The sequence below is a fragment of the Ostrinia nubilalis genome, chromosome 2 (assembly GCF_963855985.1).
Source record: "Ostrinia nubilalis chromosome 2, ilOstNubi1.1, whole genome shotgun sequence".
Taxonomy (NCBI): Eukaryota; Metazoa; Arthropoda; class Insecta; order Lepidoptera; family Crambidae; genus Ostrinia; species Ostrinia nubilalis.
Window position 1 is genome coordinate 16,891,760 of NC_087089.1, and position 72,089 is coordinate 16,963,848.

The window sequence follows — 72,089 nt, forward strand, 5'->3', positions numbered from 1 at the left end:
CTTTCAAAAGATTAACCACTACTGCCTAAAAAAAGCTTCAACACAAAATGTTGATTCAAATATCAAACATCAAGATTACGCCTATTCGGAAAACGTTGTCTACATTTTCGATTCTCTCTCTCTCACTCAAAGCGCAATGCTGGCATGAGTAACAGTGACAGATGATCCGAAAATACGGAACCGGTATTTGGAATCAGCACCACTATTCCGAGTTTTGCTTATCTTGTCAATTAGTTTGATGAATGCACCAGCGCATTTGGTCGGCGCAAGATATGAAATTGCAGCGATTGATTATTTTTTGGAATTTTTTAACTTTTTTCACATTTCTGTTAATATTAAGTGTTTTTTTTTAGGCTCTGAGCCCTAAAGCGATCTATCAATGTAAAACATTCTATGAGATAAGTTGAGACAGCTTAGTAATCAATTTTAATTATCGCCAATTTTGTATAATATTAGTAGGCACATGATAATGTTTCTAAAGCCTGGTCCGTGAGCACGTAGAATTTTGTCCAATGACCCCAAGCTACCCATCCTTATCGCTCGCGCGTAATTATGTTGCTGTCGCGCTCGCACACTGACTGCGGGCGCCCGTCGCACAATCGCAATCGCGATAAGGATGGGTAGCTTGGGGTCATTGGACAAAATTCTACGTGCTCACGGACCAGGCTTTACATGATAATGTTTGATGAAATCGACTCTATATCTCAGAAAGAACGCGAAGCCACGACTTTTGTTCACCTTTCTTGCTCCAATATTAAACTATTTCCAAATGCCAGTTTTCTATAAGGTAGCAACGGATATGAGATTTTTCTCTATTACCGTCTGCCTTCAAGATCATTATTTTTAAATAACTATTTTCTTTACTTAAGGCGATTAAAGTCCTTGATCCGCGTCAAATGGGCATGAAGGTCAAACGCCCAAGGTTATTGAGGACTCTAATCGCCTTAACTACACTATCTCGCAGGCATTCAAACCTTCCTTAATAATATCATTATCATTGGCTTTTTCTGCTGCAAATTGATTCAAGAGGCCAGTAGAGACCACTGCTCATCCATCTGTGTGCTTTCACGAATGCACTTTACTAGTAAAAAGACAGTCAGTCGCCCTCACGGCAGTCTGCACGTGAGGCAAATGAATAAAGTTGGTGGCTCGTGTCAACTGGCAAGTGAAAGGGTTAGGGCACGTGCACACCCTGTTGTAAAGATTTGAAAGCTGGCATTGAGAAACATTTTGAAACTTTTCCCAGTCTAGGTATGTAATTTATAAAAAAAACTAGGTTTTCCCGATGTGGGCCTACTCCTATTCAAGTAATAAATTACTTTCAAAAGCATACCTAATGAGGTTTACCAATGACCAATGACCAATATGAACATTAATAATATGACAAGATTGATTATCTACATACACTTTCATCCAATTTTCTTAAGCAGTTTCTGTCGCATTTTTAGATAGAGTTGTAGTAAAGTTTAGATCACTGATACTTAAGTAATTATCTTTCGCTTAAATATTATCTAAATTAATGAAAACTCGCCAGTCAGTGATGTTATTTTCAGCCTGAAATTCTGTGAATGCATTTCATGAAGTATTTCCCTTTGAATATTTATAGAAGTTTACAGATCGCATATAAATCTGTTTATCAATAATATTTTGACCACATTTAGAGTTTGATAGTCTGTTCTCTCCCCAACTCTAATAACAGCCCATCTTTCTTCCACGTCAAGTCGCAAGCACAGGTGAAGTTATTATTGCAAGACATGTTCATTCACAGAAAATGAAGCACGATGCTTTGACTTTTTTGTTACGTAACGAGAACTTTGAACCCAGTTTATTGCGAATTTTAGAAGCTGTGTTGCTTTGTCTTTAAAAACAAGGAAATACTTACTCGTATCTACGAAGAAAAGATTCAAAGAATTGAAACTTTTAAGAAAGACGCGTGACGTAAAAAAATTGGCAACCTTTTTTTTCTGTAAGCGGGGACCAAAGCATCATATTTTGTACCTGTAGCGTTGCTTAGAAAGTTTCCCCTCCTCTAATATCTAATTAATTCAATAACTGTGAAAGTTTGTGAGGATGGATGGATAATAGGTAATATTATGTCTTACATGGATAATAATATGCAAAAACTATTGATGAAACTTTTCAGAAGCTTATTGTGTTTACATAACAATAACATATGAGTATAAGTCGAACCTTAATTTTGAACTCCTCCTATGTTCTTCTGATTAATTTCGTTGCGGGTCCAATGCCAGTTTAACTTTCCCCCTGTTCAAACTTGACCTTCATTGGATGGGTTTTTGTGGCGGTCAAGCTGTAGATCCTGGCTACACAGGAGTTGCAGTGGTGAGAACGAGAGGTGGGAATATGAGTATAAGTAACAATTTGTGATACTATTTTAAATTGAGGCTGGTGAGTTAATACGTAAGATCAATGAAAAATACGTAAATAAACCGATTAATTAAAACTTCATTGATTCCGCCTAAATCTTAAGCCTTGACGAAAGTGCTAACAACAGTTTAAAGCAGCGTTAAGTCATCGTTTAAGTTCGTAATGTTTCTCAGAAGGTGTTTTCCATTGGGGTAAGGTTAACGAAGTTTAGGCTGTGTTGCAGTTTCAGTTCTGTTTGCTTTGGAAACATGACAGATGTGAATACCAAAAAATTTGGTGAGTGTTCCTTGAAAAGTTTTGAGTGAGTTTAGAGCTTAATTTAAACTAAGTACGTCGTATTTTTGTATTAAAAGTAAACGATAGTTTGATTAATCAAGTGCAAAAATCAGCGGTAAATAGAAATCCAAATTCCACGAACTTCAATAAAATACCTAAATCAAACTCGAAAACAATTCCAAATAACGGTCTTTTTAAAATCGAACCCGACGCCATTTTGAAATATGGCCGCCACACATTATTGCGGGTACACACGAACTTTGCACCGCAAGTGTCAAGTCACAGTAAAAGTGGTTCAGCCTGGTTATTTACCGAGTTAAAAGCTATAAGCCTATAGGTAGTTTTCCCTTCCAAATAAATTTTAATGTCAAAGTCAACATTTCTTTATTTGCATGGTCTATTAAAAATAGTGCTTACAAATCGTCAAAGTGTGAATAAGAAGTGGAGATGCCCATGTGTAAATGAAAAGAACGAGCAACAATAAAATTTTTGAATAATACTCGTATTTACATTGTTAAATAGTGTTTTTTTTGTTAAGATGCAGTATACTCGACTCGTACTATACTCAATATTGTTATGAATGCGTAAACTATAAAATATTTTTTTACAAACTAAGGCCCGCTTTTCACGGAGAGCAGATGGTGTTTGAATGACCAATCAGATATTGTTATTCGCCTCACTTACATCACCTCTTCTCTCCGCTTTGGAAACCGGGCTTTAGACTGGCTGCTTTCTTCTCGCAGTGGTTAGATCTAAAAATAAAAGATTAATTTCCTATAAGGTCGGAAGGTGGCATGTCTTTAATCTGCCAAACGTGACGTAACGGGCAAGCATGGAGGCGGATTTATTAGTTTTATTACGTATGGTTTATCGGTTCGTGTTAACCACTGACGGGGGATTTATTATTTTGGAGAGACCATATTTTATTATGAGACTTGCAATGTGACGACATTATTTTTGCTTTCTTATACAGGTAACTTCTTTGTAAATATACGGCCGTTTTCACTATCGAACGCGTACGTTGAATAGAGCTCTGTGATTGGTTCGTGTGTCACCCTTTGCGTCCACACGCACTGTGAGACCTCATAGTAATGTTTGTAAATATGGGCGTTACCTAATATGTCATTTCCATAGAATAAGTATAACCATAATTGACGTGTTTGTGACAGTGTATCTCAATATTTAGATAAATTAAATTTTGCTACTGCTGATGGACGTTTTAGATAAAACTGCTCGTCCTCAGTAAATAAATAACATGTCAAGACTCATTATAATACGATAGGCAATTAAATTATTGAAATTAATTTTCCTTCTTCTTCTGTTAATATGTGGTGAACATTTTACCAATCCAATGCCTCTACGAATGGCTTTTAACGCAGGTAGTTCTGTTTCTTAATTTCGATCAATTAACCCACCTGCTGTGTTAAGTAAGAACTGTTTACTTGGCACACCATAAAAACTATTCGGTAAAACAGCTTATTTGTTTTTGAGCTTGTATGCCTAAAACAATTGAACATCGGTTCGTTTAAAATTCGAATTCGAATGAAGATTGGCAAAGACCTTGATTTGCTGCCAGAATCACCCGAGCCAGTACAGCCGTCTCCGCCGTAGGTTTTATTTAACACGTGCACGTTACACATCAACATGGCAACTGCATGTCTACATCTATGCATAGTTGCAACTTGCAACAAGCATTTTCAAACAACCACCTTGGGGGTTTGACGTGTGGTGTCAAGACCACCATCCGTGCACATTCTTACACCTTATCGTACCAGCTATAGGGTTCACTTTCGAAGTTTCCAACTGAAAATAAAGTGGCGAATTTGATTGCAGGCTTGATGGACATTTGCAGTGATATTCGATTTAGCGGAATTAGATTGGTTGACGTTGATGCAGTTATTGTCGCTTCAATTTTCAACTGAATACTGAAAATAGTATTAAATTGCTTTGTTTTTCTATTCGTAACTGGTACAAAGTCTGGTAGATTCAGAAGTTAATTTACTAAATTATAGTGGTATTCAAAGTGTTAAAAAGTTTTTAGATATGAACCGTCTAGTGCGAAATGGGCCTCCAGCCCATGTAGAAGGTATGTATGGTCAAAAAATACTTAGTATAATATTTTGTAAGTTATCAAATAAGTTTCTTGTCGTGGTTCCAAGTAGGTATTACTTAAGTTCCCAAAATGTCGAAGTTTGGCGCGTGTGTTTATATGAAAAGTTGTGTGAATATGAAAGGTTATGACGATTTATATCACGAAGAGATCTGTCCAGCTGAAGAGTTTGCGGTGAGCGCTTCTGTTAAAATTGATCAAGCTAAATTAATCGTAAGTGTTGTATTATTTTTGAGGTGTGATAGGAGTATGATTGAATTGAGCTGGGAGAAAACAACTTCGCTAAAGGCGTTACATGTTAATTAATTTTATTTGATTGTAATTAAGAATTACATTACAGGCATAAATTTTCCATATTCGAATGAATACATTTTACCTAGTACATAATGCACATCACATCTTTTATGGGCAACGTTAGAGTATTCCTTGTCTGCTTTCAATGGTATTTTTTGGGCAAGTTCTTCATCATAGATTGCATGGTCATTGTGACAAAAATACCATTTGTTTATTTTAATTACCAATTTACGATTTATGGCTTCATAAAATATTTGGTAAGCAGGTACTCTTATGTTTGCCTATCACCATTGTCTACAGCGAACTCACTGCTCAAGAAACTGAAAATTTCGGCAAGCCGTTACGTGCCTTTTTTCAATAAGCCACTTAAAACTCTCAAAAGATTCGGGTATTGAGCTATGCCAATAATAACCAGGATGAAAGAAACGGCATGAATTCTAAACAGATCAAAACCAAATATTACACGTCATCAAAGCTTATATTTACATCTCAATTTTCTTTCTTGAGCTTTTCCAAGGTGACAAAACGTCGTAACCTGTAACTATGCCATTCAATCAACCATAATACTAAAGTGGATTTCCGTCAGTGTTCAAACGCATTGAATTCACTTCAATAGACCATAGTCACGAATAAATATAGCAGTGCACACTCCACACTTCACCTCGGCAGTGGGAAGGCGTTGTACTGTGGACTGGCTTTCTTCGAAGGATTAAGCTAGCAGTTATGTTTAAAAGTAATAAGTTAATAGAAGCCTATACTTGGTAGTTTGTGTTTAGTGTTTGTTTCTGTTATGTGCTAGTGTTGGAAGGATTGATGTGGTTTGGTTCAGTCTTTTCGTTAAAACACGGTGAAAGACTTGCCTACTTTTCTATAAGTTACTGGTTTAGGAAGAATGAGTAAGCCTTTGTGTTTTACCTAGTCCCATAACAGAAATGTCTTAATCTGAAATTAGTTTTTGTTATTTTAAATGTGTGCGTTTGTGAATTATTGTTATTTATAAACAAAATTAAGATTTATTTTTCCACAAAAAAGTGATTTTAATTTTTGATTGAATCAAATAACATTTTAAACATCGTCATAATATTTTTGTGGAATAAAGTCATCATTGTGTAGAATAAATCATCATTAATAATGGAAGTCTATATTCCACATACCTAATAGTAAACCAACGCACGTGAGACCGCTTTATCAAAGAAGCGTTTAAACTCATAGACTAAGAGCGAGTGAACGCCAGACCTATGTCATTTTATAAAAGCTGAAAGTTTGTCAGCGTATGCTCCCAATATAGGATTTATTGTTGGTGAATTATGAAGTTTGGGTCATGGTGGCTTTGGGAGCTACCCTAAAAAACGGCTGTTGGGGTAAATACTTCTAATTATTGTCCAAATATTATACATAAAGCCAGACAGTTTTTTTAGGGTAGCTCCCAAAGCCACCATGACCCAAACTTCATAATTCACCAACATTATATCCTATATTGGGAGCATACGCTAACAAACTTTCAGCTTTTATAAAATGACGTAGGTCTGGCGTTCACCAGCTCTTAGTCTAGCAGTGGCACACGCGGGGAATCGAATGCAAACCCTATGTACTTATACATGTGCAATGTGGATTGGCGTTAAATCTGATTCACACTACAAACACGTATTTAGAAGGATCATGTTGTGGTGCTTATAAAGCTTTATCAAAATCGTGTTTATGTCAAACAGGACTTTAATGCTTTAATTTCTTTTTCTGTGCATAAGTATATTTCGAAGTTAAATCTTTATCTAATTGGGTTGTTGGCAACATTAACCAATAATTCCGTGACACATTTTTTACCCGACTACCAGAAGAAGAAGAAGAAGGGTTATGTTTTTTCATCACTTCATTCTAGCTCTAAAATCTGAGTGAGTTTTTAATTCACTGTAAAATTAGATTTTAGTAATATTTTCCTCTGTCCAGTTTTTTATTTTTACGTCCCTTCGCCAAACTTAATCCACGTGGAGTCGCGATTCAGCATTAAAAAACGTTTATTGAGTACCTATCTACTATTGTAATTAATATAGCTTCAGAATGGAAATGGGTCAAAAGTGTCAATAGTCGATACTTAGTGTGAATGTGGCGTTACTTCCAACAATCCATCGGTAGTTTAGATCAAACCTTCCAAGAAAGATAAGATAAGAAAAATGCTCGCAGATCGATTCAGTGATTGGAATGCGACTAAACTAAAGTGATTTCGGGCGGTTCCGTGATCGCTTCACACTCGATAGACGATGCGAAGTCACGAATAGTTGTGATTGGTGTTGCTTATCGATAGACTTTCGATAGTAAAGGCAAACGTTTAGTTTAGTATCGATAGTTTATAGATACACTAAAGCCCGGTCTGTAAGCACGTAGAATTTTGTCCAATGACCCCAAGCTACCCATCCTTTTTTTTTTTTTTTGAAGGGACGCGCGCTGGTAGCTTGAAGAGCTTTTCCAACTTCACCGGGCAGAGTGGCGAGTACAGAAGGTACTCTAGCCGTTTGGCGATCGTCAGTGCGCGTGCCGACGAGGCCGAGTGTGGGCTTCGCGAAGCGAAGCCCAGGCTCATCCGCGTCTGTCGCAGATCGACGTTCGCGATCGGGCCGTATCGAGCGCATAAGGCGCCCGATCAGTGGCGAACCCAACTGGAGGGTTGCCCACCGCGGTGTTGGACCAAAGTCCATCCTACGGTGGGCTCACTCTCTCGTAAGATGGTGCAACCCAGCCTTAATATTTTACGAGGTCAACTATCGATGTACTTAAACTATCGATAGTTCCCCAAACCCTAATTGTGATGCAGCGCACATTTCACACGTCGACGCAGTAGTGGGAAGCCGTTTTGTTTCAACTGAAAACTGCCTTAAGTTCGCATCCGGCTTGGCGTTTCGTACTCGTTGTGAATTTTTAAGTTACGACTCTTGAAATGCAACTTTGAATACCGTAGCAACAACTAACAACTTTAAAGGGTCATTGAGTTAGAAAACATTTTGTAAACACGATTAAAGAAGTTTTAGAGAGCGAATTTAATGACTAGGTTTTATAAATGACTAGCTGTGCCCGCGACTTCGTACGCGTGAAAATAGTTTGAATACTCTTTTCCGTTTTTGCCACATTTTTCTTTATTACTCCGCCCCTATTGCCTGTAGGGTAATGTTATATAGCTTAAAGCTTTCCTCGATAAATGAGCTATCCAACACAAAAATATTTTTTCAAATTGGACCAGAAGTTCCTAAGATTAGCGCGTTTAAGCAAACAAACTCTTCAGCTTTATAATATTAGTATAGATTTACCAACGTAAGACTTTAATAACAGTGAAAGTAAACCTCAAAATATTCTTGAAAGGATCATTATTTTCCTCTAATACTTTCGAGATACAAAATGGCTTAGTTACCAACTTTGTCGAAGTCATTAAAAGTGTATTACTTGAGAAGTTTAAAAACTCTTCCACACTATCTGGAGTGACTGAACTTTACTTTCGGGTTACGGAATTTTTCTTAGAATTCTTTAGAAACTCGTCATATTTTACTTAAAAGTGCCAAGATTTTTTAAAAAGTGCTTATAATATTTATTATTAGTAAAAGTTCGAAGTGATGTTGCGGAAAAGTGTGCTGGGTACGTCGCAAGAGGAGTTTTATGGTTTGAAAAATTGCATTTAATAACTGTTAGCAATACCTCGTTTCAGCCAAATGACGTCCACTGCTGGACAAATGCCTCCCCCAAGGTTTTCCACAATGAACGGTCCTGCGCTGCCCGCATCCAGGCTCTTCCCGCGACCTTTACCAGATCGTCGGTCCACCTACTATTTACGAAATATTACACATTTGTACGATTTTGCAACTTACATGTATTTAAAGTAAATTAGGTATACTACGGAACCGATATCAAGAGTAGCACTGGTAGCACCTAGAATAGACCTAGCTGTAGAACAAGATAGATTTGGTACTCATTCATTAAGATCAGACCAGATCTCAGATCATCAATCTTCCAACTTACGGTTGAGCTTAGTCTGTTTTCATCATCATCATCATCACCATCATTTCAGCCACAGGACGTCCACTGCTGAACATAGGCCTCCCCCAATGATTTCCACAATGGCCGGTTGGTGGCGGCCTGCATCCAGGGCCTGTTTAGCCAGAGTAGTTTGTTTTAGACCATTAAAAATAATATTTAATCAGTAGGTACAATTTCCACATTAAGCGTTTTATTGAAAGAAGTATTGTTTTGTTATTTCCAACACAAAAATATTCCTTGTTCTCACATACAATTCTACTTATTATGATCGTAATGCAAACTCGTAGGTTTTCGAGGCAAATTGGACGCCATTGTAGCTCCACAATACGGTAGCTGAGGGCGACAGATTTGGAGGACCTGCATGTGCTTGTACGCTCGTTGTTATCGGGAAATTGTATTAGAACCAGAGTTGGTTGCCTTGATAAGTGACAGTGAAAAATTGGTGGTGAAAAAGTTTGTGCATTTCGCGTCGAATAAGTATCGGATCAGAAATCTCGGCGTAATCGGATCGGTGTAACATACATAGAAAAAAAAAATACCAACCGAATTGAGAACCTCCTATTTTGTTGAAGTTGGTTAAAAATACTGTTGCAAGTTTATCTCGGAAAAATCGGCTTATTATAGGCTTATGCTTAACTTAGTGCTTGAGGTATGGGGCGGGCACGGGAGGTGTGACATTGACATAATTATTATGTGATAGAGCATTCAAATCTGAAGCATATTATATTTTAAATCTCGTTGACGTTTGACGTACTATTTAAATAGTATAAACAAATAAAAAAAGATTGAATTTGACTTCAGGCACTGACTGAATTAAGTGTTAAACCTATACTATAGGTACATGCTTTAACTTTAATGTTAGTCATGATTTAGCTAAAACATTTTTAGCCCATTAAACCCCAAGCGTTGCTTAAGACCGCGTAACAATTGATTTCTATTGTCTCCATTCGCGGGGCTGGAAGAGCTAAAACTCTTTTGTTGACGTGTGCAATGTGCATTACATTCAAAACCTGTTTTCAAAAACGTGTTTTTTTTTCTACTACTAAAAGATTTGTTGCGGCTGCACACGGCCACCTCCCTGGCCGCACAACACTGGCCACCAAGAAACCACGTTCTTTTTCTCGACGACCAATATCGTTACTCTTTTGTTTTCGCTACCGCTCTCCGCCCTCAAATTTTCACACAATACAATAATTTTCACGTCTCCATTTGTAAATAATAAGAATGCAATAAATTCACAATTTTACCATAATATTAAAGAGTATTAATAGATACGATACTCCGTGTGTGCTTCGGGGTACATACACACGTGTAAATACTTAATGATTTTACTCGTAACATCGAGCCACTGTTTACTTAACCAAGAACAGAAGAACGTTTTAGTAAAACATAGGTAATATCGTGCGTTGATTTTTATTAATTAAATCAAGATGCAACTTTATTCACGAATAATGATTTCTACAAAACTAGTTTATTAGATGGATAACTATGATTTAATGTAAGTTATAATGAACCATACACAAAGATTGACCTAAGTTTCTCCTATCTTTTCAGAACGAGTCCTCTACGCCCGGAGCAAGTTGCTGGCGGGTGTGAAACCGGCGGTCGTCGGAGGAACGCCGATCACTGAAGAGGAGGCGATCGTAAGTTCTTGTACATAATAAATAGTCTACGTACGAGTTATTATTATCCTATAAATTAGCCAATTTTAGTGTTAATTATGTAGGTGATTTTCAGTGAATTTTTTTTTTTTTAACTCAGTTCAACATAAATCAACTTAGATTGGATACTTTTGAGTAGGTATTTACTAATTTAGTACATACAGTACAGATGTTGGCACGTCAACACTAAGGTATCTTATGTAGTTGTGTTAAGAGCAATATTGCAACAAAAATGCATCGTCTGATAGACTGCACGCACATTTTGTTTCAGTGAAAATTTACTGAAGTCAAATTCACACTAAGGCCCAATACAGACGGTGAAACGCAACTGCAACGAAACTGCAACTTACTGATGCTTCTGACGAATGAAACTAAAACTGAAAGTTTCAAACTGGTCGCGTCATGTGTGGTCTCTCAACGGACGCTATGGAAGAAACTTAGATGCAACTCAAAAGTAACTAGCAGTTGCAGTTTCGTTGCAGTTGCGTTTCACCGTCTGTTCTGGGCCTAAAATTTGAAAATTAAATTAAGCATTCTTAGGCTGGGCTGCACCAGCGGGTCTAGTCAAAACGCACTTTAAAATCGCAAACCCATCGCAAACCAGTCGCAAACAAATAAACAAATCGCAAAAGAGGTCGATAACAAAAAAGGCTTAGTCAAACGGCAAAAAATCGAATCGCAAAGCCCTACCTATCGATAATCGAAAGACTGGATTGAAATTTCCCATACAAAGGCTTAGCCAACATGCATTTAAGACTCAATCAAAATCGAATCGAATCGCAACACCCGCCATTTTCATTGCGATTACTAAAACCCCGGTGATAAGCTTCGATTCGATCGAAAACCAATAGGGTGAGTTGCACCACCTAACTTTGACCGTAACTATGACGTTAACCGGTGTTTTTTGTATGGAGTTTGACAGATTTAAGACGTTTGTCAAAGTTAAACTAAGATGGTGCAACCCACCCTAAGGCTGTTTTGACAAATCCGTATCGCGATGTCGTTTTGACAGTTAGTTTGACGGCGAAGCATAGACGTAAACAGAGAGCAGAAAGAAGGAAGAAACAAATTAAAAAAAAAAGCTAAAAAAAGTAAAAACAATCGCAAAGTCATAGACATTTTTTAACTTTTATTCGATTTTGAATGAACTTTTATATCGCCGCGTCGTTGGTGGTTCAATGTGCATTTTGGCTGCCATTTTCCGATCGAATCGAATTCCTGGTGACGCGGCGACTGACATTAGTGAAAACTTCATATTGGTTTGCGATGGCATTTTGACTAGACCCACAGCTTACTTTAACTTTGACAAACGTCAAAAATCTGTCAAACTCCATACAAAAAGCACCGGTTAACGTTATAATAGTTACGGACAAAGTTTGGTGGTGTGCAACTCAGCCTTAGTACCTATTTAAAAAAACGAACCCTCTGTCATTATTGTTAGCCACCTATTGTATAATTTTTTTTATTCTTCCTAGGAACTTCGCCTCATCTCCTTCGGCACTGCAGCCTGCCCTCCCCGAGGGGAATGGATGAGGACACCTCTAACCATGAGGTCTCCAGAACAGCCGCTGGCTTACGGTCTAGCCGCGCCACGTAATGGAGCAAGATCACTTCTATCGGCTCTGCAAGCACACATCATCAAGTGGCTGCTGTTCGATTCGCGGCCCCAGACGAAGGGCGCTAAGAACTCCTTGCCGCCGGAGACGTGAGATTTTTTAAAATCATTTAATCACTTACGATCACCATCACTACCGCCAAAACACGAGACTACGAACTGGATAACATAGTGTAGGCAGACCTCCTACTCAGTGAACCGACGGTCTGGTGAATGTTGCGGTAAGTACCTGGGTACGCCCCACACCATGAGGTTTTCATGAGGCTCGGTCCCACTTTTCGGAGAGAGACACTCACTTCACCAGACTATTGTTTGAAACGCCATAATATATTCTAAAGAATAAAACTTTTTAATTTCGATTTTTCTTTTTTTTTTCTTTTTTTATTCGAAAGACGAATTTAACGATAGAGTAAATCTGATTTAAAATATTATTTTGTTAAAATACATTTTCTATGGCTACTTTTGCTATCTATTGTCACGTAAACGTAATTTTAAGTCAAATAAAAAGATAAATATTTGAAAATCTTTGATTATATACGATTTTTTACTATGTTCCGCTTCTGACGGAAGAATCCCGCTATTTTCACTCAAAAAGTACCAAAGTCCCGACTTGGCGAAAAAAAAAACTGGCAACGCTGGGTTTCTCACTACTACTCACCACAGACCGGAAGACATAGTGTAGCAGGCAGACCTCCCACTCAGTAGACCGACGATCTGGTGAAGGTCACGGTAAGCACTTGGAATGCAGACGCCCATAATCAAGCAAGTGCACATCATGAAGTGGCTGCTGTTCGATTCGCGGCCCCAGACGAAGGGCGCTAAGAACTCCTTGCCGCCGGAGACGTGAGATTTTTTTTATTTATTTAATCACCTAAAACCATTATCACTACTACTAAATCACTATCAGGTAGACCTCTCACTCAAAGGATCGACGATCTGGTGAAAATCTCACTATTTTAGATCTCCAGATCAACCACTGGCACTTACATTTTTCAAGTATCACAACAATGCGGACTTTGAGACATTCTCAAAATAGTTTAGGTACTTGTGACGTGTAATGCTTACCACCCCCCGTGCTGAAATATTGTAAAAATTACTAAACAAAACAAAAATGTTGTTATTTTCAATTGTATTTCACTCATCCTTTGAAGCGTTTAAGAGCAATAAAAACTAGGACTGCTGATTCCCACAATGAATGCAACTGTTTCTGATGCTCGAATAAAATAAAATTGGAAAATTCAACAACAAAACCCGACTGTACTTGAGGAGTGTCTTTTCAAAAGGGGATACCTACATTCTATCTTATTTTTCACAAAATGGGAAAAACTTATATGGGAAATATTTGCAGACCTACCGAAAAGCATTATTTCTGTTATGAAACTATTTCATTACAGTGTTCTAACTACACTTTTTGCCAAAAAATATGACTTGTTAATTTAAAGTTACAGAGTTCAGAAAAATCATAATATCCTCTTTTGACACGGATCTTTTATAATATCCCCCTTTGTTCTGTACTTACTGTAAATATCCCCTTTAGTTGAGCCTACTATTTTGTAAATATCCTCTTTTGTATTGTACATCTCAAAATTTTAAATGATAATAAAACACAGATTATTCTTTTTTTTAAATAATAATAATGACCAAAATTAAAGACGCTACTAAACAGAATTATATATTTTTAATTATTAGACATTCAAATCCTGAGCCCCGATTACGGTAACTTTTAACGTCTACAATACAGACGCGTTTCTGATTCTGCGATACGATTGGTCAAAACAGCTGACGTACGCTGTTGAACGACCAATCGTATCGCAGAATCGAGAAGCGTGTCTGGATTGTAGACGTTAAAAGTTACCGTAATCGGGACTCTGATTTGTCTAATATCAGAGCCCCGATTACGGTAACTTTTAACGTCTACAATCCAGACACGCTTCTCGATTCTGCGATACGATTGGTCGTTCAACAGCGTACGTCAGCTGTTTTGACCAATCGTATCGCAAAATCAGAAACGCGTCTGGATTGGAAACGTTAAAAATTACCGTAATCGGGGCTCTAGTGTCAGACAATCACACAACATAGATTCCGTTTTACGTTAATTTTGCGTTCCGTTCTACAGAGTAAAATGTCTAAAAATAAATCCTAAAGCATAAAGTTAAAGGAAATAAAACACTATGTAAAAGTAAATATCCCGTTTTGAAACGGCTAATTGGTATAGTGTAAATATTTGTATTGTAAATATCCTCTCTTGTTATGAAATGAAAAATAACTATTATTTTTTTAATTTTGTAAGTGTAAATATCCTGTTCTGAAATGAACACTCATATTTGAAGCTGCTTTACTTGGGAGAATATCCCGTTTTGATTAAGATTCAAGTGACGAAAGTGAGTATTCAGCACTAAGAACAAGACTGCATACTCAGTTTAATAAATAATAAAAATGTAAATATCCCCTTTTGAATAGACACTCCTCACTTGTCGTCAAAGGCAAATAAATTAAATTCAACATGACAAATAAGTAATGTAAACAAAAGCCGACAAATAAAACAAACGAATCATCACCACAAACTATTCCGAACCATTTGAATCACGTTTCAAATCCATTTGTAGCTAAATTAGTTTCACAACGACAATATTTGCAAAGGCAATATTGTTGTGCAGGTCAAGCCTTCTGTTTTATTTCCAAAATAGCTCTTATTTCGTATAGTTTAAGGCCGAGCTGAATGTCAACGTGTTACGCCTGATGGAGTTCAGTCAGTATAAAAATTACAAGCGTTCGCTTTCAGACTCATACCTCTGGCTATAACAAATGATGCAAGTTCCGAACTATGCTAAAGTGTATAGTGAGCCTATTAAGAGTAACGAGAATTACATTCCTTAGTTGTTTTAACACTGGAGTTTTATTATTGAACCGAGATGATTTACGAATAAGCCTAGGCGCAGACCATCGATTTTTCGTGGGCCGATAGTTTAATCAGGCAGTTGATCAGTATGGACATGTATGGAAGTGCGCACATTACACCGATTTGTTATCGGCCGATTCTGTATACAAATTAGAATCGGGCCCAACTATCGGCCGACGAAAAATCGATGGTCTGCGCCTAGACTAATAGTAAAAAAATTACATAACATTTTGAGAGCTTTTTCTATAATTTTCTCGACTACGAGTACTACTGCCAGTGCAAAGTATACAGTTTCATCAATAAAATCTAAAGATAACGGTGAATTCCCAAACACGCGTCTTAGCATTACCTTCTGACAGAATTTAGTATATTATTAGCCTATTTTACTTCCAGAATATTGTTCAGGAATCTAATTCTGCTACCCTGCATATAAAGGCAACTTGTAAGCTTTCTGTTTTAAAGCATTTTTCCAACACATGTGGACAGCTTTACGATAAAAGCCTAGCTCGCATCATTTTTTTATCGTGCCCCAACATACAGCCCCAGAAGCGCAGGCACACTACCGCCTCAAAATGCCGATCATAACTCTCACGCCGGCGTGCCTCAGCATAAATCTGAACCATGCACCATCCGACGATATTTTACTTAAAACGGGCCACTTTATGGTCTAACCATTCCCCCGTGTTTATTTAAATTATGACCAGTGCAATCGGGCTGTATTTTATGCGAACGACATGTTCGGTCTTACGCGATAGTTCGGCGACCGTTTGTTCGAAGCGGTTTGTCATTTGTTTTTGGGAATTCGAATTCAGAATTTTTCTATCAATGCTGTAAAATGTGAATGCACGTAAATGTTTGTGTTTATTTACAAGAGAAATATCATGGATTTGAGTATTTATATTTTGTCAAATATTTTTTACTTACTTTTTTATCGGTAATTTTTAGTAAGCAAATGCTTAACCCTTGCAGCTTAGGTAATAATTTATTAATTCTTGCAAGAGAGTATCACAAAAGTCCAGCGGTTGAAAGGAATCGAACTACCAACCCTCTAAATATTTAACACTATCTTTTTGTGTTTAAATCACTGAGCCTATTAGGACTGAAATTCCCATGAGTGAAGCCATGGGCAAAAGCTTTGAAAATGTTTCAGTATGACTGTGTTGAATTTTTAAATTACTTTATTTGACTGATCTCCTTATTTTCCTCCAAGTTACCTCCGCCCCTCCGAGGAGCGTCAAGAGGAATCCGTGTGGAGGGCCTGTAGCGAGGTCATCTGGCGTTGCGCAGGTGGCTTCAACCCTCAAGCGGGCACCGAACCCAAGGCCATCGTCACTCTGCCCAGCGAGACCATTTACGTGCAGCACAGCTCGCAGTATTACCAGGATGGGATCACTGAGAAGGTAGCTGATACTGTCCTTTTCCACTCTGGGTTTATACTTCATACTGCACCCTTTAGAAGAGCGTCGAGATATATCCTTGTGCGTCGACTCTTGAGCCGGTTCGGGCGTCGAGTTGGTGCTCATGGCCCGTGCTTCTTCTCGCCTGGCTACTGACAGTCGGTGGTTGAGACGTTGCTTTAGCGACGGACTGACCTTAGGCTTTTACCTGGCACCACTGTCCAGCCCTCGGCGCGGTACTAGCCCACCGGGTGAGTCGACGTTGGGAGCGTCAAGAGGGAGTCGTCGTGTGGAGGGCTTGCAGCGAGGTCATCTGGCGCTGTGCAGGCGGCTTCAACCCTCAAGCGGGCACCGAACCGAAGGCCATCGTCACGCTGCCCAGCGAGACCGTTTATGTGCAGCACAGCTCGCAGTATTACCAGGATGGGATCACTGAGAAGGTAGCTAATCCTGTCTTATTCCACTCTGGATTTAAACTTCATACTCCGCCCTTTAGAGGAGCGTCAAGATCTATCTTTGTGCGTCGACTCTCGAGCCGGTTCGGGCGTCGAGTTGGTGCTCATGGCCCGTGCTTCTCGGCTGGCTACTGCCAGTCGGTGGTTGAGACGTTGCTTTGGCGACGGACTGACCTGAGGCTTCTACCTGGCACCACTGTCCCGCCCTCGGCGCGGTACTAGCCCACCGGGTGAGTCGACGTTGGGAGCGTCAAGAGTAAGCCTTGTGGAGGGCCTGCAGCGAGGTCATCTGGCGCTGTGCAGGCGGATTCAACCCCCAAGCGGGCACCGAACCGAAGGCCATCGTCACCCTGCCCAGCGAGACCATTTATGTGCAGCACAGCTCGCAGTATTACCAGGATGGGATCACTGAGAAGGTAGCTAATACTGTCGTATTCCACTCTGGGTGTATACTTCATACTCCACCCTTCAAATAAGCGTCAAGAGGAAGCTGTGTGGCGGGCCTGCAGCGAGGTCATCCGTCTGACGCTTGCAATGTTTTGCTTAAGTATATATTGAAAATCATTGAAAAATTAGAAGAACCAATAAGGTTTACGAATATAGTCTGTTTAAATTTCAATCATCTGGTGAATATCAATATCTTCTTCACCAGATAGTCTATATTTTAAATCATTGCATACAATTAACAGCGAGTATAAAACTCTAATGTTACATTAAAGTTCATTAAGGCTATTTATTTTTAGGTCAATCCAACACTTTTAATTATTTTCCAAGCTGCACTTGTTCGAGCTGAAGAACTTGGAGGACCTTCAAATATTTATCAAGCGGTACCTGTATCTGGTAAGTTAAAGATAATAATTTCATTAACATTCCGGAGTAAATTGCGTGAAACTTTTTCTATTATTTAAAACACATTATAGAGTAAAAATTAGCAAGATGAATAAAGCAAACATTACTTCTTGAAATCATTTAGCTACTAGAATGTTGTTTTGTACTAAGTACCTACATCTTGGACAACTCCCTCAACTATCACTATAACAAAAAAAAATCAGTTGTTTGTGAACTTTAAAGGGTTTAATAAAGCAATAACAACAAAGCGTCTATGTTTATGATCTGGAATAGATTATTTTCATTTACTTTTTATAATATTTCAGTTCCAAACCGAAGAAGGATCAGGAGCGCTGCTTCTTCTTTACTCCGTTATTCTTTCTAGAGGCATTGAGAAGTAAGTACATAAAACGTACAACGTTATTAACTTTAGGAAAATAATTATTCAAGAGTGATTAACAACTAGTTCACCGAATCTAATTTTGTACTTTGAACAGCAAAAGGAATGTAATCAAGCGTGTATTCCGTTATCGTGAAATTAATTTGTCATTTACACCGGCAACAAACGAAAGAGTAAATTATTATAACAATGTTCATGAAAGTCATGAAGTCGTATAAAATAAAAATAAATACCTTTTGGATAACAAAGTAATTAAGTAACTATAGATACGAGTACAATAGAGCAAGACTCAGTATCTTTGACAAGCATTTTTGTTGTCTATTTAGTAGACTATAAATTAAAGTGGAATGAGTGTAAAAAAATATCATGTAAATGATAGGTATTTCATGTAGTAAACAAGATGCGGGTAAAGATGACTGACGGTTCTTCCGTCATTTGTTATTTTAGGAACCTTAATTTCGAATTCCTATGATCTTCTGATTAATTTCGTTGCGGGTCCAATGACAGTTTAACTTTCCCCCGGGGCAAACTTGACCTTCATTGATTTTTATGGCGGTCAAACTGTAGATCCTGGCTACACAGGAGTTGCAGCGGTGGGAACGAGAGGGAATGTCAGGAGTGGGAGGTGTGGGAGGAATAGTCCCGGTTGTGTGTCACCAGCTGATATATTGTCCCAACTGTTTCATCATCATCATTATCATTTCAGCCACAGCACATCCACTGCTGAAGATAGGCCTCCCCCAATGATTTCCATAATGACTGGTTGGTAGCGGCCTTCCTGCTACATTTATAAGGTCATCGGTCTTCATTGTGGGTAAACGTCTCTCGCTGCGTTTTCCAGTACGTGGCCTCCACTCCAGAACCTTAATGCCCCATCGGCGGTCAGTTTACCGTGCTATGTGCTCTGCTCAATGCCCATTGTCACTTCAACTTGCTAATCCGTCGTTTATCCGTTGTCAATTTATAATGCTAGCAGGTAACTTTCTAATTACAATAAAGTAACTTACAAAACAAAAGATAAGAACTGGTAGGGCCCAAAAGATAAGGACACATGTAAAGTGCCCCTTAAGGGCTACCTTTTTTTACTGTTTGACATTCATAAGTGCCACCAGTGGTCAAAATTGAATAAAATATTTTTGATTTTATTTTGATTTTTTATTTTGAAAAGAAATGTAAAGTAAGTGAGCCTACTAACTCTATTATATTATTATTTTACTTTTCCTTCTGTAATAACTCTTGTTGTACGAATCTTTTGTACGTGACCTCTGAACTTTGATCGTTGAATTTTGTTAGGAATTTATTATAATAACTTCCCTTATTAAAACAGCTGATTAGATAACAATTTCGAGTTTGGTATTTTAGAAATAAATTTATAACTGGAGATAGGCTACTCGGTTGTAAAAGGGAAAAGGTTAATCTAATTATTGTACGAGTAATTTTGAATGAAATATTATTTGGTAGGTAAAAGGTTGAAATCCATTTTTTTATTTTTACGCATAAGTGAAAGTCGAATGTTCAATTTCCCTGATGAGTTAGAGTTTTAAATGCAAAAAAAAATACTGACAAATAAAGTAGCTATAAAGAAATTTGGCATGTTTAGTAAGTATCTACTCTAATAACATCATATCCTCAGAATTTGGATTCTAGCACTATTCAGACTGAATCTGTAAGGGTACAAATATAAAACAAAACGCTTCAAGAAATAAGGTAGGTAGAGTTCGGCGTTTCCATTGTCTCTTCTTGGTAATCCCTACTAATATTATAAATGCGAAAGTAACTCTGTCTATCTGTGTCGCTTTTACGCCTAAACCACTGAACTAATGATTGGCTGGCGTTTGATGAATTTTAGCATAGAGATGGTTTGAGTCCCGGAAAAGGACATAGGATAGTTTTTATCCCGGTTTTTGAAACAGGGACGCGCGCGATAAAGGTTTTCTGTGATAGATAAAAATTTCCCGCGGGCGAAGCCGCGGGCTGGAAGCTAGTATAAGAAAAAAAATTCTAGCTTTATTTTACCTGTGTGTTTTTTTACCAGCATCAAGAAAGACCTGGACGGCAAGCTGAGCCACCTGGTGTCTGCCCAAGTAGAGGGGTCTCTGAACGTCGTCACTCTGCTGCTAACCGGCAGAGCGACCCCCTACTTGCACAATGGAGTTTTGTACGTGGGCGATGAGGATCATTACGTAAGTTATTTTAGAAGTTTTAAAAACATAATTTCTTTTACTTAAATATCAATAAATATAAAAGTTGTTTCAATTCACGAAGCCGAGTTCTTTTAAAGTTTTGAAAGACATGACAATATCGCTATGTGCATGTACACGTAGTCGTACACACACAAGTAAAGCTCACTCGCCTTTGTGAGTTGCAAGAACTATAAATGATCTCTAAAGGTGTATCTACTCCGTCATCTCATCTGTTTTCCGCTTTACCCTTCTATACTAAAAAATGTTTGGTTACTGATTACACAAATAAGTGTCTTACGAGGCGACAAAACAGATTTGCTTAATACAAAATAATTTGTTTAATTTACACAATATTTTGTTCCTCATAATCAAAGTTAGTAGACGTCGTTAGAGTTAGTCGAACTGGAGTTCGTATGTCGTTTTTTCGTAACCACCAAACCATTATTTAGATTAAATTCCTTGCTAATTCCAAGATCAATCAGCCTCTTTGAATTACTTAACCTTCACTGGTTAAGTGGTTAGGCTATTTGACGGTCAAACTGTAAATCTTGGTTATGCAGGAGTTGTAGTACTGAAAACTGTGGCTGTACCAAATTGACAATCCATGTACATCGATCATAAGCTCATAAAACTGTCGTCATTCGTATTATAACGGCAGTTATGTATGTGTACATTCATGAAACTGAAATTAATTAAGCTATCAATGTAGAGTATTGTAGAGCTACGCAATTATGAAGCAATTTATTTTATAAACCAACTGTACGCGCCAGCATTAAAACCTCATACATTTCGAACTCATGTCACACTATTCTATCACTCATTCTGACAGTCCTTTTTCCTATCCTCTCCCTCCCACCTTCAGTCTCGCTCTCGCATCGCAACGCGCCGCTTCGCCTACCTATCTGGGCGTTAATACTAAATAAGTATCCAAAATAAACCAATTCAAATAAACCCAAATCGCGCGCTAAACTCATCTCAATAAAAATTCAAGTGTTTGTGAAAGTGAAAGAAGAACCAAGCTTGGACCGTCCTGTGGAGTCTGCTCAATCGAAGGTATCCCATCCCGTTCCTATCCCAATCTCCTACAACTCCTTTCTGGTCCTACCGAGCCGCATGGTTCATTTCCTATCCTTTACACTTACATAAAATCACAACTACACATTTTCACGCATCCGTCATTTTGACAACCCTCTAGAAAATTCTAGAAAATTCGCTCGTGACACATTCTTTCTGGAAAGTTCGATTCGTTTGACATTTGGCACATTCTAGAAATTGCTATTCACTCAAACGTCAACTCGTTGTTTGTAAACACGTATATTTTTTAAATTCAATCTTTTAAAATTTTATTTCAATTCAATTACAAATTCGCTTAGTAAGCGACCACGTCGCTTACTATGGGCCTCATAAGAAGGCTCAAGGTCACCCAAAGAGCGATGGAGCGTGCTATGCTCGGAGTTTCCCTGCGTGATCGAATCAGAAATGAGGAGATCCGTAGGAGAACCAGAGTGACTGACATAGCCCGCAGAATCGCTAAAATCAAGTGGCAGTGGGCGGGGCACATAGCTCGAAGAGCTGATGGCCGCTGGGGCAGGAAAGTTCTTGAGTGGCGACCACGAGCTGGAAGACGTAGCGTGGGCAGGCCTCCCACTAGGTGGACCGACGAACTGGTGAGGGTCGCGGGAGGTGCCTGGATGCGAGCGGCGCAGGACCGGTCTTTGTGGAAATCCTTGGGGGAGGCCTTTGTCCAGCAGTGGACGTCTTTCGGCTGAAACGAACGAACGAACGAACAAATTCGCTTACATAGGCTACCTACGCATTTTATTTTCCTACTGGATTATAAATAAATACGCTCAACTCAACTCATTTTTTAACGCTAGCTCTCGTGCGTGTGTTTGCTCACCTACAATACAATGGAGGGAGTAAAACGCAAAATTAATTTGCTTGAAGCTAAAAAAGAAGCGCTTTTTCAGAGGGTTCAGGAACTATACGACCTCAGCCTAAAGGTCTCCGACCCTCAGATTGAACAAATTTTCATGTCTCGCATGCATTCGATTGAAAAAACAAGATCGGATTTTCTTGATACTATTGACGAACTTAATTTGTGTTATATGAAAAATGATGAGGAACTCAAACCTACATTTGCCGCACTCAACTCGTTTGACGATTTGTACTGTAACATCCTTTCGGTGCAAAGCTCCATCGCACAACTAAAGGCCAACACAGAGCGTCGCAAACAGGATTTCGTAAAAAAATTACCGCCTTTAGAACTAGTCTCTTTCGACGGAGCCCCTTCCAAGTGGCCCGTTTTCTACCAAAATTTTAAAACGCTTATTCATGAGAACACTGGTTTGTCTCCAGGTGAAAAGGCTCAATACCTTATAGGAAAACTTTCCGGAAAAGCACTTACAATTTGCTCGGGTATTCCACCGACTGGTGAGAACTATTACATAATTTGGAACAACCTATTAGAAAAATACCAAGACATAAGAGTACAAGCCTCTATGTATTTGGAACAATTAATAAACTTCAAATCGCAATCTTTAGATGAATTTTTGGAACAGTATTGCTCAGCTGAAGCTGCCTTACGACGTTTACAGATTGATGACCTTTCCGATTTCATTTTGACTCATATTGCTCTCAGTAAATTAGACAAAGACACTCTAAATTTATTTGAACAATCCATTAAGCACGTAAAAATGCCTACGTTTAATGATCTCAAGACTTTTATAAAAGAACAGAATAAGATCCATTCTTTACGCTCATCTTTTACGCAGAATAAGCTGTACGTTGATAATAAAACGAATTTCGCATCGCAGTCTAAAAACTCGAAACCGACACAGTCGTTTGCATGGACCTATAAAAAAAGGCGGACGGAACTCGCGCTACAACAAAACTGTGACGCAAAATTTTGGCGTTTGTCTATTGTGTGAGTGAATTTAGGGATGCCATGTTAGCCAAAACATTTTACCCATTTATTTTAAGAAAAACATAGATCGGCAGATGTTACTTGGAAATGTAGACAGAATTATTCCGTGCCATTTTAAAAGGATGAAAGGTGAATGCGTTGAGGTAGGCGCGAAATTTTCAATGTTCAAATTTTCTTACATTGTTTGCAAGTCAGTGTGTCAGGGTATGTACATAATGTTGATCAAAAATGATTCACGCAGTTACAAATTACGAATCTTGTGTACATTATAATCATAATCTTATGCATCATCAATATATTATTATTATCTCTGATAGATTTTTTTTAACATACAACCTGACACTGACTTGCAATCAATGTAAGAAAATTTGAATTTTGCAGTTCCACATTTTTGGGAAGGATCAAATTTGCCTATGAAAATATATCCCATTAAAACACAATTATTATGATAAATTATTTTATTTCCATAGTATGCGTAATAAATAACTAAAAAGTCCTAAAATTATTATAAATTTCCCATATTTCGGGTAATTTTCCCACGTAAATAACTGAGAACACTGGTCTTTGACGTATTATTTTTTCGAGTGAATGACGTTTGATTTCAATTAATTTCAATATTTTAATGTCGGGAAATAAGTGATTGGATTATTATTTTGCCTGTGAAATGTGATTCCTTAATTTTTGTTTGTTTGAACAGAACGGTTTTTACACAATTTCATCACACAAGACATGTCGTATTCGTGTTGTTTTTTCGCTGCTTAAATGTGTCAACTGTGTGAAGTTTGCACTCGAAGTGGTGCGTCAGGGTGTGAATGTGTGCGTGCCGGCCTGTACGTACAGGCAAGCTGGTGTATCCTAATGTCACAGTATTTTGTTGATGAGAATCCGTCCGACTTTTTTTATAGGTCCATGGTCGTTTGTTTCTAATACAGCTTCTGGAGTAAAACCCAATCAACATTACTTCCAATCTCAACCGAATTCGCAAGGCTCATACACTCCATCCTCTGTACGCAAGAATTGTCAACTTTGTAAGACGGAACCTGAACATGCCCTGTTCAAATGCAGTTATTTTCTCTCGAAAAATGCGCCAACTCGCCACTCTTTAGTTACTAAATGTAACTTTTGTCTCAATTGTTTAGGCTTTCATAACATCAAAGATTGCAGATCTCAAAATCGTTGCTCAGTTTGCCAACGTAAACATCACACTCTTATTCATATAGATAACTTTAACGTGAATAGACCTATGACGTCAGTAGGTATGTATTGGGCATTCTAATTCACTTTTTTCTTCACCATTCGCTCTCTTCGATCGCTCATTCGAAAAAAGTGAATTAGTCATGCCCAATACATACCAAACGATTTATTGTAATAATCAGAAAACTCACCAGTAATCAGCTATGCTTCAGTATCCACAACACAACACAAAATATTCACAAAACTGCACTTCACTGTTTAGATCACGCTCGATGGGAACCGCTTAGCCTGTTTATTGCTGAAGGTTTATTCTAGCGCGATTCGTCGTACTTTTATTTCATACTTCGTTCGGACAAGCACATGTCGTTCTTCTCACTTTTGCCAGAAAATGTCGGCACCCTGAACCGGAACCTTTCGCTATGGAGTGGCTCGTTCAGGCCCGATTGGTCGTATCAACATAATCTGAACTTAGTTTCAAATACTAAACACATTGTGCTATGCGTCCTACTTGTTTCGAAATAATTAGTACCTAGAAAAGAAACCTCGCAAGACAGTGCGAAACCCATGGCGATCACTATAACACTGGTGCAACACAAATGAACGATAGAATTGATTCATTTTTGATTTGTCAGCACTTGGTTCCCTGGTATTAGCGTCAGCCCGACGGATACTGCAACATGATATTATAGGTAGCTGTTGCTTGTATGAAATAATGCTACTAATATTATAAATGCGAATGTTTGTGTGGATGTGTGGATGGTTTTACTCTTTCACACAAAAACTTCTAAACGGATTTTGAGGAAACTTTACAGTAGGTATTATTGTTTATAGGTACATCAGAATAACATTATAAGCTATAATTTATAAAGATCTGTGACAAGTTAAATTTCACACGGGCGAAGCCGTGGGAAAATGCTATAAATAATGAATAATTATGAAATGTTACTTTAGAAAAGGTTCTGTAGAATATTACACAAATAAAATAAAGCATTTTGATAAACGCTGTTGTTAGATATTCCACAGGCACATGTTGTTTTCCTCTTTAGAACTAAACGAATTTCATATTATGACAATTTAATTTTTATTTAAAATAATTTGATTTCATTAGTTTTATAACCCTCTGGTGTGTGAGCACTGGTTGTAGGTGATATTAAAACATTAAAAGTATTTATGTTGAGTTATATTCTTTATGTAGTCATTAAAATGTAAACAACAAAATCTAAACAAACTTATTACAAGATATCAATTGTAAATGGAATTATAATGACTGACGGGCGGGATACTGTTTGAATTTTATGTGTTCAACAAGGAACCCTAATACTCTAATTATGAAAAAATGACAATTCACGTATATTTTTAACTAACAACACAGTTTTGAACTTAAAGTACAGTCACCTGCAACGACATGTGTAAAATTTTTACGTTTACATTAAAAACATAACCTGACCTAATACTAACGCAAATGTTCTTCAAAAGTTTAAGAAAGCAAGTTATAAAGCAACTAAAACAGAAACCGTAATCTCCACGTTACTACAGTTTGCAATCAAAAATAGGTTAACGATCAAAAGTTAGGTGTTAATATTAGCTTAAGTATTATTTGTTTGCAAGATTGTCAAATACAATTGACATTCAAAGACGAGATACCTACCTACATTTTTTATGTATTAAGTAACTCTTAAATGTTGTTATTAATAAAATATTAACGCTAACTGTACCTAAACTAACCTTTGATCACACATGCTTACCTTTGCTGTAAATTGAAACTTTTGTTTTTCGTTAAAATATTGGTAAAATTTTATATTTGCTGATCATAAGGAACATTTTTAGGCAGTGCTTGTAAACCTTTTTCGCAATGTTAATTTTCACAGTTTTGCATTGAAGTTTATCTAAAAGTTTTTAACTTTTACGACAAAAATGTTTACGATTTCTTTGTCTGAATTTGCAAAATTTTGGTATAAATCGAGACCCCGAGTTCATTAAAAAGAATTAAATCAGTGTTATTATACCGTGTTCATCAAGAACCTGCAAAGTATTGTGATTGTGCTTCAACGAGAGGATTCCCTGCAAAAATCATGTTCGTAAGTTTTTTACTGATTCACTTTGATTGTGTTTATTGTGTGAGTGCTAATTTAGTGTGTTATGTTTATTAAATCATCTTTAGGTCGGACATTGAGTATTACAACAAGATTGAAGCCAAGCCTCGAGCTGCCCGCAAGCGGGAGGACTTGGAGGACGACGAGCGCCCCATTCAGCGACCTCGGAAGGCGAGCAAGGCGGTGTTTTACGATTCTGAGGACGAGCATGCTAGCAAACGGTGAGTTTAAGTAATTTTAGGCTTGACTGTCGTATAACTTGAGTTCGCGTATTATCACCAATGATTACTGTATGTTTATTTAAAATTACTTTGTGATTAAACAGATATTTTTGTTATAATTTCAGTACAAAGACACTAAAGAAGCCCCCACCGTCTAAGCGCAAGTCTGCTGCAGGCCTTGAAAAAGATCTCTTCGATTCGGAAGACGAACAAGTTCATAAGCGGTAAGTTATTATGCAATACTTAACAGAGTTACACATATTGGTTCTGGTAACTAGTTAAGTTTATTAGAAATCTCTTATGGATGATAATTTTGCTCCCATCTTTAAATTCATCTTCTTTTGTTTGATAGTAAAGATATTATAAACGTCATATTAATTAATTTATAAGATGTTAGTTGTACCTATCATTTATTTATCGATGATTGATCTTTTCAGAGTCGGCAAAGAGACGAAGAGACCTGCAGCGTTGAAGCGCAAACGAGCTCGGGCTGACGGTTGGGAGCTGGAGCTGGACGACGAGGAAGACGTCGAGGCCAGCAGAGCGCGCGCCGCGCCCGGCCGCCTGCAGTCCGTGCTCACGCGCCGCGTGGCGGACGGCAACCTGCGCAGCACCGCCAGCCTGCCCGGCGACCTGTTCGTGGAGCTGCGGCTCTACAACGCCAAGGACATCCGCTCGGTGGCGCCCAAGGATCGCTGGGAGAAATCGGTCTTGGCGCTCAAGTACCAGACGGATTCTGACGCTGAGGAAGTGAATCTCTTGCGCCAGTTTATTAAGAGAGCGCGCGCAGAATTCGTTGAGGAAGGTACATTTTTCCCCAATAGGAAGTAGGTAGATTTAGGTACGAGTAGTTTTAGTTTTTATTATAATTTGTGTCTTAGTTGTAAGTTATTGAAATAATAAATACTTGATTAACTTTATAACGTACTGAGTGCTCAATCTATTTGATTTTATTTATAACAACCCTTTCCTTAAGTAATTTTTGTATTTGTAACATAAAATTAAATATTAAAAATGTCGAACAGATCTATATACTGTTCGGTTTGTGATATTTCCGTCAAAAGTAAAGCTTTCTCAGCTCATCTTAGAAGTACGATTCATAAAAATAACTCAGCCGTTGAAGTATGTGATGGTATAGAAAAAGTAGCCAGTGCTTTCCGTAGTCGAATCGCATCGTACCGATTGCGCTACGGCGCGGACGAGCCCGAGCGCGCCGCGCAGCCGCCGGCCGAGTTCCTGCACGGGCTGCGCGCGCGCGTCCTGCAGCTGCTCCGCGCGCGCCAGTTAACTTTCGACACCATTAAGGTGAACTTTGAATTGTTTGCTGAATTCCATTTGAGAACCAATGATTCGGACAAGACTGAAATAAAGTCTTTCGCTACGGAAAACATTATCATTCACAGGAATTTTAATTTTCAAGACATTTTTTCTGAAATAGTTGACATCATTTCAACTAAAATTGACGAATTTGAAGAACGGGACAGCGGCTGGTTATTTTTACGTAATTGTCACTTGGAAGTTAATATCAATAAGTATAATCCTCTCCGAGCATCTAAATTTATTGACTTGCCAAAAGCTATAAAGCTTAAACGTGCGTGCATTAACATTCAAAATAGAGACGAGTTTTGTTTCTTGTGGAGCGTCATAGCTGCGTTGTTCCCAGCTAAAAACAATGCGCATCGAACTTCTTCTTATCCTCATTTTAAAAACGTAGTGAATGTAAATAATATGTCGTTTCCCGTGAGGTTTTCCGATATAAAAACGTTTGAAAAAAATAATCCTAGTATAAGCGTTAATGTTTATGGGCTCAAAAATAAAACAAATATTGTTGGTCCGTTATATCGAACCCAGAATAAAAAAAGAAACCATATAAACTTATTGTACATAGAAAGAGGAAATTGTTCTCATTATTGTTTAATAAAAAATCTTACTCGTTTAATGAGATCGCAAATAACTAAGCATCACGGCAAAATATATTTTTGTGACGATTGTATGATATTTTTTGAGAATGAACATAAATTAAATTCTCATGTGTGTGGTGGTGTCACCACTATTTTGCCGAAGCGTGGTACACTTATTGAATTTAAGAATTTTGAAAAAATGCAGGATATGCCGTTTGTAATATACGCGGATTTCGAATCCCTTTTGCAAACCAGTCCGGATGGTCCGAGTTCAAATTGTACCGAAACGTTTCAAAAACACATACCAGCTGCTTTTGCTTATTACGTTGTCTGCTCTTATAATAGTTTATTAAACCGTTACGTATCTTACCGCGGTGAAGATTGTGTTGAAGTTTTTATAAAAAATATTAAGAGAGATGTATCAAGAATATTACAACTTTACAAAAATCCAATCCCCATGAAAAAATTAACAAATTACGAAGTGGAAATGTTTCAAAAAACAAAATATTGTTATTTGTGCAATCAATTATTATTTGACGATAGAGTTAAAGACCACTGTCACCTGACAGGCAAGTATCGCGGTGCGGCACATTCTTACTGTAATCTTAATTTTCGTTTACCGCAATTCGTACCTGTATTTTTTCATAACTTGTCGGGCTACGATAGCCATTTATTTATTTGTCAATTGGGACAAACATCAGGACCCATCAAGGTTATAGCTAAAAATAAAGAAAATTACATATCATTTACTAAGTTTTTTACGACAGATGACAATAAACATATGGCGGTTCGTTTTGTAGACTCCTTTAAATTTTTGGGCACAAGCCTTGAAAAATTAGTTTCAAATTTAAATACAGAAGATTTTGCACATTTACTTAAATTCTTTCCTGAACATGAGAAGTTCGAGTTGTTAAGACGGAAAGGTGTGTACCCATATGAATATATGTCCACCTGGGAGTCATACAATGAAAAGGAACTGCCTCCTCGACAGTGCTTCTATACAAGTTTAAGTGATTCTACTGTTTCAGAGTCTGATTATAAACATGCTAATGATGTCTGGAAAGAATTTAATTTAAAAAATCTGGGCGAATACACAGATTTATATTTGAAATCAGATGTATTGTTACTAGCAGATGTGTTTGAAAAGTTTCGCCACACGTGTAAGACAAATTACAATTTAGACCCTTCGTTCTATCTTACAGCCCCAAGTTTGAGTTTTGACGCTATGCTTCTTAAAACGAACGTTAAACTTGAATTGATCGAGGACTTGGAAATAATTCGATTAATTCAGAAAGGTATTCGCGGAGGAGTATGTCTCTGTTCTACGAGATATGCAAAAGCAAATAACAAATATTTATCAGATTACGAACCGACTTCTCCGGATAACTATTTATTTTACATAGATTGTAATAATTTGTACGGATATGCAATGTGTTCGTATTTACCACATTCGGAATTTAGACTATTAAATAGTTCAGAATTTGATCGTCGTGAAATCCTTGAGACACCCGATGATTCTGAGGAAGGCTATATTTTGGAAGTAGATTTAGAATACCCAGAAAATTTACACGATTTACATAACGAATTACCCTTTTGCCCTCAAAAATTTTGTCCACCCGGTTCAAAAGCTCCGAAACTAATACCAAACTTATACGATAAATTCAACTACGTTATCCATTATGTACATTTAAAAACGTGTTTAACTCATGGTTTAAAGCTAAAAAAAATTCATAAAGTAATAAAATTTAAACAGAGCCCTTATTTAAAACAATACATTGATTTAAATACAGAATTACGACAAAAAGCTAAATCTACTTTCGAACAGGATTTCTTTAAGTTGCTAAATAACAGTATTTTCGGAAAAACTTTAGAAGATACGGAAAAAAGACTCGATGTAAAGTTAGTCAATAAGTGGGTTGATACTAAAAATAAAACAAAAAAACAATTCACTGCAGAACAATTAATAGCGAGTCCAAATTATCATAGTTCTACTATTTTTTCTGAAAATTTTGTTGCTGTTCAATTGAAACCAGAGTCCGTTATATTGAACAAACCTATTTATATAGGGTTTACGGTGTTAGAAATTTCAAAAAGCCACATGTACCAATTTCATTATTCTGTTATGAAACCGTTTTATGGCAGCAATTTGAAACTTTGTTATACGGACACAGATAGTTTCCTTTACTCTGTGAAGACTACTGACGTATATAAAGACCTTAAAAATAATTTTCAAACCTATTTTGATACAAGCAACTACGAAAAAAATAATTCTTACGGTATAATATGTCAAAACAAAAAGGTTCCTGGCTTGTTTAAAGACGAACTAGGCGGACAACTTATTACGGAATTTGTTGGTCTGAGATCTAAATTATATTGTATCAAAACGAAAACTAAAGAAATAAAGAAGGCAAAAGGCATTAAAAATCCCGTGGTAAAGCAGTTGTTTTTCAAAGACTACAATCAAGCTTTGTTGGATAAAAAAATAATTCGCAAGAAAAATATAATTTTTAGATCTATCAAACATCAAATATTTACTCAATCTGTTAATAAAGTGGTTTTGTCATCTAATGACGATAAACGTATCATATTAAGGAATAATATAGATACATTGGCTTGGGGCCATAAATCCAGATTATTTTAGGTAATTACAATAAGTTTCTTAGATTCATAATTATGAATAGATTGGGCATGCAATACAATATTTAGATTAAGTTTATTTTATATTTTAATTATGTAAATGTTTTAATTAGATTGCAAGCGCTTAGTTTAAGGCTAGGCTAACACAATTGTAAATTACCTATAAAATAAAATAACTAGATTAAAATACGTTTGTTGTTTTATTTAATACTTTTTATGTAATGTAACTTTAAAATATTGCTAAACTCAACCTAGGAATCGAACCCTGAACTGCTAGTTAACGAAACATTTAGATTATAATATTTTACAAATACATACCTGTAAAAAAATTGCAATCATGCAAATAGTTAACAAACGGGGTCATATTGCCGTGCAAGTTCCAGCATGTTTGCAGCGCGATAGGGTTGTCAGATATAAATTTTAGAAGGTTGGTTCTAATAATTACTTACAACGCTTTGACGTTATGAATACATTTTTTTTCTGTTCAGTTCAAAGGTTACCTGGCAGAGAATGCCCGATGTATGCCTTATGTACCAACTTTGTGATATTAAAATATAAATAAATAAATAAATGTAGTTACAACTATTAATGTTTATATCCTAACCAATATAAAAACGAGTAAATCTTTCGTTACTTTCTCAGTACCTGTTTATTATTGAATGTGTTATGGAAAAGATTGACAACCCTAGTAGCTGGACTTGAAAAATGTTAAGTTTGCAAGAAATTAGAATCCGATCAGATTATTATATTTTTTTGTCATTCATTTACTTTTCGAGCTCGGTTGAAGCGGTGTGCAATTGCATCACAAAATTGTAAGTATAATTTGATTCAAATTAAAAGGTTATTAAAAAAAATATCTTTTTCCTAATAATGTGTGTAACGTATTTTATAATTATGTTATTTTATTGTTACAGAAAATGTCCGACTGCGAAATTGTGTTCAACCAGTACGCACAAGACCCATTTGGAGCTGCTAGTGCGTTCAGGCCAGTTTGCCCTGAGCTGTACCAGCCGAGCCCCGCCGTGCCCGTGCCCGTGCCGCGGGAGCGGCAGCCCCGGCGCAGGAGCCACCGCTGCAAGAAGTCTCGGCTGCGCAGAGCTTCGTACGTGATCAACAACGAGCATCAGAGGGGGACTCGTCTCATCAAGATAAAAGTGATCGATATAAGTGGAGAATTACCCGATACATCGAACATTGAATGCGATGAAGAAAATGTAGTGTTAAGTGCACAATATGTTGTAAAAGACGATTTGGACGACATAATGAACGATACGGAAACGGTAATAAAAAAAATATGTAAGAAAATAAATGACAATAATAGTTATTAATGTATTGAAATATTATTAGTGTATGTTATTAAAGCGTAATATTATGTTAAAATAAAATAAATGTTTATTTCATAATTAATGTGTTTCTTTATAATGTCTAATCTTTTAATTCGATAGGTAGGTTAGTAATAATTTTGATAGGTACACATTACACATAAGTTAAAAAAAAACAAAAGTTTTTTACACCATGTTTTTATTCAAAATGTAAATTATTGTCTACACACCATTTTTTAATACACAGAACATTTTTTAAAGCGCAGCATTTAATATTTCTATGACTTAAACAATTTTTAAAACTATCTTTAGAATAAAGTTCATGAAGGCATTTTAAATTAGGAATATTTTGATTGCTAATGTCTAGTACATTTTCATGCTCACTCAATTCTTTGACCCACTTAATTTTTTCCTCGCCCTTTACAATAATTTTCTTATTTTTCAAATGAGGTTTTATAATTCTGTGGAATTCTCTATAGTCAATGATGCCTTCGCTCCAACGATGTCCTCTATTCTTTTCTATCCACCTCACATGTCGCTTCTCTTCATCAGTTAGCGCAAAAAAAGGATATGGTGGTTTTATTAAAAATATTTCTGTATGTTGTTGAGTAGCTAAAGCTAATTCTTTGATTATAAATTTATTATGTTTATCTTTAAATCCTTGCAAATCCAAGAATATTGTGTTACAGTTCATGATATTTTTTTGACAATATTACTCAAAGGCTTATACTCAAATATGCAATCGTTTAATAGTAAACAGTAAGCAGCCGTTTGGTCAGGAATTTCTTGATCTGACTCTATTTCAACTCTTACATCAATGGAACCTTTTAATGTTTCGTGTTGACGTGAGCAGTCAATCACAAATAAAGGAGCTACGTCTCTGAATTCCTTCAAACTCATCAACGGCTCTGGTCGACGTCCGTGATAAGACTGTTGAAATCTTGCGTACTGTTCGTATAATAAAGTAATCTTATCTTCTGAGAAACTAACATTTAGCCCTTCATATGGATAATATGATGAGTTTAAAAAAACTCTTATGTCACGCACATGACAATGATCAAACTCGGCCATTGACAAATCACTCCTATGTTTTCTATTTGTTTGTAGAGCTATAATATCATATCGCGGTTTTTCCAATTGAGATGATGTTTTGATGGACCACGTATGTTTACGTGTTTTTGGCAATAAAGGATATTCGTATAAGTCCCAATTGCGGAATGCTAAAGTGATAGCTCGATCTTTTTCCAAATGTTTTAATAGATTGGTTCTTTCACGGTCTGATACTTTAATATGAGGAACCCGCCAAACAATTTTATTAATTAATATATCTTCTACAACTTCACCCGAGTTTAACTTCAAAGCGTTGAGATTTGTATTGCTTCGCAACAGCACTAGCTCATGTTTACAGTTCATTATGATTTTTTCATAATCTTCAGCAAAACCCAACATTTTGTTCAAAGGTATAGACGCAGAGAATGTACCATCGCCAACATTAGTTGTGCCTGTAGTTGACCATCCCCAAGCTCTCGCGCTTTTGGATTCATTTTCATTCAAGGATAGATATGACTTCATGGTTGTTGTAATACCTGCATTTTTAACTTTATCTATTTCTATTCCATTAAGTTCATATCGGATATCTTGAAATAGAAATAATATCGGATTATTTACAAAATGCACACTGGATACTTTTTCTTTTTTGCTGTTGTAAACGTTCACTTTGCCTTCGATATATAAAGTGCTGAGTGACGGTAACACATACAAGTCTTGTTGATTTATAGGTATTCTTATTTCATCATTCTTGTTGAAACTTGTTACATACGGTTTGTATGAGTGATATTCAAAACTTTCAATGCTGTTATCGTACGACGTTTGTTGAGATATATTTAAAATATTCATTTTAACAAACCTATTAACTTTAAAAATTCCTTATTGCTTTTAGTTAGCCTTTTTTTCAGCTGCACCGGTGTTCTTTTACGGGAAGTTCTTTTAGGACTGACTTGAATGCATGAGGTTGTTGGGTATTTATTGAAATTGATCATTTTGGTCTAAAATGTAAATACAACTGCACTTCTTCACCGCGTAAATTAATTTGGTTATTTTCTCCGTCCAGTAAACGTATATTAATCGCAGTAATTGAACTTTGATTAACTGGAAAATATATTAAATTCTTAGGTATTTCAATAATCCGATAACCAGGTGGTACGTTAGGAACAAATTCATAAATAATATGACTTGCTTTTCCATTCACAAAAGATCCACTAATCACATCACATTCGATGCGCACGATGGTTGTAGGTAGAATACTGACAGGGTACTGAGATTCAGTGCTTATATGTGCTTTTATTATTTCCTTGCCGAATCCCAAAACTGTACCAAGTTAATTATTTTTGTTGAAATGAACTTCTTTAGAACAAAAAATGGTTGTCTTTAAAGTGTTATTATTACAAGTCAATTTTAAGACAGCGTTTTTAATATGACCTCTTAAATAATCACAAATATCTTGAAGTTCATATGATCCTTCTGGTATTTCGATAACTTCACTCTCATCATAATAAAACTTATTATTTCTTTCATCGATATTAGGTATCGAATTAAAAGTAGAAAAATACAAAAGTCCACATTCATAATCTCCGCGTAATTCTAAGGGTGGTGAGTAATCTGTTATTAAAGACGCTCCTCTCCCAGTGATAGACACAGTGAAAGACATGTTTATACTGACAATTTTATTTACTTTATTACATATTTAAATGATTTTTCCAATAACTTTTTAAAAATTTCAGACAAAGGTGACCACAGTTTGTAGTGCCAAAAGTTTGATGTTGTAAATAGTTATAGTTGACAGGTAAGTTATCTAAATATTTCATTAATTCTAATGGTGGCTTTAAATTACCAAAACTATCATAATATTCAGCGTAATTATTCTGCTTGACGTAGGCTACCCAATGGGTTCCAGGGTTTTTGGAACTATCCAAATTTAGTATTCCACACTCAATTTTTCTAGGTTTTGATGGTAATTTGTCTCTCATAAAAACACCTCGAAAGAATGGAATATCGTTAGCGTGTTCTAAAATATCTAGATTGGTGAGTGCACGTCTGGGTAGCCTCTTTCTCAGTTTTTTGAAGGGTTCAAATATAAACCGGCTCCCTTCTTATGAGGTTTGATGTAAAGGCCTTTTCCTAGTGCCACTGCTTCCATCATCCTGTTGTGTCGTTCCGCTTCCTGAAGATTTTTTTGAGCGGCTTTCGAATCATTAACAGCTTTTGCTATACCTGCAGCTCCTCCAGCCAGAGAACCCAAAGCCGACAATCCCGCAAAAATAGGGATAAGTGGTAAAAGCCCTCCACATTTTGGAATAGCAATACGGCGTGGTAAACGTATTCCTTTTTTATTTGTGAATACTTTCTTTGCTGCCGCATAGGCATATTTAATGGCTGATTGATTGTCTATAGATTTCAATTTTTTTAATTGAGATCGTATTTTTTTCACACCCGACATAAACGATTTGACACCAGCACCAGCCTTCAGTTTTGCTTTCATAGCATTTTTTACTATCCATGATGCGATTTTTTCTCCTTTTCCAGCATCTTTTGAATTTAGTCTCTTTTTCGCCATATTTAAAAGTTCTAAGTCGGCTTTGTGTCGATTGTTTAAATCACTGTTTGAATAAGCAATGTCGTGGTACATACACGCGTTATCCAATTTGTTTATACCACGATCACCTTTCTGCAACCTTTTCTGAAGTCTTGTTCCGGGGCCACAAAATTGATATCCAGGTAAATGTAACTCAAAAGGTAAATTGTCTATTAACTTATTAATAATACCACTGCCTTCCTTCATCGATAAATTTAAAGTGAATGCGAAAAATAAGTTTGCTTAATATATATATACACATTTACTGTACTAATTCACTCTTATCAACCCAACTGTTTTCTTTATTACTTAAACCTAACCATTTTACAAAAAGTTTACTTCCCTTTCTTTTAATAACTTTTTCAATCAGATAATGATCGGGATACTTAGTTCTTTGTAATTCGTATTCGTAAAACGTGCCTAAAATTATTTGCCTGTGTTTATCTTCAATTGTATATGTTTCAGGATTTGTTTGATTAACTTTTACTACACGAAAAATTTCCGTTGACCAGTTAGGGGTATAACCTTTATAAAATTCTCCTTTATATTTACTTATGCGAACAAAATCACCAACTTTTAATTTTGATCTAAGATTTTTTTTCTGTTTTTGGGTTTTAATTATGTTTGATCTAACTAAGATATGATTAGAGGTATTAACATCGACAGGCTTAAATTTCGTTATTCTATGCACAGTATTGTTATACTCTTTCACTACAGAGTTTATATTGTTTCCTAGCCATATATAACGTCCATGTAAACTAAACAGTTTGTAAATATGAGATTTTATCGTTCTTATTACACGTTCTACTATAGATGCTTTTTTTACAGAGTATGTGGAATAGTGGTTTATTTTATATTTTTTCATTAATTGTTTAAATATATCATTATAAAACTCTGTTCCTAAGTCAGTTTGCAAATTTTTTGGCTTTCGTGTGGAATCCAATAAAATATTTTGCATTGCAGTCGAAACACATTTTTTTGTTTTCGATTTAAGAGGACTAATCCATACATACTTGGATAGAGCATCTATTACAATAAGAATATATTTATATCCCTTATTGAATTGAGAAAACTTTTTAAAATCCATAAGATCTGCTTGCCATAAATCATCTATTCCTTTTATAATTGTATGCCTACGAAAAAAATTTCGTCTCGCTGCTTTGTGAAGCTCGTTAACTATGTCTAGTTTACTCATTTTTACTTGTTTTTGCTTCAATCATGCGATCGATTTCGTTTTTTGTGTAATACAATGTACTTAAATTACTAGAAGTTAATTTTTCTAAATTGTTTAAGTAAATTTTTAAATTACTTTGAATTTTTTTCATTTCATTTTTAAGTTCTTTAATGCATCTATCGACATATTCCTTATTCACAGCTTCATCATCATTTTCAGGAGTTTGTAATCCCTTTAATCGCGAAGATTTCAAATCGAAGTCACCTGTATCTGATTTAACTAATGTTTCAGCGAGCGTGTCAATAAATTCAGATAGTCGTAAACGTTTATGTACGTGATGACCAAATTTATCAATGTTCATTGCAACCTTTCTGCTTTCTTTGCTCAATTAAGACTGTTGTATTAAGCTGATTGATGATGTTTATATTTCACATTTATTATACCAGCTTCGGACAGTTCCTCGATTATTGCATAAATTTCATTATCTACTCCAGTGTTGCCAGCTTCTCTTGATGCGAGTAGTAATTTTAATCGTTCGACTAATTCGTTTGGATCGTCCCAATAAACCAAATCGGTATCAGATTTTACTTTTTTTAAAATATCAATACCTCGCCCCTGTGAAACGCTTTCCATGCTACTAGTTACGTTTCGTGCAAATTTAAATAATGGTTTTATTACATTCGTATATTTAAATCCCTTATTACTATTGACTGGTTTGGATGCATCCCAATTTCGCCTATGTGCATTAGTGTCTATAAGTAAAAGTTTATAGTTTTCCAAATCATCCTTTGAAACAATATCTAGATTTGGAATCTTTTTATACAATAATTCCTTTAGACCTTGAGTGTTTTCCATGACTCGATTTCCGATTTTTAGTGTTCGACCATCATCGTAAACACGTGATTTTCCAAGCATAAGTTTCCCTCGTTCATTTCTAACGCCATAAGGGACGTCTTTCATCACATCAGATGACGTGGACCATGATAATGATGCGTTTCCAACACTTGATGGAGAAGACTGAAGGGACTTAAATGAATTCTCGCTCACGTTATGCTCTTCAGGTGGCGATGTCGTGAGGGTTTTGTCAGATGTTCGAAAAACGTCATCTGTCGAGTTTTCTTCTTCATCTACAGATTCTTCATAATCTTCGCTTTGGGAGTTCGATGACTCGCTTTCACTGTACTTAGCTCTTTTTATAGAATGATATTGCTCAGTTTCGTCTTCGTTTATTTTCTGTTTTTCACAAGGTTTGTTTGCCAATCGATTAAGTGGATCAACAATAGGCTTAAACATCGTTTCCAAAGCAACGTCATTAGCACTTTTAGCATTTTTTATCATCTTAACTTTCCTTTTTACAGCTTTTGCTGATTTAACAATTTGTTCCTTTAAATTTCTGTTCATATTAATAAGTTTCCACTCAGCATGAAATCACAAATGAAACTGATTAATTACCAATATAACATCTATTTATGAATGTTACACCACCATTGTTAGTCGACTACTATGAACGTATCGAATGCCATTCTATAATATCCCTTATTTCGTTCACAGTCTTTGTTGATTACGACATAACTGTAAGGTTTTCTCCAAACAGTAGAGCACATTTCGCGGAACTGAGTCCATGTCATATCAGATCCTACATGTTCTTCATAAACATGTTTCAAATTTATATCGTCTTGCTTAAATAATATTATCAAATTGGAATTGTCCCTCACAAGTTGTTTGGGTATTTTAGTGTAAGTTTGATTAATATAAAAACAATCAATATTTTTATGGCGACCCATTGCAAAATAGTCCCTGATGTTATTTTGGTTTTCACAAGCAACGTCATCGAATATAATAATTGAGTCAGGCAAAGCTTCATGCGGGCTCAATATTTCACTGTTATGATTATATTTGTAATAAGATATGCCTGCAACCCTATTTAACACGTGTTCTAAAAATATGTATTTAGGTTGATACAAAGATTTAGAATACACGTAAAGGTTACGAAAACGCGGACCATCCTGATGTAACAGTAAGCTAATAACTAAATTTGTCTTTCCGCAATTGGATGGACCACAAACAAGGCTGCGTATAGTGTTAGGTAATAGTTTACCATGACGTTTTGGTACAGTTGATGACACAGGACCAACACATTCTAATTTTAACGAGTCTTTTTGCTTCAGGAACTTCATTTATCTAATTAAAAGGTCCGCTGTGCTGCAATAGCTTAATTATAATGACAATATTCATCGCGTTAAAACATTTAAATAGTTCAGTTTAAAGAAGTTCATTAGCTCTGGTAAGTATAATAAGGTGCGCAGAATCCATGCATTGTAGTTCAAGCAATCATGGATATGTTTTCTGATTATTACAATCGTTTGGTATGTATTGGGCATGACTAATTCACTTTTTTCGAATGAGCGATCGAAGAGAGCGAATGGTGAAGAAAAAAGTGAATTAGAATGCCCAATACATACCTACTGACGTCACAACAGCTGACTTGCAGCGCGACGCTTTCGCCGACCGACGCGTCCATGTCCGCGCCCGGTCCGGTCACGCCGCCGTTGCAATCGATGCCAACCAACAATGTATCTCTCTCTGCAGTCACGCCGTCGATCGCTGATGAATCTAGTACCACGGTCTTATTACCCACCGCGTCAGTGTATACTTATGACAATAATAAGACGTGTCAAAAATTACGCGTGTTTCTAGACACAGGTTCGATGAGCAACTTTATCACAAATAAATGTTGTGCGCGACTGAACTTAAAAGTCAATCCGCTACCTACCACTATTAAGGGCATAGGTCAGTCTGAAAGTGTGTCGCTAGGATATGTATCTTTCACAATTGCCTCACGCTTTGATCCCAGGTGTAAATACACAATTAACGCACGCGTCATTGATACAATAACCGATTATTTACCTAATGTAAGGGTTGACATAACCCAGTTATCGCATTTACAAGGTCTTCCTATGGCTGATGACAGCTTCGATATCCCTGCTGAAATCGATTGTTTGTTAGGCAATGAGATATTCCCGCTTCTTTTAGGTAGTAATAAAATAACTTCACCGCAATCCTCTGTCATCGCCATCGAAACCACGCTCGGATATCTCGCTATGGGACGCGCTCAGTGCTACTCAGCTCATTCACGCAATGATAATAAAGCATTCTTTTGCAATGTAGACTTGCACTCATTAGAATCACTCACGCAACGCTTTTGGGAGCTTGAAAGTGTACCTACTAAGAGACACATCAGCCCTGACGACGAAATATGTGAAAACATTTTCCAATCAACTCATTCTCGCGACGACTCTGGGACGTATACCGTTTCTTTGCCATTTAAACTCGACCCATCAGAACTCGGCGATTCTTACTTTACTGCTAGGCGTCGCTTCTATAACTTAGAGAAAAAGTTAGACTCAACTCCGGGCTTACGCACTAACTATAATGAAAATATTCAAGACTGTATCGATCGCGGTTTTCTGTCAAAAGTTGAAAACGCATCGAATTCAGAGGAAAATACTCCAAATTATTATATACCTCATCATGCAGTATACCGACCAGATAAACTCACTTCAAAAACTCGAGTCGTTTTAGATGCAAGTTGTAAAACAACCTCTGGAAAGTCGTTAAATGATGTTCTTTACACTGGCCCAAACTTACAAAGTAATATTTTTGATCTTTTAATTAACTTACGCATTTTCTCAGTCGCTTTATCTGCTGATATTGAAAAGATGTATTTCTGTGTAAAGCTTGATCAAAATCACCACCCGTTTCAACGCATATTATTTCGATTTGATCCTGAATCACCGATTGATACTTATCAATACAATAGGGTTTCTTTTGGCGTTTCTAGCTCGCCGTACCTCGCTATGCGTGTCGTTCGCCAACTCGCTGAGGACGAGCGCGCGAATTATCCTATCGCCGCGTCTGAAGCTCAATCCTGTATGTATATGGACGATTATGTCTCATCGATGGACGGGTTAGAAAAAGCTGAACAATCTTACCATCAAATGGTTAAGATGTTCATGGCCGGGGGGTTTAAAATGGTTAAGTGGATCTCGAACAACCCTGAGCTTATAAATAAGATTCCCGATTCGCATAAAAATCCACAGCTCGTCGATTTTGACACTGACTCAGAAATTACGACAAAAATCGTAGGCATGCAGTGGCAACCTAATGATGACGTTTTTCTTTACAAAATTAACTCTACTAACTCTGACCAATGCACAAAACGCACGATTCTTTCCGCAACCGCTAGATTATTCGACCCTTTGGGTTTTCTAGGCCCTGTGACAGCGTTTCTCAAACTTTTAATTCAAGAATGCTGGCAGCGCGAACTTGAATGGGATCAGCCAGTTCCAGACTCAATAAAAAATAAATGGAATCGGTTTGATAGTGAGATTAACTATTTATCGCAATTAAAAATATCTCGTCATATAGGAATCACCGCGGGTTGTCACGTCACTATCATGGGCTTCGCGGACGCCAGCGAAGTATGCTACGGAGCTGTAGTTTATGTGCGCGTGAGCTCTGATGCAGATTCACCCGGTGAAGTCTTTCTTATCGCATCCAAATCGCGCGTCGCGCCTTTAAAGAAAATATCTCTTGCGCGGTTTGAACTGTGCGCAGCGCTGCTCTTGACAAATCTTTTATTATCGGTTCGCGATAGTATAGAGAATCGTTATCCTGTTAACTCAATTTACGCATTTTCAGACTCGACTGTCACTCTCACGTGGATACATTCTCCCGCGTACAAATTTCACACATTTGTTGCGAATAGAATTACTGAAATTAATTCGAAACTCAACGCAAAAATTTGGCATCATGTTAATGGAAATGAAAATCCTGCAGATGTAATATCGCGACCTGTAACTCCTAAAGCATTATTAAATCAATTAAATTGGTTTCACTCTCCTCAATGGACAGCTCAGCCAATCTCGCAATGGCCTATCGAGCCATTTCAAGTTTCATCTAACAGTGTTCGACTGGAAGAGAAAACTATCGCTCTTGTTTCAGAGACAAACTCTCAATCGAACTCTCACTTTTTCGATCGATTAATTGATCGCATTTCCACGTACCCAAAATTATTACGCGCTACTGTGTACGTGTTACGCTTCGCTAAAATACTACGTTCAAACGGAGTGGTTACATCCTCTGATTTAGAACTCGCTGAACTCTATTTAGTACGCCATATACAGGCACTATTTTTTACTCAAGATATGCACGCAATTAAAAATAATAAACCCTTTAACAAATCGCTTCTCAAACTTAACCCTTTCATTGACTCTGATAATATACTTCGTGTCGGAGGTCGACTCACTCACTCTCAACTCAACTATGGACAAAAGCATCCAATCATTCTATCGCCTAAACATCGCTTCACTCAACTTTTAGTTGATTACTTTCATGTATGTAATTTACATACTGGTCCTTCACTTCTACTCAGTCTGCTTAGACAGAAATTTTGGATACTTTCCGCACGTAACTTAGTACGTCAAAGAGTGCATCAATGCAATATCTGTTTTCGTTTAAACCCTAAATCTACAAACCCTCTTATGGGCGACTTGTCATCATTTCGCGTTTCAGAAGCTAAAGCCTTTGTTTATACATCGGTCGATTATGCAGGTCCCTTCTTTATTACTCACATTCGCCGCAGAGGTGTTAAAAGCCAGAAGGCTTATATTTGTTTATTTTGCTGTCTTACAACTAAGGCTCTACACATAGAGTTAGTTTCAGACTTAAGCTCTGATCTATTTCTCGCCGCTTTTCGTCGATTCATTTGTAGAAGAGGCCCCGTTTCCATGATATATAGCGACGGAGGTACTAACTTCATTGGCGCTAAACGCAAGCTTGACGAAATTTACGCTCTTTTAGAATCTGACTCTCACAAAAATTATTTAAGTTCACATTTGGCTGAACAACGCATTAAGTTTCTTCATAGTCCACCATATGGTCCGCACTTTAACGGCATCACGGAGATAAATGTTCGTTATGTAAAAACGCATCTTTATAAAGTTATTGGTCTTCAAGTGTTAACATACGAAGAGTTCAACACTGTACTTGTACAAATAGAAGGCTTATTGAATAGTAGACCATTGTGTGTTCTTAGCTCTGACCCATCTGATATATCCGCTCTCACTCCCAATCACTTTCTCAATATAACTCCACTGAAATTCTTACCAGTAGAGGATGTCTCTGATATTTCTGACAATCGGTTAACGCGTTATCAGTTAGTCAATAAATTAGTGCAAAGCTTTTGGCGTCGCTGGAGTCAGGAGTATTTAACTTCTCTACAACGCCGTGAAAAGTGGAATACGGTGACCAAACCGATAGATGTGGGCTCTGTTGTTGTTATAAAAGATGACAATGCGCATCCTCTTTGTTGGCCATTGGGTGTGGTTGTGGAAGTATATCCCGGAAAGGACAAAATCATTCGCACCTTAAAGATTCGCACTGCAACCGGTACTTATGTTCGGCCTGTAGTTAGAGTTTGTCCTCTTCCTTTACAGTAACTCAAATAATGTTCTTAACTTTATTTTAACCTTAACTTTAATTTAACACAACTTTAACGCTAATTTAACTCGTTTAGTTCTCTCTAACGCATGTTTTTTTACGTTTTTAACTTTTTTTTTACAAACGCTACTCAATCTAGAGGAAGACCTCTAGGCCGGGGGAGTTGTACGCGCCAGCATTAAAACCTCATACATTTCGAACTCATGTCACACTATTCTATCACTCATTCTGACAGTCCTTTTTCCTATCCTCTCCCTCCCACCTTCAGTCTCGCTCTCGCATCGCAACGCGCCGCTTCGCCTACCTATCTGGGCGTTAATACTAAATAAGTATCCAAAATAAACCAATTCAAATAAACCCAAATCGCGCGCTAAACTCATCTCAATAAAAATTCAAGTGTTTGTGAAAGTGAAAGAAGAACCAAGCTTGGACCGTCCTGTGGAGTCTGCTCAATCGAAGGTATCCCATCCCGTTCCTATCCCAATCTCCTACACCAACGAAACAGATTTATTATTCCAGCAGTAGTTATCTACTTTTAATTGAATTTTAAAGTAACGTTTTTATTAAATATTTTGTACAGATATTCATTGTCCACTCTTCAAATGTTATATTAACTTTGTACGAGTAGGTATAATTCAAAACGCAAAGTTTGACAAATAAAGATTTATCTAATTTATGAACCTATGTAAATAATAGCGTAATTATATTCATGAACTCCAAACACTTTTTTCTGTAAATAGTTACACGTAGCAAAATATGTTTAAATATTATGTTACACAAAACACGAGTACGTGACTAAAAGCTCACGTAAGACACGTCTGTCACATAGACTCATTTCACGTTCCATTAAGTACGTAACTATAGTAAATAGCAAAAATATACTTCAATAAATAGTATTTATATATTACTCCTATAATACAAAACACGTGTGCGTGACAGAGCTCACGTTGATCACGTAAAAAGCACGTGTAACAAAAATATACAAATTTCACGTTCTGTTAAGTTCTCTTTATAGGCCCACTGTCTAGCTTATGTACGATATTAATATAAACTAGCGGCCGCCCGCGACTTCGTACGCGTGGATCCCGTTTTACCCCCTTGATCTATCTAACGCGGTTTAGATTTTTTCATACAAATGTTTTTTCCCGCTAACTCCCGTTCCCGTGGGAATTTTGCAATATCCTGTTGTAACTAAGCTTTAAGTTTACTAAGGTACCTGCATGCCAAATTTCAAGCGTCTAACTTAAGCGGTATAGATTTTTCATACAAAAGGATTTTCCCGCTAATTCCCGTTCCCGTGGGAATTAATAAGTATCCTATAACCTGCCCAGGAGTATGAAGAATAATTGTACCAAGTTTCGTTAAAATCCGTCGAGTAGTTTTTGTTTCTATAAGGAACATACAGACAGACAGACAGACAGACAGACAGACAGACAGACACACATTTTACTGATTGCATTTTTGCCATCAGTATCGATCACTAATCACCCCCTGATAGTTATTTTGAAAATATATTTCATGTACAGAATTGACCTCTCTACAGATTTATTATAAGTAGGTATAGATAAGGCAGAATAATCATTTTTGAATTTGAATTGAGGTCGTCGGTCCATTTTATCCCACACTGCGTTTTTCGGCACGTGGCCTCAACTCCAGAACCTTGCTGCCCCATTGGCGTACTATAAAGATAGCAGGGAGGCGCTGGATGCAAGCCGATACTAAGTGACGGGGAAATCATTGGGGGAGGCCTATGTTCAGCACGGGACGTCCTGTGGCTGAAATGATGATGATGGTGATGATAAATTTGAATTATAGGCTCTCCCACAATTCGGCGTACTCTCCAGAAGTCCTGTGGGATTGTTGGTGTGGTATGGAGGCGACGAGTCTGGGAAGGTCAATTTGAACAAACAGTATCCAGGTTCGAGGTTGAAGACTCCGGCTCTGCCTATCTGGGTAAGAATATTTTATTGGAGTCAGGCAGTAAGAAAAGACAAATTGTAATATAACATAATTACTAATTACTACTTATTTATTAGGACAAATTAATATTTATGTATACCATGATTGATACTTTTGGAGTCGGTGCCAAGATTATGAAACGTGTGAAGTTTGCCTGCACCGACTCCAAAAGTATCAATCATGGTATACATAAATATTAATTTGTCCTAATAAATAAGTAATTAGTAATTATTTTTCTACTTTTTAGTGTATGTTTTTTGGAGTCGGTTTTTTTTTTATAAAAATTAACTTATTTCTTGCTTTTTAGTTAACTAATTATTACTTTGGTGTTACCACTGAAGGTAGGCAGTATATTCTTCATGTCAAGTGTAAAATAATATTCTCTACAAAATACAGGTTACCATATCGGCAACCTAAAAAGTTCATCCCCAATTTTCCATCCTTTTGATAATACCTATTCAACAAAAAAATAATCGTTCAAATTGGTTTATAATCGACGGAGATATTGCGTATAAAAAAGTTCATCCCCAATTTTCCACCCTTGGGGGTTGTTTTTTTTTATTATTAAATTTAAATAGGACCACTCTTGAGGTATTACCTATACGCCGAAAAAAGATTTGTTCAAATCGGTTCATAATTGGCGGAGTTATCGCGTAGCAAACATAGAAAAAAAAAACATACGGGTCGAATTGAGAACCTCCTCCTTTTTTTGAAGTCAGTTGAAAAGTAAAGAAGTAGTTCCAAAAATCGTCTGTCGTTGCACATGGTAGCAGCAGGCAAACTTTACATGTTTCATAATCTTGGCACCGACTCCAGAAGTATCAATCATGGTATACCTACATAAATATTAATAATTCGTCCTAATAAATAAGTAGGTAATTAGTAATTATTTTTCTACTTTTTAGTGTAGGTTTTTTGGAGTCGGTTTTATTTTTTTTTATAAAATTTTACTTATATTTTGCAGTTATGACGTAAACAGTTGTTACAGAAAACTTCTTATATTGTAGGTGACAAGCTGCTCCGGCCATTTTGGTGTTCTATTCAACACTAATCGAGAACTACTGAGAAACTATCATGCTGAGAGGAGGTAAATATTGGTCTGTCAAGCAAAAACAATTTTCATCGTAATATTTCTGGCAAAAATTCATAACTAAAACTATTTGTATTTTGTCCACGTTACTTCGTAGGAACCGACTCACTTATGCGCTTTAGTGTTATTGTAACGGTTGATTAAATGATTAGAGACATCCCGTTTTTTGCAGGAACTGTTTTTACAGGATCCTAAGTTTGAATATTGACGTTTACACGAACCGGTGCAAACATTCGTCCCGCAAAATACCGATCCGTTCGTCTTTCGAACACATACAAATTATGTGTTTTTACACGACAGTCCAGTTTTGCAGGATCGTGCATTATCTACTGGAGCCAACCCTAATCCTTCTAACTTGTGACATTCGTACGTATGTTTCAGATTTGATATCCAGTACTACACCTGCGGAGGCTGTAATGTCCTCCTAAATGTAGATACCCGTGCCCATGATGACGTGGGAACCCTGAGGAATGACGACATCAGTGCCACTCCATTGGAAAAGCTCATCCATACCAAGTATTTATTTTTTAATCTTTTTTACACGTAAGGTGATGAATCCCCCATTCAAAGAGGAGGGGGGTGGGCCCACATATGGGGGCATTTTTTTCGATTAAATTGACATCACAACATCGCCATAAATTATCGCTAGCCCTATCCCAAACACACTGTATATGGTAGATTTCTATTTAACTAAGCTTTATCAAGTAATATATTTATTACACTGAACTTAATCTAGTAATATAAGTATTATCACTAAACTTGGGCCGTTTTATAACTATATTCCTAGTGAGATAGTAATGAATCGCTTTCGTATAACTATGTTACGGTATATAATTATATCCCTAGGGATATAACTATATTACGGCTATAACTATCTTACTGCGACATATGCACATAAATGTTATATGCTGAATAAAGGTATCTATTCTATTCTATTAGATGACAGCACATCAGGCTATAAATTTTTGCTGCCAAATCGCTCATAAAGTGTTAGTGCAGGCGCACACCGTTGATTTTTCGTCGGCCGATAGTTTAGTCGGGCAGTTGATCAAAACGGGACTATTCCCACCTCTCGTTCCCACCACTGCAACTCCTGTGTAGCCAGGATCTACAGCTTGACCGCCACAAAAACCCAACCAATGAAGGTCAAGTTTGTCCCGGGGGAAAGTTAAACTGTCATTGGACCCGCAACGAAATTAATCAGAAGAACATAGGAGGAGTTCGAAATTAAGGTTCGACTTCCCTCTATTGCAAAGCGGATGACAGGTGACAAACAAAGGGCAGTTGATCAGTATGGGCAATGTATGGGAGTGCGCACACTACGCCGATTCGATTTGGCCGATTCTTCATACAATTTAAAATTGGGCACAACTATCGGCCAACTAAAAATCAACGGTGTGCGCCTACTCTTAACGTTGATGTACCGTCGCCTGGTACAAGTAACGAACTTAATGCCGGGGGGCATACCCTACCAGTCAATCACAGGTCAAGCAGAGAAAGTAAGACTGTGCAAAATTATTGATTATGATGATTAACGTATACATTCATCATCATAATTTCAGCCACAGGATGATCAGAGCTAAACATAGATGAATCCCATAGATTTTCAGATTGGCTGGTTAGAAGTATGCAATTAATTAATGTGCTATTAATTTACAAAATTAATAGACTCATCAGTAAAGATACTTATTTTTGCAGCTATGTCAATTTGTATCCGACTATAACAGCAGTTATTATTTGCAGTAATGTTAGTAAACGTTTTCTAGCTATCTTATTATCTTTACTAGGTGTTATACAAGTCAAGTTGTAACTAGATAGAATAAAAATTCAATTGTCTGGAGCAGAAATCGTATTTTCGGTTTTGGTATTAGGGTCAAATCTTGTTAGGTATAACCTCATATTATTCAATTCAAAGTGATTTACCGAATCGTAGAATTTATTGGGTTTTACTTCAACGTATTCAAATTGTACATAATACACTATCTTTTTTATTAGCAGAATGTCAGACGTGTTTCATTAAATACACACTGATTCGACAATTTATACCACTTTTCCGTATAACGTTACGAACCACACAATAGGATTTTTTCAGTTTTTTTTTCTGATAAAAGGTTCACATACCTACACAAAGTACACAAATATACATGGTGCACAATTTATGGGTTGCTTTGTTATAGCTCGCTAGTGGAGAGAAAGGGCGATAATTATCGATGCTACTATAACTTTGTTAAACAGTAAACAGTTATGTAGATGACAAAAGATATATGATACTTTGAGATGCATAATTGTGGAAAAACAGAATGAAAGTATTTTTCAGGAAGACTACTGATGCCCAAAAAGATTTTTAAAATTTTTAGCTTGCACATAATATTTAACTTAACTGGATAAATAAATACTGAGCGGGCTTTTCTTCGTTCACAGTTTTAGTATTATAATAGTGTCAGTCAAAGTATACACAGTTACACACACATGCGGTTACTTCTTTGCACCCGAGATAACAACGCGAGGGATCAAAGGAAAAATCGGACGTAATACGATACAAATGTCACAGTAATCGACTATCGACTATCGACAAATTAGTACCGAACAACACTATTATCCCGCCCATTTCACGCACCTGCGGAGGATGTGGCAGATAACGCAGATCGATACATACCTGCCGCTAAACGAGTTACAACTTGTCCGTGGAATTTTAACGGTTAAAAACTGTAATTTACGTTTGTTGGTCACTGTTAAATATTTATTGTATTATTTTCACTTAACAACTCCTCAAAGCAGAAACCAGGTTCAAAGTCAAGGAGTAAAAGAGTGATTACGTATAGACAGCTCAATAGACTAGATTATTGTTGCAAAATCGCCCCTATTAGTTCATCATCATCATCATCATCTCAGCCATAGGACGTCCACTGCTGAAAATAGGCCTCCCCCAATGCCTTCCATGTTGCACGTTTTCCCTATTAGTTAGGTACCTACAATCCTACATCTATAGATGCTACAGTATTTATCATGACGTGCTGTCGTGTAAAAAATGGTACCTAGGATAAAAAGAAGTAGAGTGTATTTTGAAGAGCCATCGTCAGTTATTATTACTTTTTCTCTTACAGGTGGCAAGACGCGAAAATTACATGGACGGGAGCTGCGCCGTATGTGGGAGAACAACCGCTTCAATAAATAGCTCTACTTATTTTGCAAACTGAAAAATGATCAACTAGTTCAATGTATTCCTCAGTGTCTATGATAGTAACGCTTTACAACATAATAAATTCTTAATCTATGTTTAACCCTATACTTGGCAACGACGGTTTTGGTTAATATTTGTGATTTACACTATAAATATTGGATTTATGACGACTAAAAATCATGTAAAAAATACGAAAAAAAATCTTAGGTATGTAGTTTTGGAAATATAGTATGTATCTTTAAGTGCACATTGCCAGCTTTGTAGTAAATTAAAACATGGTTTATTTGTTAGTAGAAATTAGTTATTTAAATGAAAATTACTACAAAACCTTAAGCTATTCACTATTTTATAAATAAAAAATAAATATCTTTTACAAAAAACTGAAAACAAAGTAAAAAAAAACACTTCAAAGTCTGTAACGCCTTGCAAGTATAGCTGCATTTGGATGTATGACCACCACTCCATAAGCGTCGTTGGAGTACCTCCTGAAACTCAGACCCCTCTTACCATCCAGGAGAAGCAAATGCAGATAGAACACATGGGAATCTTGCAAGACCATTAAAGAAATACGAGGGGTATTGATGCCAACTGGTACCGAACTGTGTTCACGTCTTTGATTGAAGATAATTAGATGTCCAACGTACAGTGGAAACGCAAGATAGCGGAAATGGATTTCTGGAACTCTCAGGGAAACTATGCAGCAGTCGAACTGGCTAAAATTCTTCAATCACCAGCTTTATAACCAGAAGCATGCAGCAGCCTGGACAGACTGATCGCTTTTTGGGGTGATTTGGGTTGGTTGGAGTAGGAAGAAAACCACCCAAGAGAATCAGGAGGCTCAGTGCGGCTTCTAATTCATCAACTGAAGTGTCACCGCTACTGACTTTCGACCTGGTTCGAGATTTTGGAGCCATAAGCAGCATTTTGCGCGCCTGATTTTGTTGCTGCAGCACTAAGTTGTCCAAAACACAACGATTGTTTAGTAAATGAATTAAAACTCAAATCAGCATATTTTATTTTAGAGCTTTAAATATTAATAACTAATAACATATCCCTTTTTTATGCGATAAAATCTATGAAAAAGTAATAAAATAAAGTCAACGAGAACCTGGCAATGTGTCTTTAAAGATACATTCAAAATTGAAAGTAAATTATTACGTATCTGACGATGTGCATTTGGAGATACATTCGGACAATCCGCATCGTACAAGAATAATTATACAAGTTTTGGGATGAAAAAACAGCACTATCATCAAGAAACATTTATTTACTATCCATATTAATAAAAATAATCACCAATATTCTTTAAAAAAAACACCGAAAATAATAAAAATTATCAGCCGGTGCGTAGACGCCTGTCAACGGTCTGACTTTTTGCATATTACTGTTAAATCCGTGCAGCATGTAGCGATTCTATACTGTGTAACACAATCTGTAGTATTTGGGCTAACGCTATATTAAAAAAACATTTGAAAATAGTTTTTGGTTTCTCCCCCAAATTTTTGTTTTGGTCAACGTATCTTTAAATGCACAATGCCAAGAATAAAATAGTGTTTATAGTTTGTGAAATTCAGGATAAAATTAAACCACCATTAAAAAATAATATACTCGTAGGTACAACAAGTTTTAAAGTGCACAGTAATTCCTAGTCGAAATAAATATTTAACGCTTCCAAGATAGATTATTTAAAATACTCCCACTTGTTTTATAAATGCAAAATTACACAGAAATAGACACTAAATAAAAATTTGTGCGTTCTAGAGAGTCAGAATTTTAAAATAACATTGTAGAAATGAATAAAGGTAATTGGTGTTCGTAATACGATTGTCCAGGTAATATGAAAATATTATCAGAGAATAATACAATATTAAAAGGAAAAACAAGGTTTGGTGCTCAGAGTTCGATGTAGGTTAATGTTAAGCATGGTACTCACTTATGAGATGTAATACGTAAATTGAAATGAAATCCTTTTTATTTCAGACATAAAAATCCGTATGTAACACAAATAGATTCAAGTTAGTATTTTTTTATGATTTTTTAAACATTACAATTTAACACAATGCAGCCGTACTCACTGTGTCATAAAGATACAGTATTCGAGCAGCTAGAACTACCAGATTTTTTTTTATAAATGATTATTGCAAATTGTATTGCCCAAATTACTAATAGTCCTATTAGCCCCTCGTTTTAAGCTAAAATAAGCTTATGTTATGAGTGGGCTCACCACTCACTCAATAGTCGAGCGGCGGTGGGATTGGAACCCGCGTTCCTCGGATCTCGAGTCGGCCAGTCCGACCACTTCACCATTGGGCTATCGTGGCTATTTATCAAAGACATGGATTAGCAATAAGACTGCCCTTTTTCGAAGGATGGCATGAAACTGACTACCTTGGCAGGCTCAGTGACATCCAGACCGTGTAATTTTTATGTATCTACCTATCAAGTACGTTGGCACAAGAATGCATAATACAATTTCACTACGAATTTAAAAAAAATTCTACGCGCGTCTATTTTTGGATCGACGTATTCACTTACATAATGATACGTACCGGATCACCAGATACTTAATGTGTTACACCTCATAGTGTGTACTCTGCCTTAGAATTGTCAGGGTATAAAGTCGAATTGATACGTTAATATAGAGGGCTTTTATCGTGTAAATGTTGTTATAGCTTGTGTGTAGTAGAAATATACTTGTGTAGTTACATTAAATTGTTTTATTTCTGTAAATGCTTAGAGAAGGCTTTTGTCTAGCAATGGACGCTATTTGGCTGAAACAAATGAAGGAACTATAATCTTTACCTTGATGTTCCGTGGTCTGTACTTAAACGCTAATTATCAATAAAATATTTTAATCCCAAAAACTATTACGAAATAGGGCTAAATTCGTATCCAATACCACTTCAAGCACTATCCAAGGCTATTATTATCGAATCAACTGATCCTCATAATACGTATCCGATTGCAAAGCGATTCCGGATCAATTTGGGATCCGATATAGATCTTGGACACTGCCTAAAGATGCTTTTGGAGTTTCAACTTTGCGCTGCTGTGATTAAGACCGATTCGAAAGTTAGTGTGAGTAGGGTTGCCAAACGATAAAGACAATATAGCCTTTTTAATGTATTTTTTTTTCTGGGTAGACTACGATTTTCGTCATGTACCACTCTAATATTTAAATTATCTAAGTCAAACAGAGCCTTGTATTTGAGTTCGCTTTGTGTGTGGATCCATCAAACAAGGCTAAGTAGGTACTATTTTAATAAAATCTAAGATTCCTATCGTAAAGTACCTACCTACATAGTTCGCGGCCCTATTAAGTATAGTCTTTCGTTCGTTCTCATTTCGTCATTGTAAGACCAATTGTTTTTTCTTCCAAGATACTTTTGTAACATCAATCTGGTCGCCCTATTCGAAGGTGATATTGGTGAGCATGATTGATGGGCCCAGTGACAAATGTACCAATAAAAGTAATTTATCAAAAACGTCGTAGCCACGCTCTCAATCCACTGAAGGATTCTTCGCCTCATCTTGACGATTTTTTAACTGCAGTTTAAGTGGATTTCGTGGGGGAGTGAAATAGAACTCATGCACGATGTCGTATTTATACCTATACCTTCATTTTGAATCACGAAGGTGTTCTTTATACCACTAAGGCTGGGTTGCACCATCTTACTCTAACTTTGACAAACGTCAAAAATCTATCAAATTACATACAAAAACACCGCTTATCGTTAAAGTGATGGTTAAAGTTAGGTGGTGCAAATCAGCCTAATTGTTTCAGAATTATCATAAACATTTCGATAGTTTAAAAAGAAAAATGGGTGATGCGTTTTATGTGAGCATATTATGAAAATGTTTAAATAATGACTGCCATTATTTTTACGAACTTTTATTAAGTAAAGTCATCTTCGTAGTCCGGAGTATACTCCGAAGTATATCTTGAGTTCAATTACCAGGGATATACGAATTGAACAAATAAGTTGCGTGACATAAAAGATGAAAATAATTCTTTTCTATGACAAGCGAAGGGTTAATGCCACCGTAAAAAAGCTCACAAAAACTGACCATAAATTGTGCCTATCCCAATTTAGTAAGCGCCCAAAATGAATCTCCCACATTTCAGTGATATTTTTTGAAATGAAACATTGATGTGTCCGTGGAGAGAAACATCTGCCGCACTGAATCCGATTTGGGCATTTGTTTTATTAATTCAAACTGTTGCCTGTAGCTGGGTATTCAGAGAAACAATATTTCATTTGCTTTTTCTGAAAAAACTTTAAGCGTAATAACTAAAATACACATTGGCTAAATAAACAACAAATACATATTATTTCAGAAGAGCCCAAAAAGTTGACTTTTCAGATATTATTCATGGTCTTTAGTCCCTCGAGTAGGTTACATAAAATAAATAATAATTAGATGATCAAACGAACTTACCAAGTGAAGTTCGATCTGAATTATCCTGTTTTCGCCGAAGAGATTTATTTTACCGTGTAGTACCCCTGTACGACAAGCCAAACCGCACACAATATTCAGCGTAGTAGTAGTAAAAAACAAAAGAGCGGGCAACCCCACCCCTACCACGCTGTGGGCTCGGTGTCCGAGCGGTCTCATTATATTTAGAGAAGAGATGACATTGACGTTTACCTCCAGGGAAGAAGATATAGAAATCTTCGGGTTGGGAGGGACCTTAAATCTCTTCGGCGAAAACAGGATAATTCAGATCGAACTTCACTTGGTAAGTTCGTTTGATCATCTAATTATCCTGCTTTCGCCTCCGAGATTTATTTTACCGTGTAGATGTTTAGAGCATGGATCAATGTCCATGTTAAATGGTTAAGAGAGTAAATGTCAATGTACTAAATACATAATAAAGCAATATTTTTGTATTAGAATCGTATTGCATCACTTATTCATAACAATAACAAGTATCACGGTCTCAACAAGATTTTGTTCATTATAGAGTATTATTATATACATTTATTTGTACTTCTATTAACTGTTAAGTACGACTACTGATTGTAAAAAGTTGCCAAGACAGTTGACAGAGCATCCTGTCTATCCAGCACACTGGCTAATTGTGTCAACGTTGACAGCGGCGCAAACCGCAGGCCATACTGCCGCGTGTCGCGTGCTGTGTGGGCCGAACGCCCTCGTGTCGACACTCCTTTCCTATATAATTTATCCAGTTTCATCTCAGAACTGAGCTTGACGACGGTAGTGGTTAACACCGAATCGATCACAGTGACTGCAAGGCTAACACTCTGATTGTTGTAAAACATAAGCTCACTTGCATTTTAATTAAATAAATAAATAATGTGGTTAATTAAAACTTATTAATTTATTTGGATACAGTTTGACCAGTATTCCAAAACAGTATTAATTTGGATTCCAAGTAACACTGTTGCGAGGAAAAAGTTTGGTTTCTATTTAATAGCACTATTTAATAGCAATCTTTTGATTCTTGAAACCTGACCAATAAATTATAATATTTATTTAAATAATTATATATTTCAATAAATTATATGATTTCACTAACGATATTGCTAAGCGGTGGTTATTTAATGTTATTATAGGATGCACCCGACTTTAGAATATGCTAAGAAAATAGAGTAAGGTAGGTACAATGATGTAATTGAGCATTGTAAAAATATTTATTTGTCAGTCATTTGGTGTAGTGGTTTCGAAACGGACTACTATGCCGAGAGGTCCCGGGTTCGATCCCCGGCCGGGCAGAAATTGAATTGATACATTTTAATTTCTGTGATGGGTCTAGGTGTTACTATGTATAATATGTACTTATGTATATAAAAACGGTATTTAAGTATGTTTATATCCGTTGTCTAGGACCCATAGCTTTGCTCAGTTTGGGACTAGGAGCGTAGTGTAAAATGTCGAAAGAAGGATATTAAAATTTATTTATTATTTGCGGAGTGTATAGCGGAGTCTGGTACGTTTTGTTTGATCAACGACTGCCAAATACAAAACTCACTGCCAAGGAAAGGTAAGCTTAAATGGGCAATATGGTACTACTGATGTACCTGTTGCCCCGGCATTCTATTTTATTTTTATTTTTTATTTATTTATTTTTAGTGAAAAAACGTATTAACGTCTAAAAAAAAATGGTCGCCATTCTAAGGCGAATTAATTGGAATTAATTCATGTTAATCGTGTAGAAATCTCTACGCCAGACGATAAAATATGAATTATGACTAAATATCAAACAAAGTTCAAGAAACAAAAAATAGTTTTATGTCATGTACTGAAACCAAAGCGTCTAACATTTTCTGAGACAATATTAAACCAAGCTCCTACTCCGTGTCTTTATTCAGACACCTTGATTCAGTCAGCTTCAGTATTATGACTGTGATGATTGAATTTTTATAATCATGTTAAGAAAAAATAACAAAATACTAATTCTCAATTTATACTTCATAGAAAGGGAAGAAAGACTCATTCATTATTATGAGTTTGTGGCAGCGTTATCGATTCGTAAAATAATATCGCATTATTTTTTGGTATTATTAAAAAATGTCCTTAATCTAAATTGAAGGTTACAAGTAGTGGTAGTACTGGTAGGTACCTACATAATACATAGTTTATTTTATGTGGTTGATTCGTTCTTTGACTGACCAAAGTCCACTAGTCCGGTTGTTATTACAAGCGGCCCGATTTCTTTTTTGATGCGTCAATAATTTTCTATTACATTGATTACAATGTAATTATTATTGTGTTATATTTATAAAGACATAGTTATTATCGCTTTAACGCATAATTAGATACTTTGCTTGTCTAAAAGATTTAGCAAGATAAGAAATGATTCAATGTATTTCATGATGTCGCATCTCTTCTTATGAGAATTCTAACGTTATACATAAATAATTTATACGAACCAATTGTAAAACAGTACATGGAGTTAAAACTGACCTTTTTTTTTTTTTTTTTTAGTAAATAAATAATAATAATGATGATGAAGCCTTACTTTGTAAGACTATCAATAGTATTATTAGCATTAATCATACATTGATTAGTAGGTACAAACCTACATAATAATGTTTTTCCAATACAAGAAAAAATGACATCATCTTATGTACCGATACCGATACAGTTTAAGGTAGCTCTTAGATTTTATCTATTATTTATAGATACAAGCTGGTGAGACGTCATGAATAAAAAAATAAACTTTGTAAAAATATCAGGGCTAAAGCAAGGCCGCAAAGAGACAAACAAAAATGTTGCCTGTTTGTTCAGATACAAAACAAACATCCGTTAAAATAAAACCATAATTATATTTGCTTTTCAATGGCTATCGTGTTTATGTAATAAACATATTATATTAATAAGTTTCTTTAAACCATAAATGAATCTTTTGTTAAAAGTTTAATTGCGGCTAAAATATCATCCCTTTTGAAGTGCTTAAACCACATAAACTTTGTTTAGCATCTTATATAAACGCTATCTAAGTCCACCATCAAGGAACATTTTTTTTTTTTTTTTTTAACAAGTGGGTAATCTCAGAATGTACTCGTGTCGACGGATGCGATTAAGAATATTCTTAATATCAACGTCTCTGCGCCGACGTGTATAATTATTTGTTTGTATAATTAATTATGTTTACTCGCATGGTTATGATGATTATGAAAAAAAATCATCTGGGTTCGATTCGGGAATCGAATAGGTATCTCGGTACAATAAATTCTGTAACCGGATAATATGTACATTGCATTTAAAATAAAAATATTTTAAGCGGCCAGCACATACCTGTACATAGATGGCGCGTCGTCTAGGGACGCGGGTTACCTTGGTGTTCTGGTCGGTCTTTAATGGCGCTTCCCGCGTTGCGCTGGCAGCGCTGGGCATGCGGCGGCGGCGGCGCGGCGCTGCGGCGTAAATAAAGGCGCCTGCGCTTGTGGAAGGCGACGTGGTTGCGCCGCGGGCGGGTGATAGGTCTTAGCCCATCATACCATACAGCAGGGCGTAGCTTGTCGGTACGGCCTCTGTATAAAGCCTCGATTCACACAGTTATGCGAACGGCTAAAGCTTAAATTATATATTCAGTGCAGCAGCCTGGATTAGTTGTCATATCAAATAAATACCTCTTTTCCCGTTTTAGAGGATTATAATGAGTTATAGTTGTCGACCGTCGATGTAATTGGTCGACCGACCGGAAATGTAGAAAGATCTTTGTAAGTTTCCAACAAAAAAAATGTGAGACTGATAAGTACTCACAATCACAATGTCAGTTAATATGAGTCGTTGCATAGAAAACACGACATATTGTCATACTTCATATATAAAGTAGGCATTTATTTCCACTTCGACTCGGTTCGGTCAACAAACCGGCCTAAGGTTTATTTAGGATCTTTTATTCTGACCTTATAATAGCAAGTAATGAATCTACATAAATGCACTTTGAATTTTGATCTGATACTTATTTCTTTCTTACTAGCCTTTGTATTTAGATCAATATCGATTGGTGTAATGTATAAAAATACGAAACAACAAAATTATTCAGTTACCCTTTGTAGCATTGAACAATGTGTATGGCCACAGGGTCATCGGTCGTTATAAAAGCAGGCGGAGGCTCGACTGGGGCGAGTGCGTCCGCGGCGCCGGGTCATCATGCTCCAAGACGGTTGATGGTTCATAAGGTGTAAGGCCAAGAAGGCAAGCTCTTAATGTGGGTAGTTTCGTAAAAACGCAACATTTTTCTGTATGAGCTCATTATGTTCTGTTTTTACGGCTTTTAAAAATGGCCGAAAAGAAGATACTTAACTCGTAAAAGTGAATAATATTACAATACCTGGCTATCTCGGTAGTTAATATCTCGTTTTTACTCGCTAGAGCAAAAAACGGCTACTGGTTAAAAAATAACCGAACATAAAGTGGCTGCTGGTTAATATCTTGTATTAACGCTACTGGTTAAAAAATGACCCGCAAAAATGACCGAATATAAAGTGGTTGCTGGTTAATATCTCGTATTAACTCGCTAGAGCAGAAAATGGCTACTGGGTAACATCTCGCATTACCTCGGAGAAAAAAATGGCTACTGGGTAACATCTCGCATTACCTCGGAGCAAAAGAATGGCTACTGGGTAACATCTCGCATTACCTCGGAGCAAAAAATGGCTACTGGTTAACATCGCGCGTTAACTTGGAGCTAAAAATGGGTCAAAGTTACGCGTCGTGTCACAACGCTTATAATAAAAATGCACGAGCACTTACACAAAATAGTTGTTACAACCAACCTTGTGTTGGGTCTAATTCTCGTCACTACACTGCACAACTTAAAATAATTACGTTTTTTGTCGGTAAAAACGTCCTGGTGACGTCACTTAAGCATTTTTCTTATACTGCGTGCGGTCGTTGCGCGTGCGCACAAAGGAATGAGACCGCTCGGACACCGAGCCCACAGCGTGGTAGGGGTGGGGTTGCCCGCTCTTTTGTTTTTTACTACTACTACGCTGAATATTGTGTGCGGTTTGGCTTGTCGTACAGGGGTACTACACGGTAAAATAAATCTCTTCGGCGAAAGCAGGATAATTTACCTTCTTGTCTTGACGTAAGGTGGTTCGACTAAACAGTAAATATAAAATCAAGTTTTGTTGGTAAGAGAACACTAGTTCATCAGTTTCGTTGTCTTTGAAATGCGCTTTTGAATCTGAAACGTCGACATAGTATCACGAAAACCAGCACCCAAAACATTTGTCTGCCAGCCCAATCGTTCATCGCGAATTGGTCTCTTTCAAAGTCTATCGAGCACATAACAACACCGGCCATTTTTGGCAGCGTACGTGGTCATTCCGAGGGCAAACGCACTCCAGGGAAAGTCGATAAAAAAATACGACGCCGCAGCGGCCCTCGTCCGTGGAATTCAATCGGTGGTCTTTTTTGCAACGGGCACCCGACAATTTGTAAAAACCGAGCGGAATTTTGAATAGGTCGATTTGAAGGTGATACCTCCATTGTTTCGTTTACGGTGGTGGTTTGTTTGGGAAAGTCAACTATGCCTGTCATGTGATCAAAGTTGTGGGACTCTTATGTATTACACCTGAAATACTGAAATCCAACGCAAATACTAACGGACGTCCTCAGAATAGGCGGTCTAATTCTTAGTACCTACTTAGTGCTTGAATAGTTTATAGAATTTTGCTTGAGAATTGACACAGTATTAAGCCGACAATATTTAATTTATATCGGAAGTAATAAATGTAACTGTTTCAACAGTATCAATAGAGTTAACTGTTTAATCCAACAAACCATAATAATTGCCATGTCCTAATACGGTGCCTAAAGATATTCAGGAGAAAGTCTATCAACAATTTTCAACGATGAAATAATGCTTCTTACTGAATAATTCATTTCTATCAAGCATTCCCTGAACCGCAACAATATGAACTCATCTTCCGAACCTGATCCAGCAATATACCTACCAACACTCCAACTCACATCCATCACCGGATCCCCAATTTGTCAATGAAACAAATTCCACCCACAATGGTCAAAATGGCCGCTCTATAAATCAACATCGACGCAGCGAATTTTGTGGACAATGGATAATTGCAGCCGAAGATATGTGCCCATAAAATTTTATTCCCACAAGTCGGGTACCTAGTATGAGATTCCAATGCAGTTTATGTGTTTTAATGTCAGGTTTATGGTTTCATATTGGCCTAATTTAGGTCTGAAATTATTTCTCCTATCACGTACAAAAAGGAACAAATCAAGAACGTACAAGTTTAGCTTGTTTAACTACCTAGTTAATCTCTTTTTACAAAATTGGAGAAAATGTAAAAGTAGAAAAGATAAAGGTTTTTTACAACGTAATTAATTGGTATTTAATACTAAATATTAACCCTGAACAGATCTTTGCGTCACAAATATTACCTTACATGTATAAAAAGTTCCGAAGTTCGTCTTCGACTTACCTGAAACAAAAATAAAACATAAATTAATACTTTGTACACAAAAAGCAAAGTAAATATGAAGCAACTCTACAAAAAGCTGTTCCTGCATTTTCGTACATGTAAAACGACACATTTACGTTCAGTCGACCATTCATCCAAGGGCACAATTACTAAAGGACTATATTTATAATTATGTCTGGTAGTTAGTTCTATGATCAAGACCACTACAAAAATACAAGTGCTAGGAGTCTTAAATTTTGCATGGGGGTTCCTTTTAGAACGCAGGTGCTCACTAAGACGGGATTTTGTAAAATGCAACTCCTAAGGGGGTAAAACGGGGTCCACGCGTATGAAGTCGCGGGCGGCCGCTAGTCTATTAATAATATTGATTACGAAGTGAATCTTAATATAGATGCTACAAATTAGGATTTAAGTTTATTATAAACAATAAAAAAAATACGTCCATCAATATCGGAATCCAATAAAGTAACACAGTCCATTCAGAAAAAACAGTATTTTTTGGTTGCACTGGTCTTAGCTCGCTAGTAGATAGGTACTAATAGGTCTTAGATCGTAATAGACGCAGTTTTTTTAAACTACATAGTTTATAGGATCATTATATTATTACTAGCTGACCCGGCGAACTTTGTTCCGCCTTAATGGCAATAAATAAGCAGACTTTTTTTTTTATTTCGAACGGAATAAAAAGTATCCTATGTCCTTCTCCTGGCTCTAAAATACCTCCCTGACAATTTTCAGCTAAATCGGTTCAGCCGTTCTTGAGTTATAAGTGGAGTAACTAACACGACTTTCTTTTATATATATAGATATTTTAAAACTATTTATCCTAATGCATTACAATGATTTCTACGAAATAATCATAGCTTTGTATAAATATATTATTACTAGCTGTGCCCGCGACTTCGTCCGCGTGGAATAATGACTTTGGGTAGGCACTTTTTTAATAATTTAGTCTAATTATTTTACAAATAGCTTTTGCCCGCGACTTCGTCCGTGGAGAAGTCGAAAATGTTCTCATACGATTATTTTTAAATGTTTTAACGTTATTATCTAAATGTTTGAATACTTTTAAAATATAAAAATCAGGTTAAATAAACATGAAAATATTTTTTTCTTATATTTTATGAATATGCAGCTCGGCCTTTGATCCGGTGAAAGTTACTCGGTGGTATTATTTTTTTACAACGAAATCGAAAACTACACCTACCGCAGTATTATTGGTAAACTTTTTTTTATATTTTCCTACGGGTGCTAGAATTACCAAGCTTCCAGCATGCCACTGGCCGTGGGAGAAGGAGCTTTTCCTCAAGACTACTCCCACTACCTCAAGGGCCTCCGCCAAAACTCTAGCGCGAAAATGAGTTTATGTATACAGCGCAAGCAGGTGCCCGCGGCATGACTTTCATGCATTACTTTGCATTGTTGGGCGAGCGCACGCAGCGGGCACCCACTCCGAGGTTAAGTGGAGGCCCCTAGAGTATGGTAGTCGTTAACATGACGTCATGATTGTAAAAAAATGCACTAATGAGTAATTAATATCAACTTTGAAGCAAATCACCACTAAAATAACTTTCTACCCTTTTTTAACATAGTTAGGGGGTGCATTTCACTAAAATACGAAACACGTCTTCCATTAATTCTGTTATAGAATGCTTATGCAAAATTTTAAGTAGATTGGACGAAGGAATCTCGTTATTTCATACAAACTTTGCCCCTCCTTTTTACCTCCTTAGGGGTAGAATTTTGGAAAATCCTTTCTTATCAGATGCTTACGTCATACAAAGAACACACCGTCCAAGTTACAGGTCTTTACGATCAGCGGTTTAGGCTGTGCATTGATCCATCAGTAGCGCGCGTAGTACTTGATCATTATTTTACTGCGATGTGATTTTAAAACTGCGATATCTCCTAAGATATTTATTGAAATCGAATGGTGTAAAGGGCAAGAATGTTTAAAATTAAATACTTGTGGTGAATAATTTATTTATTTGGATAAGGATTAATATCATGTTTATAAAAACACCTTCGCAAATAATGCATTATTTTAAAACAGATTTTTTTTGCATAAAAATGGTTACTATGAGCCAACCTTAAAAGATAGACATATGCTACCGCGGACTTTTTTAAAGAACTTTTAAAGGGGAACAATCCTGTCATACATAATTTTTGCGAAACTTTAACCGTTTACGCAGCGTCAGCTCTCAAAAGGAAAAAATTCACTGATTTGAAATATTCTTGATTGGTGCTCCGCTCCTATTGGTCTTAGCGTGATGATAAATAGCCTAAAGCCTTCAGGAACTAACGGGCTATCCAACACAAAAAGAATTTTTCAAATCGGTCCAGTAGTTCCTGAGATTAGCGCGTTCAACCAAACAAACAAACAAACAAACAAACAAACTCTTCAGCTTTATAATATTAGTATAGATTACTAATTTTAATAAAAAGGTTAACGACCACACATTTCCGAATCAACTGTTTCAGTTAAACAACAGTTAACACGTCCGCCGCAAAAGGTTGCGAAGCCGTTACATCAATTACAGGATGTCTGACTGTAAATCGCACGTTCTACAAACAAGGTTTTGTATTCAAACTTTAGCAATTACGTTAGTCAGGATTTAAGTTAAGTTGGGAACTTTCAAAACGGGAAGGATGGTTACGGTAGAACTCACGGGCGCGGAGAAGGAAGAACAAGCTAAATTCACGAACAGAAACAAAACATTAACTTATACGTAAGTACCTAAAACTAGCCAGTGATGTAATGAGAAGTAAATTTTATATCCTACGTAGTAAAGTGACACAAAACGACAAAACATCAAGTCAAAAGTAGGTATGTCGTGGACGGTGTGGGCCGATCATTAGATTAGCCACAATCGTGATACGTTGACACTTCGTGATCTGCCCATTTTACACCAGCCATAAAGGCCTATTCAGACCTAAGCAGTATTCGCTACCGTCTGCGGCAGAGAAAACCCAGTGGGTATCCGGTAATAATACTGTTCAGACCTAATCGGTATTCGCTACCGAGCGAAACCCGCGTGATATATACCTCTACCCACAGTGGCAGCGAATATCGCTCAGGTCGCTCTAGCCGCGATACTTGATACTAAATACCTGAGCGAAACCCGCGCGGTATGAACCTCTACCCACAGCGGCAGCGAATATCGCTCAGGTCGCTCTAGCCGCGGTACTTGATACTAAATACCTGAGCGAAACCCGCGCGGTATGAACCTCTACCCACAGCGGCAGCGAATATCGCTCAGGTCGCTCTAGCCGCGATACTTGATACTAAATACCTGAGCGAAACCCGCGCGGTATGAACCTCTACCCACAGCGGCAGCGAATATCGCTCAGGTTTGAATATAATAGTATCATTCAACGTTTACCGTTTGACGATTTGGCCAGCGATATTTGAGCACGTCGTTTGTTAAGGCCATCCAAGGTTTTAGCAAATACAAATATAATTTTTGGCATAGAACATTTCAAACTGTTGAGCATTATTTAATGAATATAAAGTTTTTTGACGTTATTTTTAAAACATTACCTTATGATTTCCGATAAGTTCGTTGAACTTTCTAGCCGTGTGTAGCTGAAGGTGCTTAGCCGCAGTACTTGCAATCACAGTTTACTGCCTTTTAAATGCAACTTTTGTTTGTGATCGGTCAATTTATGAATGTTGAATACAGTTACAAATGTTGTGCGTAAAATAATAAATCAAACAAGTTTTGAAATATCTAAATAATTTAATATTTTTGCTGAACTTTCGAAAATGACGTAGTACCTACTAAAGTCACTTCTTCATATCGTTCTTTAAATTTAAAGTACTTAAGCTTAAACATTCATACAAATATCCTAAAAATTTAAGTCTTCATTTAGCTTCAATTAGAATTAATTTTATCTCTTTCGTTTAGATTCATTTTGTAATCTACCTACCTAACTTATGTAGAACTAGCTTTTGCCTGCGGCTTCTCCCGCGTGAAATTTAGTGTCACAGATTGGCATAAATTAAAGCCTATATGTTAATCTGGTTTACAAACAATAGTACTGTAAAGTTAAAGTTTCAACACAATCCGTTCAGTCGTTTTTGCGTGAAAGAGTAACAAACATACGAGTACATCCAGACAACCACACAAAATGTAGCCTTTATATTAGTAGGATTATAAATAAACCCTTGAAAAAATAAATAATAGGTATTTTCATACACAATGCAAAACATAGCACATTTTTACAAAACATTCAGCCATTTCCGTCTTCAACCGAATTCTCATTGACACCGCGACATAAACTTGCCCGTAAGAGGTTCCGGGCTCGTTATCAACTTTGTGTCAGAGTTTTTTACAAAATAACATTGTATATTTTGCTTGGAAAAGTGTTTGAAAGTGGTTTTGCTCAGTTTTTATGTAACGGCACATCTTGTCTTAGGAAGTAGTTTTTAGGGATCCTTGGACGGATGTATGAACTGTGCAAAACTTTTCTAGAACGTTCACTTGAATTTTTTTCCATCTATGAAAAAAATTAGCTTATAACTCCTTTATTAGTTTTATCGCTTTTACCGTGTCGAATTTAGATAGGTATATCTATAACACACACCTGTAGGTAGGTACCTTTGTTAGTTTCTGTACATTTTTAAAAAAAACTGGTACAGCGAAATTATTATGAAATATAATAAGGCTCTTTACGGGCAAAACTGTAAGTTTTGCTTATTATTATTTATTATTCGTTATAATATTAATATTTTTCTTCTTTAAATATTTGAAGATTTGTATGTGTTACTGTAAAAGCTCGAATTGTAGTAAATCCTAAGATATTCCAGTAAAACCTAAGATCTACCAATTCCTAACGGTAAATGTCCCAAAAGGTTTGCGATTCGAACTCTTACCACCATTTCGTTGGTAAATCTTAGTATTTACATTAATAGCACGGTAAATGTTGAAAAACAAAACAAGCATTTTTGGCAGGTAACAATCGGTCTTATTTACACATTACACGAGCGCAGCCTTTTTGTATTGTTATTTTTTTTTTAATCCACAACGAGGAAGCTCTTGGCCTGTATCTCACCTGATGGTAATGTACGAACAATTTAAGAACTAAAAAGAAAGACCACGGCATCACTTTTTATTTCAATACAATTAAACAAACCATGATGTCACTGCCTTGTTTTTTCTTTAGCAACGTAAGATCATTTCATATAAAATACTAGCTTTTGCCTGCGGCTTCACCCGCGTGAAATTTAATTTGTCACAGATCGCCATAAATTACACTAGTTTACAAAATTGAACTTTTTATCTGTTGTTATATGTATATGCACATAAGGGCTGGATTGTATCATCTTACTATAACTTTAACAAACTTCAAAAGTCTGTCAAACTTCATACAAAAACACTTGTTATGGTTAAAGTCACGGTTAAAATAAGGTGGTGCAACTCAGCCTAAGACACTAATGACTTTGACTTTGAACTATCAGTTTCAATACAACTCTAACTTGACCAGTTTTAATTAATCACGTTGTTGCTAAATGCATTTCGTGTCGTCTTTGTTTGTAGAAATTAAAAATAATGCCGAGAGAAAATTAATGAGGATACTCGATTAAATTTTAAAAGAGAGACTGGTTGGATGTTTTAGCTTAGTTTGTTTTGTTTTGTTCGTTTATTTTGCTTTGATACGAGCTAACAGCAACAGCTGCACAAATTATTCGGGCTTTTGTTTACGGGACTATTCCCACCTCTCGTTCCCACCACTGCAACTCCTGTGTAGCCAGGATCTACAGCTTGACCGCCACAAAAACCCAACCAATGAAGGTCAAGTTTGTCCCGGGGGAAAGTTAAACTGTCATTGGACCCGCAACGAAATTAATCAGAAGAACATAGGAGGAGTTCGAAATTAAGGTTCGACTTCCCTCCATTGCAAAGCGGATGACAGGTGACAAACAAAGGTTTAAAACCTTTAAGAAAAGATTATGCACCACGGACAATAAATTAAATTAAGGGGGCCTATCTTATGAGCAATTAGCAACTACCTGCCAATAATATTTTTCACAAAATCGCTTAAAAGCACGGAAATTTTTCCTTGTCGCGACAAGATCGGTGTAATAAATTGCGGAAACAGATGTATGTTGTATTGAATTAAGCATTATATCACGTTCATGTTTCCAAAGATCACACTCCCACAAGATATGATGGGCAGACTGCTCATGACTGACATCATCAGTGGAACACTCGCAAAAAGGAGACGGAACTAGTTTGAATTCGTGAAGTTTATGTTTAAAGTTGCCATGTCCCGTGAGGAACTGCGACGAGCAATGATCGATTTCTAACCATCGCCTAGTTAGACGTTCGCGTACATTCGGGAAGAATTTATATAAGTGACGTCCTTTGACTGACGTATCCCATCTTTTTTGCCATTCATTAAGTAAATCTTCTTCAACGACTTCTCGGGAATCAAATAATCGACTTATTTTAGAACGATCGCGGCTATTTAAGAAATCGGAGGTTATATTTTCCCTTGATGCGAAGTACATAGCCGCACGCTTTTGTACCTCTAAGTCGATCGGGCTTTTGCTTGTGTTAAGAGGATTTGTACACCTAATAAAACTTTTTAAAATATAAAAAAATGCTGTGTAGTTCTGGCAGAGCAGAATAGGACCTCTCCCACTCTTCGCGTAGATGTCTTAAAAGGCAAAGGGACAAATTAATATGCGTACATTAGGCCTACTTAACTCGTCTGACCTGAGCGGGAGTGTAGACCAAATCCTCCATTTGCTTTAGTGTATAAGTTTGAGTGTCAAGTGAAAAGCAAGTCCACCAAGAACAATGGGTAAGTGAAACATAGTTTATATTTGGGATAATAGATGGCGCTGTGCTCCTTTAGCTCGCGCTAACATTTCGATGGGTGCCTGGAATAAAGCCGCAATCGACAAAACACAATTTTACAGGAGAAGAGATTTAGTGAAATTTTTGAATAATAACTAAACTACGAGGCGTATCCAAATGGTTTGTATATCAAACGATGCGTTATTTTTTCTGGAGTAACATATAATGTGCATAAGGTTATAGTGCTTAGAATATACCTTAAAAAAGGTAGAAATACATATTGCCGCTTCATACATTGAAAGTCGGTTCCGTAAGAGTCCATTGTGGTTTTATTCCGGTAAAAAGTGCAAAAGTAATCATACAGCAATAGTGCATTGCAGCGTTGTGCGCTGATCTGAAGGATGTATGGCGAATACAGTAATAGCGGTTTGCTTGAATTTAATGATCGACTTGGAAAATGTACTGGTGAATGCTGTGTACATTATATGTTCATATGGTCCGTATCGAAATGAGTACAAAGTTGAATATCTAGAGTGTTTCGTTAATATCTTTATATAAAGTAGTGGAATTCATTAGTACATAATGATAATATTATAATATTACACGCTTTTGCCCGCGGCTTTTTCGTAGTTTAGAAGTTATCAATAATTTTGTAACTTTTTTTCAATTTCATGACCTAGTAGGCTTTAAAAAAACTTATCTTTATTTCGGGTTGATTTATCTCAGATTTCTTTATTTTGACAATATCGCTATTAATTGCAAATGTTTGAAAAAAATATTCACCTTCCTATCTTTGATGCAAGATTCAAAATTTTTGCTAGAAACAAAAAAAAATGCTTTTAGCAGAACATTCTCAAAATTTCAACTTAAATGTTTAAATAATAAAAAATGAGAACTTTCATAGGTCTAAAATAATTTTAAAAACTGCGCAGTTTTCTGTACATTCATAATAATACAAAAAAAAACATGTACTTAATAGGCCACTATTTTTGTAATCGCTCCACTAAAGTGGTAAGTCGCTAAATGTTTTTGACTTTCTTAAAGTGAATTAATATGGGCAATCTTCTAAGTTTACATTACGTAGAACAGATTTAGAGACAATAACTGAACAGAACATGTTTTTATTCTCAGCAAGGAAGCTTTTGCCCTTTATCACACCTGGTGGAAACTGTGATCAGGCTCAAGGTAGAAGGAAACTTCAACTACAGAGAAACTATGGCTTCCTACCTCCAATGCCGAAACATATTGTTATTATAAATAAGCTTTAATGAACATAAACCAAATATCCCTCCTTCTTCTCTTCCTAAGTCCCCTTTATCTTCCTAAGTCTGTCGCCATAACAATAATGTTGACAGCATTACTGTGTTCCAGCAGTTGTCAGGTAGGTACACAGCATTGCTTAATGTAAATCCAAATAAATTTCCGGGAATAACGATTCAATATCCATAGTGCTTTTGGTAAATCAGCCAGTTTCAAAGATAAAATTCTGAAAAAAAATCACAAGGTGTATAGGGACCCCCAGATTACGAAAATCGCTTAATCGGAAAACTGCTGCTATGGCTATTGCGGCTTTATTCCAGGCACCCATCGATTTGTTTTTTTCCTGGCTTTATATACCCCCTGGAAATGTATTTGAACAAATAAAACTTTGATTTTATTTGAAAGAAAAACATAACCCTCCTTCTGGCATAGTAAAACACAATTTTTTATTATAATTTCACCAATATCACACAACTCCATACAAAAGACAACAAGTCATGTTGTCAAAAACCATCGATTTTATATTTCAGTAAATGACAATACTTTTAATTAAAATTTCCCCAAGGGTTGTGCTCTTAAGGCTTTTACGTAAGACGTTAATTAACCTAATCATCCTTTGTTACGATGTTGATCGATCCCTGTAGAGTATTTTACATAATTATAATTTAAAAGCAGATGAATATTTGAACAGCGCCGAAAGACATTTAAAATTTCATAAATGTGGAACGGTGAAGATCAAAAGCGTTAATTATTTAATTTTAAATTAAGTTGCTTTGGAAATGGATTTTCACTGAAATGACTTTTAGCCTTTTGCTTGAAAGAAAATCTTTCATTGACACAGAAAGTCAGTCACAGAAATTTTTCACTGTCATAGACAAAGCGAATAGGCACTTTCAGGGCAGATAATCAAATACCTGCCTTGTTACGCATAAAAAAAAATAAAAAAAAAATGTATCATCCTAGACTGCATCTCACTTAACACCAGGTGCGAATGCGGAGAAATACCTGCCTTGTCTTGCACAAAAAAAATAGCAATAATATTTTTTTTCTTATACGTAATGAATTAGTAATTAAAAAGGATTTGGACACTACAAAACGCATGGTATGGCATATTGATTATTTATTCATCTGGGTTATATTTCTTAAAACCAAAAACAAACAATAGAAAATACATTGAATCTACACAAATTGGGAAGTAATGAAAATGCATGTAAATTAAACAAGATGATTATCATAAAACATCGTGGCTCCAGGGATGGTCTGTTGCAAAGGGCGGCTTTGCCTTATACTGGGCGAAGGTCTCAATTTACAAGAAAACAGCTCATAAAATTAATAATTTAATGAGTTTTTAGAGAAGACAATATAATTCATCATTATCATCATTTCAGCCACAGGACATCCACTGCTGAACTTAGGCCTGCCCTAGTGATTTCCATATTGCCCTGTTGGTAGCGGCCTGTATCCAGCGCCTTCCTGCTACCATTATGAGGTCATTGGTCAACGTTGTGGGTGGATGTCTCCAATAATATAGAACCTTGATGCCCCATGTCGTAAGAGTCGACTAATATGCAATCACCAGGCCACCCCGACCCGTTTGGCTAGCTGATGATCATGATACTTGACTAAAAATTAACTCAATTAGTGAAGGTTGAGTACTTAGTTTCGGGCTTACCGATATTAACCAATTTAAATATCAAAAATTCTGCTGCCAATTACACTGTTCGAGTTGCATCTGAAACAGGCAGAACTTGATAGGTTCTTATGACTTCAGTCTAGGTCTGAAAATTAATAGATTAAAGTTTATTACTTGAACCATACTCTTCTATAGACGTTAGCTGTATCTGCTTCGCAAAGGTATATTGCGTCTCAAGGGAAATGTATCTTAATTGAGTTAAATGTCGATGTTTTGCACGGCAACGGTTTGCTTGGATTTTTTCACGTGTTTTTGTTGCGATTAATATCTTTGTAGGTTTTTGTATACTTCCTGCTAGAAGAAAGGTCGAAAACTTATTATAAAATATAAATAGGTAGGTATAAAAATTGACAAATAGTGGACTAAAGGGCTGTTGTTGATGATGATGATGTATAAAAATTGTGATAAAAATCAAAAAACTCTAGGACTTGTGAATGTTAGCAGGGGGTGACAATAAACCCCTTTTATGTAAAAGGGGCTCTTTATTATTAAAAAATCAATTATTATCATATTTGCATGAAAAAAAACATTATTATTTGTTTCAATGTGTTTTCAGGACACTTTTAACGCTAAAGTGTAACTTAGCGCCATCTCACTACGGGTGGCTGTAACTTTTAGCACCCCAAAGCTGCTACAGAAAGACCAAGCTTTTGGCGCTTTCTCCTGAAACAAATGGCGTAGTAATATAAAGTGTATCCTCGTCTGTCGGATAGATGTCGCTTGTTACTCTTGTGTTTTTTTTATAAATTCTAGAGAAATAGTAACATCTGCGTAAAAATACGTATTTTTTTTGTAAATAACAATAATGTAACAAGAACAAACTATAGTACGAAGTCTACTTCATGAATTGAACTACCTAATTTCTTCTTACTTTAATTGAGTAAGTAGCTATTGTGAAAAGCTCCTTTATGAGCTTTAGTAGGTATGACAATAAGTTATTATAGGGTTATGAAGTTAATTTACTATTTTTTTTCTTAAAGTTGAAAAATTATAGGGTCAGTTGTATAAGAGCATCCTCCTTTTTGAAGTAGATTAAAAACGCAGATAAC

The 72,089-nt window shown here is 36.5% G+C and overlaps 2 protein-coding genes across 2 annotated transcripts; both read left to right on the top strand.

Annotated features, from left to right (window-relative positions):
• The first annotated feature begins 4,674 nt into the window (after window positions 1–4,674).
• LOC135085687 (inactive ubiquitin carboxyl-terminal hydrolase MINDY-4B) lies at window positions 4,675–50,445 on the top strand. The gene is made up of 14 exons (XM_063980498.1): window positions 4,675–4,747; window positions 10,637–10,725; window positions 12,219–12,448; window positions 16,468–16,657; window positions 16,714–16,768; window positions 16,880–17,324; window positions 17,390–17,525; window positions 17,884–17,949; window positions 18,264–18,334; window positions 20,373–20,520; window positions 45,936–46,073; window positions 47,087–47,166; window positions 47,551–47,685; window positions 50,274–50,445. The coding sequence occupies exons 1-14, from the start codon at window positions 4,705–4,707 to the stop codon at window positions 50,338–50,340; spliced, it is 1,893 nt and encodes a 630-aa protein (XP_063836568.1). The 5' UTR covers window positions 4,675–4,704; the 3' UTR covers window positions 50,341–50,445.
• LOC135087119 (uncharacterized) lies at window positions 26,277–27,803 on the top strand. Its single transcript, XM_063981958.1, has 4 exons — window positions 26,277–26,714; window positions 26,802–26,954; window positions 27,080–27,178; window positions 27,392–27,803. Coding segments are annotated over exons 1-4 (648 nt in total). The 5' UTR covers window positions 26,277–26,712; the 3' UTR covers window positions 27,786–27,803.
• Window positions 50,446–72,089: the final 21,644 nt, after the last annotated feature.

Excerpts from the sequence above, each read along its gene's own strand:
- LOC135085687 (XM_063980498.1), top strand. The coding sequence starts at position 4,705 with ATGAACCGTCTAGTGCGAAATGGGCCTCCAGCCCATGTAGAAG. Across the intron at positions 17,526-17,883 it reads AGGATGGGATCACTGAGAAG|CTGCACTTGTTCGAGCTGAA; the intron begins GTAGCTAATACT and ends TTATTTTCCAAG. Across the intron at positions 47,686-50,273 it reads GAAAAGCTCATCCATACCAA|GTGGCAAGACGCGAAAATTA; the intron begins GTATTTATTTTT and ends TTTCTCTTACAG.
- LOC135087119 (XM_063981958.1), top strand. Across the intron at positions 26,955-27,079 it reads GACGAGCATGCTAGCAAACG|TACAAAGACACTAAAGAAGC; the intron begins GTGAGTTTAAGT and ends TTATAATTTCAG. Across the intron at positions 27,179-27,391 it reads GACGAACAAGTTCATAAGCG|AGTCGGCAAAGAGACGAAGA; the intron begins GTAAGTTATTAT and ends TGATCTTTTCAG.